Raw genomic sequence first — 68,384 nt, 5'->3', positions numbered from 1 at the left:
TTACACCATCAGTCACACACACACTCCACTTTTTGTTATAAACACACTTATTCAGCATCTTTTCATCCAAAAGGACCTTTTTTTACATCTTTTATTTAATTTGAAAAAGTCAAAATCATTTTACTTTTATGGCTGTGTAATAATACATCTCAGTGGAAGAAGATCAAACGCTTTACGGCAGAAGGGCTCATATCTAAAACCCTCCCAGATTATGTGGCTGGTTTGTTGTACACTTTATTTTTACAAGTTTTAAAACAGATTTTTGAAATGAATGTGTACAAATAAAAGTATATATGAGATTGCTATATATTTATGATGCAGCGTTGACAGTGATTCTTTTTGGTAATGTAAAGAATTATGTTGGATTCAACATGAATGGAAGGTTTAAAGTGTAATAAAAAAAATCTTTGTTCATGGGGAGTGGACGCTTTATTAGGACAATGTTGGACCAGCAGGTGGAGACAGACGCTGAGTTTGGTTCGGGTTAAGTCCCACACACTCAAAATCAGACAAATCAATCATTTATAATATATATTAGTTTTTCACTGTGGGATTTTTGCAGGTTAAAGGAATACTTTGCAACTTTTTCATAGTTTTCAATAAATTTCTTGAGCCAGGGTGTGCTAAAATGACCCTTTACAGGGTTAATGAAGTGTCACTCAGCTTCTATCACCCCATGTGGCCAGAATATTCCACTTGCAACTTCAGAGTGCCAACATACCTGGCGCTGCAGTCTGCCTCCAGCACGTTTCCTGCATATTTTAGATCAAGAACACAGCTAATTTGTTTAAGTGACGATTTTATGACGTGGATTGTGACTTTCCATTCTTTCCAGTCCAGTGCCACGACGTTCCTTCCGTGCACCCGTGTTTTACTGGCAAAATTTAGAATTTTTTTTTTCATATTTTGGAGAAATTGAACACCATTTTGAAAGGTTTCCAACTTCTCTGTCTGATAAAATTTTCTTGATCGGGCTCACCTCTTCCACTGTGGTGAGTAATTTCATTGATCGCCAAATTCCTGAAGTCAAAAGTGACTACTCCCTTCTCTGCAAAGCTTTGAAGGAGGAATTCACAGGAACGGCAGACACGGCAGGTTTAAGACTTGCAATGTCAGTCAAACATCTTTCATTTGAAGATCCAGATGTCTTCTACAGACACCTTTTCCATGCCTTCTTTGGTTACTGAAATGAACTAGATATGGAAGACAATGGCGACTTTAAAGAACTTTTTCTTGAGAATCTCGATCCTTTCATCAGCGGGCCTATGAATGCCGTTGATGTGAACAAAACAACCATGATTCAACTCAGAAGAATGGCAGGTAATATTTTCAGAAGAAATAAACTGTACATCACTGACCACTCAAGAGTCCTCTACAGGTCTGGCTTCCCACGCCGAGTCCTCTCTTTTGGTCCAAGTGGATCCATCTGAGACCGAGGCTCAAGACGCTCTGTCACGAGCATCTCCGAAGTCACAGTCCATGAAGCAGTATCTGGGGTTGGAGTATCCGAAACCTTCTCGGTTCAAATACTCCCTTTCTGCTAAAGATTCGGTGAGTACTAAAAGGAGCTCAACTCCCACCTCCGGCAGAGCTTTGACCGCTTCCCGAGAGCAGTGGGGGACATTGACTCCGAGTGGGCCTTGTTCCACTCTGCGATTGTTGAGGCGGCTGTTGCTAGCTGTGGTCGCAAGGTGGCCGGTGCCAGTCATGGTGGCAACCCCCGTACCCGGTGGTGGACACCAGAGGTTCGGGGAGCCGTCAGGCTGAAGAAGGAGGCTACAGGGCGTGGCTGGTCTGTGGGTCTCCGGAGGCAGCAGACAGGTACCGGATAGCCAAGCGGGGTGCAGCAGTTGCAGTTACCTAGGCAAAATCCCAGGCGTGGGATGAGTTTGGTGAGGCCATGGAGAAAGACTATCAATCGGCTCCAAAGAGGTTCTGGCAAACTGTCCGGCGCCCCAGGAGAGGGAGGCAGCAACTCGCTCACACTGTTTACAGTGGGGATGGGGAGCTGCTGACGTCAACTGAGGCTATAGTCGGACGGTGGAAGGAATACTTTGAGGAGCTCCTCAATCCCACCTACGTGCATTCCGAGGAGGAACCAGAGCCGGGAGACCTGGGGATGGACTGTCCAATCTCGGGGGCAGAAGTTGCTGAGGTAGTCAAACAACTACACAGCGGTGGAGCCCCGGGGGCGGATGAGATTTGTCCTGGGTATCTCAAGGCAATGGATGTTGTAGGGCTGTCATGGTTGACACGTCTCTACAACATTGCGTGGTCATCGGGGGCTGTTCCTGTGGAATGGCAGACCAGGGTGGTGGTCCCCATCTTTAAGAAGGGTGACCTGAGGGTGTCTTCCAACTATAGGGGGATCACACTCCTCAGCCTCTCTGGAAAGGTCTACTCCAAGGTACTGGAGAGGAGGGTCCGATCGATAGTTGAATCTCAGATAGAGGAGGAGCAATGTGGTTTTCGTCCTGGCCGTGGAACTGTGGACCAGCTCTATACCCTTGCAAGGGTGATGGAGGGGGCATGGGAGTTTGCCCAACCAATCCACATGTGTTTTGTGGATTTGAAGAAGGCTTATGACCGTGTCCCCAGGGGCACCCTGTGGGGGACGCTCCAGGAGTATGGGGTGGGTGGCTTTCTGTTAAGGGCCATTCAGTCCCTTTACCAGAGGAGCGTGAGTTTGGCCCGCATAGCCGGTAGTAAGTCGGACCTGTTCCCAGTGAGGGTTGGACTCCGCCAGGGCTGCCCTTTGTCACCGGTTCTGTTCATTAGCTTTATGGAAAGAATTTCTAGGCGCAGCCGTGGTGTGGAGTGTGTCGAGTTTGGTGGCAGGAGAATCTTGTCTCTGCTTTTTGCAGATGATGTGGTCCTCCTAGCTTCATCCAGCTCTGATCTTCAGCTCTTGCTGGGTAGGTTCGCGGCCGAGTGTGAAGCGGCTGGGATGAGGATCAGCACCTCCAAATCTGAGACCATGGTTCTCGACCGGAAAAGGGTGGCTTGCCACCTCCGGGTCGGGGGAGAGGTCCTACCTCAAGTGGAGGAGTTTAAGTATCTCGGGGTCTTGTTCACGAGTGAGGGTAGGAGGGATCGGGAGATCGACAGGCGGATTGGTTTGGCATCTGCAGTGATGCGGACGCTGAGCCGATCTGTCGTGGTGAAGAGGGAGCTGAGTCAGAAAGCCAGGCTCTCGATTTACCGGTCGATCTACGTCCCAATCCTCACCTATGGTCATGAGCTTTGGGTAATGACCGAAAGAACGAGATCGCGGATACAAGCGGCCGAAATGAGTTTCCTCCGTAGGGTGGCCGGGCTCAGCCTTAGAGATAGGGTGAGGAGCTCGGACATTCGGGAGGGACTCGGAGTAGAACCGCTGCTCCTCCGGATCTAAAGGAGTCAGTTGAGGTGGTTTGGGCATCTGGTCAGGATGCCTCCTGGACGCCTCCCTGGGGAGGTGTTTTGGGCATGTCCTGCTAGCAGGAGGCCCCCGGGTCGACCCAGGACACGTTGGAGAGGTTACATCTCCAATTTAGTCCGGGAACACCTTGGGGTCCTGCCGGAGGAGCTGGTGGAGGTGGCTGGGGAGAGGACAGTCTGGAGCTCCCTAGTTGGGATGCTGCCCCCGCGACCCGGACCCGGATAAGCGGAGGAGGACGACGACGACAACTAAAAGGAGCCCACATTCTGCACATTGGTGCTCATGGATGGAGTCTCAAAAAGGGGGGTCGTCCCACTCAGGTGACCACGGCCCTCAACCTTACCATTATGCGCCGCGCCGTGACCATGCTGACCACAGCCCTGCTGCTCCACGGTCAAGAGCTGTGTCCTGTAGCAGGCCTCCTGAGACCATGCACAAAGCGTTAAACTATGCACTTTGTGTCTTGGATGAAGACCCATCAAAGACTAAAATAGTTCTCCTCTCTTCTGCAGAATAGAGTGCACATCCTCCAGCACCTTTTGAACCTGCACATGACTCAGATGCAACGACGAGTCCTCCAAAACTGAAACATGCCTCAACGGTGCATCCTGTGACCCCAGTGAGGTCTGGTGTGGTTGCTTCCGTTAGCGCTTGCCCTCTAGCAACCAGTGCATCTGTTAGCAGGTCAGGTAATCACCAGATAAACCTCCACTGAAGTTTCTCTGTGATATCACCCGTAAAGGCCCCAAGGAGAAACCACACATCCCAGTGACTGTGAGGCTATCTTGGACTCTGGTTCGGACCTCACCATCATGTCCCGTTCTCTTTGGGAGAGCGTCTGCTTGGCTTTGGCTGGACAGGGTCATGTCTTAACGCTCACACCCTGCGCCGTGGACATGAATCCTTTAACTTCAGATCCAATGACCTTGTCGTCTGTAGCTTTCCTTGAAGTTTCAGTGGGTGGCATGTCTGCGAAACACCCAGTGTTTGTGTCTGACATCGAGGATTTTCCTTTCCTGCTGGGCGAAGAACTGCTCAAGCACTTTAAACCTATCATTCCACTCAACTCAACCGCTGCCCATGGAGCTCCACCAGAACCTCATTTCTACCTTAGCTGTTGTAAACAACAACAGCACTGCCCAGATAACCAGTCAGTCTAGAGGTTCTCTAGCCAGTGACCGCCCTAGTGTCTGCGTCGTCTCTGCCCCTGACTTCCTTCACACTGTGGTGGGAACACCTCCTACCAAAGCAGGGGTTGATGACATCACTGATCCTACAACATTATGATAAATGAATGATAATGACCCGCACTTGTATAGCGCCTCTCAGAGTAAGGACTCCAAAGCGCTTTACACTACAGTGTATCATTCATCCATTCACACACACATTCACACACTGATGGGGATGAGCTACGATGTAGCCACAGCTGCCCTGGGGCGCACTGACAGAGGCGAGGCTGCCGAGCACAGGCGCCACCGGTCCCTCCGACCACCACCAGCAGGCGGTGGGTTAATGCCCAAGGACACAACAGCAGAATTCTCTGTCCGGAGCCGGGATCGAACCTGCAACCTTCCGATTACTGGACAACCTGCTCAACCTGTTGAGCTACTGCTGCCCCACATTACAGTCGGCACCCGAGACCTCACACCCTGCAGTAGGTGTCTCACCTACCAAAGAGGGGGTCGAAGGTCGACCTGAACCACTAATCGCTGACTGATCTTTCTGGCTGCACCTACACGTCGACCGAGGGTCCTTTAGAGTGCACCCCTGCGCCGAGCCCTCAAAAGGCCGCTCCTGCCTTTCTACAGTTGTCATCCTCCAAAATTTCAGGTTTCTGGTATATTTAAATATCTTATGCTGGTCGCGTGCATCTTCGGGATGTCCAAAGCGGCTACGCCTCCTCTTCAGCCTTCTCCTCTGCGACTGTGTGAACCTAGTTGCTCTTCGGGTATCATGCCCAGGGAGAGCCAAGGTCTGTTAATGACTAACTACCGTCTATTCACACAAAAGATTTTCTTACAGCTTGACCCTGAAATAGCATGCGCTAGGAAACCGCTAAGTCCCTTTAACGTACTTTCTGACACAGGTAATAATCAGCATGTACCACTCGCTCACTGGTGCAAATCTTCTTTTTAGACTCAAATATTGAAAAATAAAGTGAAAACTGATTGGTTTCACCAAATGAGAAGAATTTCATGAAGCAGCTGTCCAATTTGTGCATTATAGCTGCAAAAATGCTTGTTTGCAACAAAAAAATCTGAATAAATATATATATATATAAATGCTATCACATTAAAATAATATAAGATATAGAAAAAGAGAACATTGCAAGAGAACACGTTTTCCAGATGCTTCTGAATTTTGTGCATGAGTTGTAACAAACAGCTTGTCTCTGATTAGCTCTAAAAACATGATGGAAACTCTTTGTGGAGCAATGATCATCCTAAATCTTGGGATTCCTTCTCTGAGCCGCTCTCTCAGGTCTCTGTGTTCCAGACAGGCTCCACAGGTCTGTCATTTTTGGATTAAAGAGCAGGGACTCACACAGCCAGGGTGCATCGATCAGTGATGACATCATTCATTAAAAAAACTCACTAATATATATTCTTCCTTTTCCCTTATCGAGTTGTTGCTCAGGGATGCCAGAGGATGAAGAAACCTGCGTTTGGGTTTAATTTAAAGGTGTTGAACACTCATTTAGTCATTACAGCAGTGTCTAGTAGGAATGAATGACTTGTGAGTCGTGCTCGGGAACGTAAAAAAGCCCAGAAGCTTCTGCGTCAGCACAAAGAATTCAGCCAGAGGAAAAAGTAGCTTCAGACGGCAAGTTTTGAAGTCTCATTTCCTGATATGTGCACATCTCTCATCTGAATGGCTCACAGCAACGCAACTCTACCACTGACAGTTTGCTCTGCAATACGGATGTTTTATCTCCACAAATAACACAAGCCTGGAGGAGTTCTGCTTTGCGGTGGAGTTGCTAGTGCTAACAGTTAGCTTCTACTGGATGAGATGTTCCCTGCTGCTTTCTGGACGCTAAACCAACAACAGCCTTCCCCGTCGTGAGTCCAGACGGGTGAGTCCATGAATGCTAAGAGACAGAGTGACATAGATCTGCCAGGCTTTTCTAATCCTAGAGTTTCACACTTTTCTAGCAGAAACTAATGCAGGAGACAGGCGCAGGAGACTATTCATGTTCAGCCTGCATGAAAAACTCGGAGTGACTGATGATAATCAGAATTAATGATTAAAATGCTTTATCAGTGTTCAACCGCTTTAACGAAATAAGTTTGTGTGATGATCTGTTATTTATCTACAGCAGCTGGCATCGTTTCTTCTAATGTGAACTCTGAAAGTCTCATAATTCAGCTCCACTTCTTCCCAAGTTCCCAAGAGGGATCCTCTTTATGTCGACTATGGCCGATCTGCCTCTTAGCAAAGATTACAAGATGCTAGGTCAGATTTCTGAAAGCCACATTGGCGTTATGGTTAAGAGACACACACCCTACCAGCCTAGACTTGTTCTTGACCGACTGATTGGGCAGATTTAAATGAGGATGACAGTTAATCTGATTACCCACAACAAAGAAGTATGACATACGAGCTCTGTCGCCATTGGAATCATTTATTTGTTCATTTTGTGCTTTTCAGATAGAATAAATTTTCCTCATTTAGGTCTTTTTTATCTACTAATTTATGCTGGCGAGATTTGAGTACTTTAGTTCTGAAGCAAAGCAGCGTTCGTGTTCAGTAAACTGCCAGCGTGGTGCATTCAATGTCCTCAGAGGGACTGCTTCATCCTTGAGTTTCTGATAAATCTGGTCAAGTTTTCATTGGACATAAATTGTCCTTCTTGAGCTCACGTCTCATGATAAAAGTCAGTTCACCTACACGGGGATGTTAAAAGGAGGAAGAGGAAGAGTAAAACACTTCACGGAGGACTGGCAAGACGAGGTCAAAACTCTAAATCTGTCACTGAAAGACGAATGAGAAGATCAGCTCTTTCCCTTCATGGCAGAGGTTAATTTGATGTCAGTCAGTTATTTATGTTCAGATCCATGTTGTAAAAGTTGAAATATTTTCTAGGTGTAAACGTCTGTGTTAGACCAATTTTCACATTGTAATAAAGTATGAAAAGAGTTACTCTGCTTTTAATAACTAAGATTCTGTCCAGAGGTTATAAACTAAACCTAGAAAAAAGGTAAAAAAAAAAAGTGTGTGTAAACAGAAAAAAGTGCACATATATATATTTTTTTTTTTCTCCAAAAAGAGCCCAAATAATTCCTTTTGATCAGAGATTTGGAATAAAGGACTCATCCTCCCAAAACCGGCAATAAATAAACAAATAAATGTGGGGAAAAAAACATTGAGATTAAATTTTAAATAAAAAAAAATTTAAATAAAAATTTTAATAAATAAATGTTGAAATTAAATTTAAAATAAATGAGGAAATAAAAATGTTAATAAATGAAGAAGTCAAAGAATAAAACAAATGTTGAAATAAGGTAAAAAACTAAACAAATTTAACATTTAAAATAACAAATAAATGTGGAAAAAATAAATGTTGAATTAAAATTTAAAGTAAATGTTGAATTAAAAATTTCAATAAATAAATGAGGAAAATATGTACATAAAGGAAGACAAAGAATAAAACTAATGTTGAAATAAAGCAAAAAAGTTGTAATAAAATTTTAAATGAAGAAATAAATGTGGAAAAAAATATTGAAATCAAATTTAAAATGAAGAAATGTTGAAATCAAAATTAAAATAAATAAACGAGGAAATAAAAATTTAAATATATGAAGAAGTGAAAGAATAAAACAAATGTTGAAATAAAGTAAAATTAAACAAATGTGTTGAAATATAAAGTTATATTTCATTCTATCTTTACAAATATATTCATTTTCATTTTTGTTTACTTAGATTTGTTTCCTTATATATTTGTTTTTTACTAAAATTAATTTGTTTTACATTTTAATTTCCTCACATTTATATTTCCTAATTTGTTTGTTTATACTTCCACATTTCTTTACCTTTTTTTATTTTATTTTCACATGTATTTATTGATTTATGTCTTTATTTCCTCATTTATTTATGTACTTATTGCCTGTTTTGGGGCCATAAATTACAGCCTTTCATCTAAAAAGTCTTCTCTACGTTAGAAAAAGGATGCCGTTTCTCTGAAGCTGAATGAAACTCATCGTATTCATTACCACCACCGTCATCTTGCTGTCCTAGAGGCTGAAACGAAATCATTAACGACTATATTAGCCATAAAGGTGATAAAAATCGCTTTGCTGAGTTTCAATGAGCAGCCAACGGCCTTGAACGATGTCATCTGGCTGGCTGATCACTTTTAACTCACTTTTCTAACACGTGCGTGATCCGTCCTGTTCAGAGAACGTAAAACTGCTTTGCTACAGATCAGCTCTTTCTCTATCCACACTGTAGCTCACTTAATGGAATTAAATCCATCTGTCAGAATTTTTGCCAGAGTCAGCAGGATTACGCTCTACCCGTTAGGCAAATGGCCCTTGACTGGAAACCATTCGTCTCCAGTGCAGCGAGAGTTTGAGTCCCTCAAAAATGCAAGCATGTTGCAGATGATTGATATTTCAATTTATGAGATGTATAGATTTTGTCTTGGAGCTACACGGAGACGTAGACCTTTGATCATAGAACCTGGTCTTTCTGCTGTCATCCTCCACAGGATGAAGATTTTATCTCATTTGCTGCACCAAATCTATTACATCCTGCTCAAGCAGCTTGAATTTATAGGTCAATATTTAATAAAATCGTTCAGAAGCTTTATTACCAGGTGTAAAATGAAAGACCAGAATTGAATAAATGAATGATAACACAATCGGTCCATCAAAACCTCTGGAATCTGTTAAAATGTAATTGTGACATTTAAAGGAGGTTTTAATCATTTGAAAAGGCCACACAAGCAGTTGTGACCGTGATTTTGCCCTTTTAAGCCAAGCAGAACGACTGGAAACATTTTATAGAATAAATCTGACCTCTAAAGGAGAGGAGGATCCAGAATGAGGAAGGATTGTTTTATTTTTGCAAGGATTGCATCTTCTCCCTTAGAGAGATTACTCATTGCAAATCAATAAAGTAGTTTTGGATAATCACCTCCACTCTTTGAAGAAATAATTTTTATCCCTCATGGGGGCCGACATTCCTAAACACGATGACGCTTCCTGTCACAAAATTTTTAAAAAGTCTTACTCTAAAAATTAGTCGATTGTTTTTGCAGACAAATACAAAAGCTGTTAGATCTCTTCTGCAAGGTTTTTGAACAGATTAAAGTTATTGCAAAGCTGCAGGATTTTCATGAAATATACAGTCACAAGGGCAAAAAGTGACAAGTGCACCAAAAACGTGGTTGAGTAGGTTTGCCGTGAGACATGAAAACTGTCCATTTCTAAAATAGAATAGCTCTTGTTTTCCTTTTAAGAAATTTTGTATTTAACATTTCTATTCTAATATCTGCAATAAGATTGTGTTGAATTGCCTTTGTGGTTTAATCTTGAGCATAATCTCACTTAAATGTTCAAACTGGTAACACTGGATTGCGAGTAACTCACGTTCCATCACATGAAATTTTAGCTCAGCACCTACATATGACTGAAGCCTTTGTTGTGCTTACTTAGGTTATTTGGCTGTAGCGCCCATATTACCAGCTGCAGACACACACTTGGGTGATTAGAGTTTTATTAAAAGTGTCCAGTGGTTTAGGCTGCTTTGCACTGTGTGGATGTATACTCAAATTTTATACCTTAAACAGAAAGCTGCAGTCACCCACTATTTTATTAAACCCTTATTTGGACTCAGCAAAAAGCATAGGCCACCAACCAAGCAAAACATTTGAAATGAACTCCGAGTGAAGGACGTTGTGGCTGCAGCCCAGCCCAAATATACACAAGTGCTCCCATCTTCATAAACAAGCACTTTTGGCCCATCCTCAGTAAGGCATAAGGACTTAACCAGCTTCCATCATGCGAAACGGGTGCTTAAGTGCATTTAAGCCATTAAAAAAAAAAAAAACTTTAAATGCTACAAGTTTACTCTAATGTTGCAAGTAAATTCAGCTTGGCAAGTAGTTGTCATGATACATGTTATCAGAGGGTCAAGAATGAAGCTTTAAAAGACCCTAACTGGTTAACACTTAAGCCTCTAAAATCTATCCTGCCAATATTTTTTTTGCATTCAAGTGTGCAAGAATGCATGCAAAACGCACCAAATTCCCTAAAGATTTAACAGCAAGGCAAAACGGTGTGAAAAAAGGAGCAGTCAGTCGTGTGCTCAGTCCATTTTCAACCTTAAAGCCAATTTAAAATAGACCTGATGATCGGATCCGATCAAGGAGCAGCAGTTAAGAAATACCATGAGAGTCTAAAACAGTTTAGGTTTTTTTTAAGGAAATTTTAATTAGAAGGAAATTTTTATTAGAATTGTAGAAGGTTGGTTTAAAGCTGCAGAAAATGAGCAGTTAATCCATGTTGCACATTAGACATATAAGGTAGAAATCATTAACAGAACCATTTCAAAAACAGGTTTATTAAAAGTTTTTTTTACGACAGGTTTAAACTCATTGGTCCAACAGTCACATGTTCAATTCCGTACACGTCTGAAACATCGCGCCTCTGACCTGCGGAGAAGAATTCAGATTCTGTTGAAAGCAGCAAGTATTTAGGAAGGGAAGGTCAGCCTCACCTTTAGTCACCCCTTCAGGAATAGAACACTGGCCACTACAAACACCACCTAGTGGCTTCTTGACGTCACAGATCACAACATCACAATGGATAAAGAGCTGCAAAAGGGTTCAAATTAGAATTTCGCCTTTAAGATATAATATGGTATACAATATAATAGTTACCCGGTTATGCAGGTCATCTTTGCCATCAGCAAAAGCAAACATCTGGACCTCAAAACGCTTGAAGTGAGAGGGATATTTAATCCTGGCATCAGCCCAGACAGGATGAAAGATCACCTGGTATGGGTCCACTGGGTTCGGACAACTGAAAAACAGTCAAAATAATGCAACTCCAGCTAGTTCTACATTTTTGGTAAAGTTTAGTTAATCTTTTAGGTACCCATCAATGATTAGATTCCATCTGGGTTGGGTTGTCCTGTCATCTTGTGTTGCCCAGCAGTTTTCCAGTTCCAGGGACACTTGTGGGTTTGTGGTTCCGGTCAGCTCCACCTCAAAATACAGCGGCTGTTGCAGGTATTTTGCTATGGGATAAACCTCTAAGGGCTGAAACTCCCTGTAGGAGTCATCTGAAGGACAACAGCATCAACGTGTATCTTCAGTAGACAGTTGGCTTTAAGGAGTTTAATTAAGCAGCATTTAAATGTGGATGACTTTCTGCTCAGGGATGTTGGTAAATGTCCCACACTGATGACGAGCATCAAGTTTGTAAATTGTCCTACCCAACGAGAGCTTCATCACAACTTCCAGATGGCCTTTTGAGTTCTCGGCATATGGTTCACTTCTACGAGGTCTGGTGTTGAAGGAGACCGCCTGGCTCGTGTTGATTTCATACAGACAAGTTACCTTCAGACTGGGGAGGGGGAGGTTATGCGTTACCATTCAGAGGGTCAAATCCCAGTTACTTTCAAAAGCAATTCTTACTGGTAGTCTGGTTCCTCCGAGTCGGAGTCCTTTTTCATCAGGAGTGCATTTGGCAGGGAAATCTCATTCTCGTACAACATGGCGTTGGGTAAAAACTAAAAAATACGACGAGTTAGAAAACCATAACTAGTTAAACATGTCAAGCCAAGTTCTGCTACCTTTCTGGTTGTTCCACATGAATTCACAGTAAAGACAAAGTAAGCATGGCGGTCATCGCTGGAAGAGGGGTGACATCTGGAGTCCGCAAGGGTGAGCTGACTGGGGTTCAGCGATGGTACCGACTCCAGTTTGACTGCCAAAGCTGTCATGGTTCCATTCGGGAAGCATTCTGGAGGACAAAGATATGTGGTTGGTGATCGGTCAAGGATTAAGAAATTTAACAAGACATACCAGTTAATGCTGTTGGGAAGTGGCATGCCACAGAGAAGTCCTGGATTAGTGCATTCGTCTCTGGATTTCTTAACACCACTCCGATTCTGGCTTTTACAGATGAAGACTCAATAGCCTGAAAGACATGAGTAATAAGTTAAATTTGATAAGTAGTTACAACTTAAAATACAACTTTGTGCAGGCAATACCTCAACCACAACATCAGGGGCTGAAAACGGTACAACGAAACTAAAGTGCGTCCCATTCTCCATGTAGCCATATTGTTGAGCCAATGTGGGGGTCAGGAAGCTCTTTCCAACCAGCGTCTGAAAACTGTAGTTCTTGGTTCCGAACTTCACCAGGACGTAGAAGTTGTGGTTGTCACAGCCACCAGAAACGGATGGAGGAACTGTCGGAAGAAAGCTTTTAAAAACAGGACTTCTAAAATAAAATAAATCCACACGACAATACAGACCCAGCTCTTGAACAAAAGCTTGCAGAGAAGCTGCATGAGAGAAGGGAACGAGCTCGTTCAGCACCAGCAGACCAAAGGTCAGGTGAAGGGAATAGACTGCAACGCCATCTTCTGCCTTAAAATGAAGACAAGGTAAATAAAAGCCAAGGGAGAGACGCAGCTGGAGTGCAAATCAAATATTTACCCGTTGATGAACTGCAGGGTATGTGAAGGGTACTTGCAGGGTGAAGACCTTCATGGTGCTGTTAGGGGACATGTACTCAAAGACGTTAAAGCCTCTGGCACTGCAGTCGGCCATGGACAAGACCTCATTGGGGAAGCTTATGTTTATTAAAGCCACATCTGAGGCAAAGTGTCCCAGCGTCATCTTAAACATTCGCTCTTCTGGAATCGTGTCTGAAAAGCAAAGAACGCACGATCGTGTCAACAAGCCAACACCGTTACAGTTTACCGTCATGACTCACTGTCCATGAGCTGCGGAGGTCGTGGCAGGAAGTGTGTGACGATGTTGAGGAAGACTTTGTATCTCGTGTCTTCAAGATCTTCTGTCCAGAGCAACTCTAGCATTGGCTCGATCATGTACGAGACGTAGTACAGGTTATCCTGAACGCGACTCTGCAGAAGAAGACATCTCAGATGGAACACGTTTTGGGTATACAACATCAGATGGTCGATGCAGTCATAAAGAAATAGAAGTTAAGACCTTGTAGTAGCCACCAACAGCTCCAATAGGAATCTCAGTTATGATGTAGAACTCATTGAGGGACACGGAGTATTGCCGGGCCTGCATCTCTCCAGCGTCGAGCCTTTGGCCTTTTATTCCAAAGTTTAACTCCAGCAGATTAAACGAGCCGGAGGAAATTAATGGGTCGATGTGCCGAGGCAGGTACCAGGTGATTGTGGCATCGGTGAAAAATACACTTCCTGCACAAAAGGAGCGAAGAGAAGGAAGCTGAGTCAGACTTCCATTAGTGGATTAGATGTCGGGTATTTAAGAGGGATGTACACATTTACGTGGCTTTGTGGGAACCAAAAGTGAACCATTTAACTAGAACCGCTCCAGATAATCACCTTCCTGCACTGGACAAGCAGCAGAAGTGTCGATCTGAGTTGCCAGCCACCTCTTTTCAAAGATTGTGGAGGATTTGAGAACACTCATGGGAATTCCTGCAACCTGTGAGGAAGGTTGACGTAGAAAAGAGCATCGTTAGGTACACATTTCGACCCAAGTCCAGTTAGGAACTTGGCACGTTTTTCCTGAGGTGACTTACATTCTGGGTGAAGGTTTCTGGTGCCACCAGTGGACTCCGTAGAACCAGCCGTGTGGGAGTATTTGCAATTCCATACCCCCTTTTCTGCACATCAGCCACACTCATGGGAATCTCCCCACCAGGGGTTGAAAACACAACTGTTGTGACTCTGAATCCTGCATCCAGAGGGCGTTTCTACAGCAACAGCAAAACCCACCCGGCAAACCGTTAGAAACCAGATAAGCAATATTTTAAAGTTGAATAAACTCAGGTTCAACCTCAGCAGCTCGTCTGAAACTGGTTGTCTTTGAGCCAGTCTTTGGGATGGTGTGTTCAGGCAGAGCATAGTCATCCAGAGCTGCACGTCTCACAGAGACCTGCAAAAAGACAGGCCATCAGTGACTGCCCCAGTCCACTCACACAGCTCAGATCACGATCTCCTACCTCCATGAAGTTGTAGTCACAGAAAATCTCCCGAGAGGCCCAGGAATCATAGCTGCACGTTTCAGCCACCTGGTACACCTCGCCCCCTTGCACTCGGAGCTGCAGGGCTGTTGTAAACATTTTGTCCTCCTACAAACAGAAATCTGTTGAAGCCACATCTAAAAAGTGTGCAGACTCAACCTAGTCACACACACACACAACACACTTCTAAAGTTACCATATTTTGGGTAAAACAGTTTTGCAGGGAGACGTAGATCAGAGCATTCCCCAGCTGGTCAGTCTTCATGCTAAAGCCGCACTGAGATGCCAAACTCGGTGTGAGCACAACGGCAGAGTTATCTGAGGAAGAGGAGAAGTGTTACCCTCCCACTCTCTCCAAGAACATAAATTCAATTAATTCTGAAGGAGAAACTCACTGATGATGCCAGCAACTTCTAGATAGTTTCCTTCAAGAGGACCAACATCAACTCGCATAACATTCCCCAAACATTTAGTTCTGATACCTAAAACAAGTTTAAATTAATACACCCATCGAGTACATAAGTAAATAAAGATGAAGAATATCAGCTTACTTATTGTAGGGTACTTCTTTTGAGCATCTATGCTTAGAGCTATAAAGAGAAACAGACACCTAGAGAGGAGAAGAAAATGATCAATAAGCCAAATATGGAATAGACGAGGAAGGAATTTATAGCACAAATAAAACTACACACCCAAATCCTAACAATCGACCCATGGTGCAACGTGCTGGAGACTGGTAACCTCAGAAATCCTACGTTTGCAGCTTCATATAAAGCCACAGGCGTGTCAGTCTGACTGGTTCCTGCCTAACAAGCTGCACACAGGTGGATCCTATCACAGCCTGATGGGGATAATTGTGTGGAACTGTTGTGTTCAGCACCAATGGGTCAGTCTACATCTCCAGCTTATGGATAGCTTTCAACTAGCTCGTTTAATTGTACTTTATTTGTTTTCAATTAAAAAACGAGTCAAATCAAATCCTGCATAATCCCACGGTAAGAAAAAAAAACAGGCTTTAACAGTTTGTTGACAACATTTAGACAAAAATCCATCAGATCGAAACAAAAATCTGAATTAAACTCATTTTTGGCTACTGTTATCGGCTGCAAGGTGCCTGCTTAGGTGAACTTTTTAACAAAAGTTTTTGGCATTGAAGAAAAGACACACAAGGACGTAAAAAAGTAATAAAAACGTTTTTTTTTTCTACTTCTGTTCGTTATCATGAGGTCCAGCAAAGATAAATGGGTGGCCAGTGTCCCCACCAGCCCCTCACTGGTGCTGCCTCTGCTGGAACGTTTTGCTATTGAGCTCTGAAAACAAATAAAAAAGTAAATAAATAAACAAAAATGAATAAACAAGCAAATAAATAAATGAACATAGAAAATAATCAGGAAACGCAAAACACTGTAAAATTCATGTCGCAAATAAATAAACAAACCAACTAATAAAAACAAACAAACCAACTAATAAACAAACAAACAAACATAAAAATCATTAGGAAACTGCTGCAAAACATTTTAAAACTCACGTCACAAATAAACAAATAAGTAGATAAGCAAGCAAGCATGCATGCATGCAAACAAACAAACATAAAAATTAATTAGGAAACTGCTGCAAAACATTTCAAGTAAAAAATAAACAAATTAATGAATAAATAACAAATTAAATAAATAAATAAGCAAACCAACTAATAAAAAACAAACAAACCAACTAATAAATAAACAAACAAACATAAAAATCATTAGGAAACTGCTGCAAAACATTTTAAAACTCACATCACAAATAAGTAGATAAGGCATGCAAACAAACAAACAAACATAAAAATTAATTAGGAAACTGCTGCAAAACATTTCAAGTAAAAAATAAACAAATTAACGAATAAATAATAAATAAAATAAATAAATTAACAAACAAACAAATAAATAAACAAACAAATGAGCAAATAAATAAATATATACATTCACTGGACAGTTTTGTAAACATTTTGCTAATATACTTGATAGAAAACCCGTTCTTTGGCAGCTGACCCAAGCTCCTCCTTTGTTTTTCATACCGATAAAATAATAGTTTTGTGGAGAGTAACTGCAGGGGAATTAAAGTGTTTTTCTATCTTTGAAACAGTGTTGTTGTGTACGAAGATGGTGATATGGGGTCTCGGCTATGTTTTCTTTATTTCAGAGGAATGCTGTGCTTCTCGTTTGCTGCCAAACAGAGTCTCCGAGCCTGGAGTTGGCCGTGAGCCCACCAGCACATCTTTCTCAGGGAGGATTCAAATCTACCGGTTTGCTTTCACTGTAAGCTGAGATCAGCTGCAGATAAATCACTCACACATAAACCCAGACATGTTCTAAACATTACCCCTCAAATGAAAGCAGGTACAACTTTTATAGGAGTAAGATGTTCCTGAAGGAGCAGCCGCTCCATATTTGGGAACATTGTAGGCTTTTTGCTAATAAAACCACTGAAATCATTCCTCGTGGGATGTCTCCACATCTTTGCAGCTTTCCTCCCCTCCTCTCGCTCCTCCCCGTTCCCTGTGAAAGGGAGCACACTGCCTCCGTCCCACCTCCGGCATCTCTTGTCCCGTCTGTGAAGCCGCAGCACCACCTCCTCCCTGCTCTCCTCATGTTGCTCTGCTCCTCCTCCTCACTGTGATCCACCCAGCTTCACATCGGCTGCGGCGTTTCAGAAGAACATGCACAAAAAACAGCTGCATAAAAGTTAATTTCATGGAAAGACAGGCTACAAAATCAGGTATGTTTAATACTTACACTCAGATAAATGAAAACAGGTGGATAAACCTGAGAAAAACCTGTGTTTAATCTTTTAAAAGTTACCCGAAAGCCCTGCATGGTAACAATATCGACCAGAAAAGATGCTTTTATCAGTAATTCAGATTATTTGTCTGTTTGATGTGTTTGAAATTCATCTGAACTTATTTCCTTTTATTTCAAGTTAATTTTATTTTTGAATTTGTAACACACACACACACACACACACACACACACACACACACACACACACACACACACACACACACACACACACACACACACACACACACACACACACACACACACAGAGCCCATTTCCTGTGTGCTGTATTGATTTTCTCTCTGCGGAGGGTTCATTCTGTATGCTCCACAAACAATCCAATTAAATTGGTCTTCATCGATAGTGATGAAAGGTAAATAAACCATCTGGAAGCCAGGCTGGAGCTGCTGTCCTATCTCACACCCTGCTAATACCGTAAATTAATCTGTGATGTTTCTGCTGCCGTCATCAGGACCATGGGGTATGGCCAAATCCTCCACCAGCGTGGGAAAGAGGAGGACCAGGTCAACCTCAACGTGGGAGGCGTGCAGCACAAAGTGGACCCGGACACGCTGCTCCGCTTCCCCCAGACCCGACTGGGACGCCTGCTGCACTGCCAGAGCGAGGCAGCCATCCTGGAGCTGTGCGACGACTACAGCCCGGCCGAGAGAGAGTTCTACTTCGACAGGAATCCCCGGGTTTTCCTCTGCGTGCTCAACTTCTACCGCACGGGACGCATCCACATGATGGAGGAGCTATGCATCTTCTCCTTCAGCCAGGAGATTGAGTACTGGGGCATCCACGAGCTGCACCTCAGCCCCTGCTGCCACAACTTCTACCACGAGAGGAAGGAGTACATCGAGGACCGGGACTGGGACCTACGGAGCGACGACCAGCAGGAGCCGAGCTTCAACTCCTCCTTCGAGGAGCTCTCTGCTCTCGATAAAGACCTTGCTAAGTTCAAAGGTGCATGGTGTGCAGAGCTAAGGAGCTACATTTGGCTGAGGCTGGAGGACCCAGGCCACTCCACAGCCTCCAAGGTTATTGCGGTGGCCTCCCTTAGCGTGGTGTTGACCTCCATTGTTGCCATGTGCATCCACAGCATGCCCGAGTTTCAGCGTGTGGACGACAACGAGAAGCCCATCGAGGACCCCGTCCTCACCATCCTGGAGGAGATATGCATCGCCTGCTTCTCTGCAGAGTTTGTCATCAGGCTTATTGTCGCACCATCCAGGAGGAAGTTCCTTGGGAACCCCTTGAACATCATAGACGTTGCTTCCATTTTGCCGTTTTACGCCACGCTAGCCCTGGAGACCACCGACGAAGACAGCATGGAGGAAAACGAGGACTTGGAGAACGTGGGGAGGGTGGTGCAGGTGCTGCGTCTCATGAGGGTTCTCAGAATCCTCAAGCTGGCGCGACACTCCATCGGACTGCGAGCTCTGGGCGCCACGGTCCGCCACAGCTACCAAGAGGTGGGTCTCCTTATACTCTTCCTCTCGGTTGGGATCTCCATCTTTTCCGCACTCATCTACTTTGCAGAGAAGGAAGAGAAGGACACAGATCTGGGAACCATCCCATCAGGTTGGTGGTGGGCGATGATAACGATGACCACGGTTGGCTACGGCGATACGTGTCCAGTGACGCTGGCGGGGAAGTTAGCGGCCACCTTATGCATCATCTGTGGCCTGCTGGTGGTGGCTCTGCCCATCACCATAATCTTCAACAAGTTCTCAAAATACTACCAAAGAAACAAAGCCATGGAGGGACGGGGTATCACCAAACCCGAACGTCAAGACCCAGAACTTCCATATTATAACATCAAGGAGCTGTTCACGGGCAGCGTGTATCCCTTTATAGGGAGCATCGCCTTCCGGAACAGCGTGAGCAGCAGAGGAGACGACACGGATGCCTCCAGCCTCCAGGACATTGAGGTGTGCGATAATGATGACACTTGTGAAAAGGGGGAAGCAAAATGAGATTCCTGCCATTTCACCATATCACTCTCTTTATGACAGCAAGTCACTTGGTGCCTCCGAGGGCAGAGCGTTCCACCTCTCCCCTTCCCACACCGTCCTCCTCCTGCAGTCTGACAGAGAAAAACGTTGGCCGTGATTCTTTTCCCTGTGTGTGTTTTTTAATCTGCTTGTGCAACGTCACTAAAGCCAAGAACTCCAAAGGGAATTATCTGAAGCCCACTCAGAGGTTTGAAAGCCCATTTTCTGCTTGAGAAAACTGCAATGATGCATGTAGGAGGCCAAAATGTTAATGTTTTTCAAAGTAATGTCCTTTATTGATTCGTCTGCTCGCTGGGAGTTCAGACGGAGAGTTTTCCCCGTGCAAGAGGCTAGGATGTCTAAAAATTACCTTGTAGTGTCGAACCACAGCTCTGCAGCCAGCATGACTAAGTGTGAATGCACTTTTGAGCTGAAGTAACGAAAACAATTGCAAAAAACGATTGTTTTTGCAGAAACAAGGCTGCACTAGAGCACGTTCAGGCTTGGGTTGAAGAGCTGCCTTGGCATGCAAATGGGTAAATCTTGTGAACATGAAATAAACCTCAGAAGAAAAAGCTTTTCTTTGTGACGTAACTTTCCATTTCTTAAGATTTGAGCCCTGTGCCATCAAACACTTTTTAAACAACAAGGGGTTAAATCCAAATTCACCGAAAAGGCATGAAACCCTCCATCACCTGTTCACCCTTTTTCTGTTCTTTAAAGCATTGATCTCCTGTCCCCTGCTGTAACTTCCGCTCAGATGAGCGGCTGTGCTGCAAAAGCAAGAAAAAAAAATCTTTTCTCTGCAGGGGACTCCCGAAGAGACGGAGCTCCGTCTTAAACAGGAAGATGTTACCTGAACCACTCAAACACATTTAAAGTTCAGAGTGTTTTTTTTTTCTTGGAGCCTTAAAGTTAGAAAGGAGGCAGAAAATGATCATAAATCACCGTTAAACACACAGCAGACTTTCCCCATGTATGAACCCCATGTGGTCCCACCTAAACAGATAAACACAATTACTTTTCTTCATTACTTTTAGCAAATGAGTTTCGATCCTCAGTGCTCCTGTGTCAGGTGTGCATCACTTAGTGAATTAGCATTTTGCTTGATCCACATTTTGTGCTTAGTGCTCTCATCGCTTTGCCAAACAACACACAGAATTTGTCCTGACACCTATTGATTGTCAGTAAATGTACATGCAAGCGTACAGAACCAGCAGGTTTACCGATGTGAAAATGTCTTCCGTGTTAAAAAAAGTGAGGTTGTGGGAAGTGTTTGTGAGTGGTCAGCGTTCTGCCTGCGGCAGATGGTGGTCGATGGTGGATTAGTGCAGTGGTGCCCCTAGAAAATGTTCATGGGGGCCAGTGAAAATTTTAGGGCAAATTTGTGACCATAGAGTTGCTAACTGTGTGACCACAAACCAGAAATTGAAATCAGGACCAGGGGTCTCAATTATCAAACATTGCGTAGAATCCTTACTAAAAATGTACTTACGCCAAGCAGGTTTGTGATCTATCAAACATGGAGTACGCACAGCTGCACGCAAGTTCCGCTTCATAAATCAGAAACTATCTAGAAAGGTTCTCAGCTGCTTTTTAGTCACACCCCGCCCTCACCACGCCCACTTACTGCCATAAATAGTCAATGCAAAGTGCCTTGTGGATCTCATGCATATATATAAGCCGGCTGTTGCAGCGCTCCGCCAATGACGATGGCGACCGTAGATCAAGGCAGATCAAGGAAGCGCAACTTTACAGAAGCAGAAGTTGAGGTACCTGTGGGTGAGGTGGAGAAATGAAAGGAAGTGCTTTTGCAAAACAAATAAGAGAAAATCCACGGAGTGGCACAGCGTTGCTGAAGCCGTCAATGTTGTGAATTCTTCAGAGAGATCTGTGGCGGATATAAAAAAACATGGTCCAATTGGGATTCAATCCCCAGACTCCCGGGTGAAAGTCACATGCGCTAACCAGTCAGCCAAACGGAGATCTCCCCTGTACAAGTAGCCAGGGCGCATGATCAATCGTGTCACAGTGACAGGACACACACACTGTCACAGATGCATGACGTTCTGTCTCAGTCTGTTCCCCTGCTGATATTCTGCACTTCAGGCTGTGTGTGTGTGTGTGCGCGCGCATGTGTGTGTGAGTGTGCACCTGGGACGTAATTTTGGGGGGGGGGACGGGTGGGACATGTCCCCCCCACTTTTTCAAAAGGCAGTTTTGGTCCCCTGCACTTTTTTCCGTCCAAAAACAATGTTACGCTCCATTAAATGGATTTGGTTGAGCACTAGGACCGAAACGGAAACCGGTTTACTATTAGACCCGCCCAAAAGCTAATCTATTGGCTCTGCTGATACTTGCTAACGTATTATTGGCTGTTGCTGCTGTCACTCAAGTTGTAAACAGTCAGAACGTGCTCACGTTGTTTTGCTAGTTTGGAGCCGCTAGGGAACACCGGTACTGAGTCACATCGTCAACTAGACGCTGTGTAATATCAGAGCTCAGCTCAGCTTCCATTACATAACATTTGAATAAGTGTTCATTTGTGAGTCTTTGGTAGTTAGGCACAGCCAGGAGGCAGCATGTCAAGAAAACGAAAAGTGGATATAAGAGACTTCTTTCAAAGTCAAAACGTAAGTTGGAACATGTGACACCCCTGCATTAAGCTCAGACTCACCTCCTCCTTCACAAACATACTCAAAACTAACTTTTACAAACTCATCTCCTCAACATAACTGACTCCTCAGACACAATTTATTCGTATTATTATTATTATTTTTTTTTTTTTATTACTATTATCATCATAATTATTATTACTAGTAGTAGTAGTAGTAGAAGTGTAACTTCAAAACTTTTATCATTTAACTTTATTGTAAACTTATCTATTGCAATGTATATGTTCACATTAAAAAGCTCTGAAAAATGAACAGTATCATCATCTTCAACAAATTTTTTTAAGCTTAATGTCAAAGATGTACACTTTTCATTAGATTTATCTTATTTTTTCCATTTATTTTTTGTGTGTTGAAATGCAACAACTGTTTAAACACTTTTAAGGGAAAAACATATTTAATATGTTTTTATACACTCAAATGTTAGGGTGATGATCATGTGTAAAACATTAGTTCAGCATGTCCTCTAACACAACAAATGAACAAACGGCCAGATCTCAGGAGGGACCGTTTATGTATAAATAATTTTTATACTTTTGACTAGGCCTGGGAAAGTAACACATTTTGCTGGACGATATTTTGTCCAACAAATTGTTGATGATAAACGATATCATTGCCAACATTATCTAGACCAAAATAACCACTAATATAATGTTAATATATCATAATAATGCAAGTACACCCTTTAAAATGCAACAAATAAACCTTCATTTAACATTGAAATGTCCAGAACCAGAACTTCTAAATGAATAAAAATAACAAACAAAAATTAAATAAAAAAGGAATCTCACTCCCTGTTAGAAAATGTTGCACCAAAAACAATAAAAAAAGACCCAAAACAATAAATACAATGGCCTATCCATTGTCAACAGCCAAAACTGCACTTCAATAATGATAATAAATAAAAATAATAATAGAGTTGTACATTTTTTAACTTTGATATATATATATATATATATATATATATATATATATATATATATATATATATATATTGAGGATGGAAAAATTATTGAGATGGGCACGTGACGTGTCAAGGGGTCTTTACATAACACCCCCCACCCCAAATCCGCACAAGCCTGCTGTGTCCCCCCCACTTCTGAAATCAAAATTTCGTCCCTGGTGTGCACGCATGTGTGTGTACGCGCATGTGTGTGTGCATGTGGGGGGTCTTGTTCTGTGTGAAAACGAAGCGGTACAAGTGATAATGCTGCAGGATTTCATAATGTTATCCGTCTCAGCAGCAGCACTGCAGGTGCTCTCCATGTCCAACATGTGCGTAAGCCAGGTCCTTAGTCAACTTAAAGTTGTGCACATTTTTCCGCCAAGTTTTCTTTCATAAATCCCAAAGTTTGCATGGAAAGTTGCTTACGCAGTTTTCGACCCCGTTTTGTGCGTAAGCAAGCTTGATAAATGAGGCCCTCGTACCAGAGTACCATCTAAGCCCCGCCCCTTCTATGTAAACTAATAGGACATTTTTCCCACTTGACTCCTGTTGATTTACACATTTCTTCACAAATCAGTGCAATTTCAAATGAAAATTTGGACATTTTCTTGCTCTTTTAACCACCTTGTGATCGACGACTTTAAAATTCTCGTAAACAGTTTCTGAAATTGTGTTTTTAGCAAATAGGAAGTTTTCAGCTAATATCTATTTGAGAATCACCTTATTGGAGCGACACGACTTTTAATTTTCTGCCAAAACCTTTTAAAAGTTTCATGTGTTAAGCTAAATAAATGAAAAATATATATATTTGTGACTCAAAATGAGTGTGGAAACATCCATTAAAACTTTCAGACACTTAAATTAAAAATAAATCCTGGCTCCTTGCAAGTGAAACATAAAGAAACAAGGGATGATTAAAAACAATAAAGGTTTAGCACACCCTACATCAAACTAACCTCCGAGAATTCCCATTTGCCCCGTGCACATCCATCATAACTCACAGTGACCTTTTATTTTGTGTGAAGTTCAGAGCCAAACGTCTTTGCAGACCCTGCAGCTTTGTGCGACGTACAAATCCATAAATTTCACCTGAAAACAAATGCCAGAGAAGCTCGTTTTCCTTCAACTTTTCCCAGATTTTCCTACTTTAGAACACTAATATAATCATAGCAGACTCTGGAATCTATCTCTTAACTCAAATGATGATTACATACAAAAATCTAAAGCAGAAAAAAATTAAAACCTTTGATTTGTTTTGTCCTTCCCACTTATGAGGGTGATCCCAGTTTTTCTGACATAAATCCGATTGTCCTGTGACACCTTATATCCCGGCGCTTTAACGCTCCACCACATCCAGTCAAGTCGAACTAAGGTTTCAACCCCCTCCCTGCAAAACTATTGTGGTAAGCAGCTTCCTTTCAGCCTTAATGTAATGAAAGTGGTTTAATTTCATGGGTGGAAGAAAAAATTCAAGCTTAAGTGCCTAAAGGGGAAGTTCAGTCGTGCAGCGGTGGCATTTCTGCTAACACACTCAATGTGACCTTTCCAGGTAATTGCTGTTTTTAAAATGTACTTCAACCCCCCCAATCAATGATATGCTGTCCTGAATACAACCAGCACAGTGGAGTGGGGTGGTGGTGGGGGGATCAGCTGTACCTGCAGGGGGTTCTGGAACATGAACCTAGATGCTAAACAGATTCATGAACCCAGGTATCACCAACTCCGGTCCTCGAGGGCTACCATCCGGCTTGTTTTCGGTGTTTCTTGCTCCACCATACCTGTATGGAGTAATTTAATCCTCTCCTTACCATTTTTTAACTCTCCACAGGCCTGTTAATTATTCATTCATTTCAATCAGGTGAGTAGGAGCAAAGAAACAGCTGACATGTGCAGGATGGTAGCCCCTCGAGGACCGGGGTTGCTGACCCTGCATGAACCTGACTGCAGGTGAAACAAGTCAAATCAGTTTTATAATCGATTTAATTGTTTGTTGTTTCGGCTCTGATGACAACTGTTATGGGAAATTGTGGATAAATTTGCAGAAATTACCACAATAAAAGCAAAACGCTTTTTAGCTGGCTGGAGAATCGTGTGACCTCTAAAAGCGCCTCGCTCAAAAAAAAGAAAAAAAAAGAAAAAAAGAAATGTCCAAAGCCACAGATCGGGAGCAATAATGAGGAAAGCCTGAAAGGTTCTTATCCGCAGCTTCAGCAGATTTCCCTCCACACTGCTGGACTTCCATCTCTCAGATTGATCATATTTATATTTTACTAACCCCATGACTGCATGTTTTAGTCTCTATTTTTATTGAAGTCTGGTCTATAACTACTTAAAGTGTGTATTTTTCTTGGCAATAGGGGGCAGTAGATACCTAAATCGTTGCAAGCAGGCAGTATTTTTGTGTTGGAGTAAGACCTTACCAACGGATGCACATTAGGGTCAAAAAGCCCTGGAGAGTGCAAACTTTAGCAAAATAACGATCTCATCAGACTCTCTTTCATCACTGGCAACAAGTGAAGAGGTAAATGTGTAAAACAACAACATTCAAGAATAACAAAAGTTATGTAATTGTTTGTTTCAAAACAGTAAATTCATGGGCTCCTGTAGAAGGAAACATGGCTTTGCCCAGATACTTAGACCCGCTCCCGTGTATTTTAGACCTGATTTTTATGGTTATTTGTTACAAAGCCGCCAGTATTTTCTAACAACTGCGCTTCCCTTAGTTCATTTTCAACAAAATTTTGATGGATGTTTCCAGAAAATAATGGTAAAAAATACACATTGTCTCAGTAGAAAGTAACGAAGAGTAGTTTTCATGGGGTGGAGGTTAAAGGGTCTTTAAAGTAACACTAGATTGTTTTTTAAACTTTGAGATACTTTTTAACACGGGCAAATTTGTCCCTCAATCTCATCCACCTCTTCATGTGCTTGCCAACTCTAAACCCAAGTTTCCTTCATTTCCGTCCACAAATAAAACACTCGCTGAGTGTCATTTGACTCATCCCATGAATAAAACGTTCATATTTTTATAGTTTTTCTGCCAGGTATTCTTCAATCTGCTCCATTTCTGTTGCTAGATTTCTTCAGCGTCTTTTGTTTTTGAGGGCGCAATGGCAGTGCTGTTGATGAAAGCGGCATCCTGACCAATCATAAGCTTGTGTTCTTCGTCTTGCTTGACGGATGTTTAGAAAAGTGGGCTCAACTCCGTTCGTCCTTGCGAGGGCTCTCAGCAGGTTTGCAAGGACGGATAACTGACGCAGAAGCATAAACTAGAGTAATGTCTTTGGAGGTAAAGCAAAGAGCTAAAACCAAAGTAAACATCGGCGCTGCTTACGCTAGTTTGAGGGAGCTAAAGGAGGCTACAAAATCACGGACTGATGGTGACCTGGCTTTGTTGCTACTGAACTTGTAAGTAATAATATTTTTTGTCCAACAGCGTGGATCTTCATACTTCATGGTTAATTTTAATATCAGTTGGCTCTTGTTAGCGTTAGCTCATTGTTGTTGCTAGCTACAGCAGGCTGCAGCAGGGTTGTTTACAACAGTTGTAATTCCACTTTCAACCAGTAGGGAGAAGGAGCAGGAAACAGCTCTGTGTTACTTTAATAATGTGTCAACATGAAAGCAACGATTAAATAAAAATATCAAGAATAAAATTAAGATTTTGATAATTACTTTTTCTTGTAAGGCAAGGAAACGCCATCAGAGGAGCCGTCTGCCCCAGCAGCATCAGGTCTTCCACACTGTCAGGGTGCTCAGAGGAGGGGGAGCATAGATCCCCACCTCCACTGAAACACTACTTATAGAGCGCCCAGGAAGCTACAGTCGACCACCTCCCCCCCTGGGGCAGAGGGCCCCTACAGAGAAAACCCTGGATTAAAATGAGTAAAAATATGAATAATATAAATGACAAATGTAAGAAAATAAGTAATCAATAAAATCATATAGACAGTAAAATAATTCATTAAATAATGAAACTGTGCTAAAATAATCATATAAAACACGCAAAGCAAACAATAAACATGATCATGTAAAACGAGAAATAAAACAGAAGTAAATAATTAGATGAAAGCTAACCTAAATAGGTGGGTCTTGAGCCTGGACTTAAAAACATGAACATTCTCTGCGGCCCTGAGGTCCTCTGGCAGCTCGTTCCAGAGGCGAGGGCCGTAATACTGGAAGGACGCCTCGCAGCGAGCAGCAACATAATCTAAAACTCACTGAATTAAATAAATGTTCATAGAACAAGTAATGCCCATTTTAGTCCATTTTTGTGAGATTATGATGAACATCTTGTAATAAATCAACTGCGAACAGTAAACCGCATCATGAGTCACCTCCATGTTTGGCTTGATATTTAATTTTTTTTATAGTATCTTTATTTTTAGAAACCAGGATGTAACAAAAATCACATCAAAAGATGAACAAAGTGCACATATTGTAAATATAATATAAACATATATGAGGAAACACCAAACAAATAAGAAACAAAATTAATCATGTAGATTAAATCATTAAAACATGATGATTTCCTGCTGCATTAATCAGCTAAAGCCAACATCCCCTTCACCTCACCTTGGCCGCTGCTGTGTGGCTTATCCCATTTAGAGCTCTGGGAGAACTGAAGCGCTCCATCAAGCCCTTTTGGTCAAGGTCCATTTTTATGTCCACGCCAGGAAAGCCCAAAGTGATTATGAAGACAGATAGTCCGATAATCCAGTTCCCAACACGCAGCCTGGCGTCCGTCTCAGAGGGACCTGAACTCCTCGGCTCCAGATCAGGACCAACTGTGACCTCCACTCTAACCCTCTCAGGTCACTCGAGGACACCTCTACGTCTTCTGATTTGTTCATTTTTATTCTAGAGTCATATTTAACGGCATTTTTTGTGAAAAGGCTATGCAAAATAAAACTTAGAACAACCTCAGTTTGGAGAAACGGGGATTTGCTCTGAATGGATTCCACCGCAGTTCATGTCAACGTTATCATAAACTTTGAAATCACCCTAAATTTCACATGCAATGGTTATTTATATGTGCGGAATAATTTGTTATTAGTAATGGTGAGCCACAGAGCTAATGCAGACGTTCTGAGGGAATTTTTAGAATAATTCTGGAATAACCATGAAATGTGAAAGTTATGTCAATTTAAAGATTCTAAAACGGCATTGGCATACGCTATAGATTGTTTCATTGGTCCTGGTAAAGTACCCTCAGACGTTCTGCTGAACTGTGGGTATTTGTTGCTAATCTTGTAGTTTAGAGATCAGCCTTGTACCCTTAAGATTACCAGTACAAAATGTGACCTTTAAAGAGTAAAAACCAGGTCATACTGGAGTGACTTACCTATATATGTGGTATAAATTGCTTATCTTGTCTCACATTTATGTAAATACTCTGGTTTCCTAAGATCTGACATGTTTATCAGTTTTATTCCTGACCCAGAACACCATCAGGTTTTTTTTAATTAATTTAGCAATAGGGATGTAATCGGGTTTTGAATCCTTATCCTTTTGTAGACAATTGTTGCAAACTCACATTAAACCGCCTCTGGCCTTAGAGTATCAGGATTAGTACTTTCATCAAAAACCTGCATCACCTAGGCCAGTAAATGTCTACTGCCCTCTGGTGGAGGATCTTATTCCTATTCTCTCCAGAATTCTTAAAAATGTGAAACACTTGTTTAATCGATACGTTTGCAGGGATCTCTAGTAGGAATGAATGCCTTGAAATTTGTACTTGGGGGCAAAAAACACTGGTGCACCATTTCCAGGAGCTAGAAGTGAGCCACATCACAGCCGAGCTTCAGAAGGCAGGTTCTGGAGTCTTATTTCCTGATATTTGGACATTGGGACGTAGATCTATCAGGCTTTTCAAATCCTAGAGTTTCACTGTCTGAGTTTTATGTTGCTCCTTTTTGAATGATCTCTTTTCTCAGTCCTCCTCACCCTGAAAGGCACAGCCTGACCAAACATCCTTAAAATGTTTATGTGAAACTATAGGAGCTGTAACCTAACTTCATTATTCTCACGAACAAACGTCTATTTATAAGAAACGTTTTCCTCTAAAGCAGGTACAAGAAAATCCATCGTGATGTACGTGTTTGAGACCTTCCTGTTGCTTATCACAGTCTCTCTGATTTTTATGGATTGAATTTGCATTTCAGAGACACATCTGAGAGTGACGCACAGCTGAGCTGGAGAGGAAGTAAAGATGAGAGGGGCGGGATGAGAATTAAACAAAAAAACGTCGACAATTCAGACTCTTAGCCGGGATGATGAACAAACAGTATCCATGGAGAGTTGAGATGAAGAGAGCAAGGGTTTAATGGAGGCTGTGAAGGGCAAAGAGGGCTCTGAGTCGTGCTAATGAATGAGAGGAGAGGAGGAGCACCGGGTAAAAGATACTGAGAAGAAATGGGTGAAGAATAAAAGCACCGGGGTTTCTGCGGAACACCAGCATGCACTTCAAAGTGCACTATAAGATACATTTATGGACTGAAAGCAGCTTTATTGAGCTTGAAAAACTCAAATTTCAGGATTTGGATCTGGAGAAAACCCCAGCTGTCACCCCAGACAGGTTTGTCACAAAGCTGTTAGTGTAATAGAGAAAACTTGATTTAATCACAACCTGCTAGATTTTGGATCTGTGTTCCACCAAAAATGCATCTAAACAGATACCAAGTGGACCAATCACAGATATGGTCTGCTTCTCCCAAATCAGGTTACTTTTGTACACAGCCGGCTGCAGGGGAGACGCAGACTCTTTGCCCATTTGCTGCTGAAGCATTAAAATCCATTTAAAATGCATCAGTGCAAAAATGACGCCAGTTGTAATCTTGAACATAGAAATGTTTCACTTGAAAGAAAATGCTTTAGTTATGCTTGCAGGAAGGATTTAATGAGGTGCAGCTGATTAGAAAATACTGATTTCATGCAAGAGCAAAGCTGACCAGGATATGGACGAAATAGTTGTGATAATTCTTGTTCTACTGTTAATCATTTGGTTTTTGTTAAAGGATTAGATCACGAAACAGTTTGTTTTTGCTAAAAATAACCAGAATTTCTCCAAACTTCTTCCAAATTCCACCACTAAAACAAAATTCTAATAGTTAAATTAATGCATTTCTTATTTTCATAATATGCATGCTTTATCTTTTGCATGAGATTAACTTAATGAGCACGAAGAAGTCAAAGCTTTCCTTGATTAGTATTTTTATTGCATTCAGTCTATAATTAAAAATCACGTCCATAAAAATCACCAGAGATGAGTCTAATTAGTATGAAAGCACGGTTTATTTTTCACACTCCTGCAGTCATCTACTTGGAGACAGTGATGCATTATGATGCATACCTAAGCACTCTTTGGTGCTCTAAAATAGAAATGCAAATAGAAAATCAATGAGATGGATATTTTCTGGCTGTATTTGGATTCCACAGTTATACTGCACCTTTAATGTATAGGTATCTGCCATTGTAACACAGATACAGTATTAGTACTTTACTCCATCTACCCCATGGCAATTAATGCAATAAATGTAAAATATGCAAGTTTAAAGTGACAATGTGTACTTTTACTTTTATTCTCTGGAAACATCCATCAAAATAAATAGAATGATGTCAAGTTGTTGAAAAATATTGGTGGCTTCATAACGTATAACCATACAAATTGGGTGTAAAGTACATAGGACGCAGGTCTAGCGTCTTTGGGGGACGCCGTGTTTCCTTCTGGCCGGCTCGGGGTCCTGCGCCTGTCGGTGATGTCACACTAGATGATTGGCTGGATGTACGGCTCACAGAAGTTACGTTACCCTGTTTGAAAACATTTGGGTAGTAAGAAACAAGAATTTAGTGACAAAATTGCTAAACTCTTTTCAAAACCCATGTAAAAGAACAAAATTGAAAAAAAAGATGCAATCAAATTTGGCTCAGTGCTATTGCCGTAGTGTGAGGACGTCACCGGCAGGCGCAAGACCCCGAGCAGATCCGGAAACTACAATCAGCTTTGCATTCTCTCAATGGAATTAACTGGAGATCCATCAAAGTCTGAGGAGTCACGTTGAGGATGCATGCTTTCTGCTCCACAGGTAACAACATTTGCCGTAACGTCTGTTTAAACTAGTGACAGTCACAGCAATTTGGTGTAAAACTACCCTGAAATGTATGCACTGCCCTCTGGTGGCAGGAAACGACACACTGCCACTTTAATATTTGATGGAGATTCGAGTTACTAAAAATGCCACTGGAATATATGGAAAACCTGCAGATCCTCTTTTATCATTTTACTCTTTTAATCCCAAAATGCATTCAGTTAGGGGTGCAAAATCTAGCATTCTGATTGGCTAAAGCTGTGATCAGCTGCTTTTCCCTTTGCACTTTGGTTTAGAAAAGACCAAAGCAGAGACTTCTGATTGTGAGTTTTGAGTTCATTTGTCCTTGCTGCAGAATTCCCCGTTAACAACTTTCTGGCGGAGAAGTCTGGTGCAGTAAAAAGAGATGGATTACAACATCCAGCTAATAAAGTTAAATTAGGATTAAATGAAGGATGCGACCGCTGCCCTCCAGCACCACAAAGATGGAAAACACAGATCAAATGATTCAAACTGTCTCAGCGTCTGATGAAATTAAAAGAGATTTATGATGCCCTGGAATAAATATTGATTTATTAATAAAGGAAAACAACAAAGCAAACAACCGAGTGACTGAGCCTGACAGCTCGAATGATGACAAACCACCAGACATCCATCTGTTGCATCGAGAACAAGAGAAAAGCTTCATTATTTCCAAAAAGTTTCTTCTTTAACAAGTTTAACAGCAGTTGAGATGCCGCCCATCACCTCCCCCTGCCTTTTGTCTCTCTGTCTAATTTGCTGTTTTACACTGATTGCTATGACAAAGCAAGCTCTCAGCGCTGCCACCGTCAGTTACTGTTTTATGTCGATTGACATTAAAATGGAAATCGACTTTGCTTTGCCAGTCCAGAAGCACTTAACTAAGCTCTAATGATATTATTCTGTGAGTAAGTGGCCAGGGCTGTGCTCAGCTGGACTGGGCTCCAGTGATGGCTTTGATTGGCCCAAGTGGTTAACTGATTGGAGTATTTTATGTTTCACGAAACCGTTAATCCCACCGTTGATCTTAACTACAGAATATGTGATCCATATTTTATTAGTGCTTTTTAAAAATCTACTTTTCTCTACATTAATCTGCGGATTGAATTTTTTTTCTTGTATCTTATTCTGGTTTGTTGATCCATAAAATTGTTTTGCACAATGCCGCCAAGGAAATTAATCAGGAAGACTTCCTTTGTCTCCTTAAATTGTATGATTAATACCTTCAGTTTGTCTTAGCTTTGAATTAAATGTCTGGATTTTAGCTAAGTCTGACTGAAATGCAAAAAGTACACACAACTCCAGATATGGAGCTCCTGCCACTGCACGGAGGAACCCAGATCAGATGTCCGATCCCGTCCTCAGCTGACTCCTTTTGATGAGGGGGAGCAACAACCCAACTCTCATCTCCCGTATGATGAAGCTCCTCACATTATATCTAAAGCCTGGTCCACGTGGCAGGATTTGAAATGGTGAGATGACTTTTCAAGAAACGAGACCCCAAAACTGGCTATAAGAAGTCCATAAAAAGTCACAAACACATGTTTATTTACTACAGGTGTGCAGCCACATGAAAGAAACATACACTACACATCATTGTGATTCAATTCAGTTTATTTATGTAGCACCAAATCACGACAAGTGTCGTCTCAAGGCCCTTCACAAAGTAAACATTACTAAATTATTCCTCGCTCATACGCAAACTTTTCCAAAACCTAGAGACCAAACATGGCTTTGCAGTTAACAAACGTGGTGGTGGAGGAGCGTGCAATGTGCTACATGTTACAGTTTAGCAATGTGCTACGTGTTGGATCGTCTTGATCCAACACGTTCAGTGTCCCCAATCTATGATCGGCGCAGTCCTGATGTCCTTCTGAGCAGACCAGAGCGCTCTTAACACACCATACACAGCAGGATTATCTGATAAGATTATCTTTAGAGCCATTATTACAATAGCATTAGAAAGCTTTTTTTGAACTGTAGGCTAGACCTTTAGCATTGATCTCGGTGATTGTTGAGTTAGAAACTTGAGCAGTTTCATATTTGACACCACTTTGCAGCCCTCTGCTGACCAGAAACCACACCTGGTAGTTTTGTGGCATGAGTAAGTGTCCTAGAGGGCACACTTTACCTGCTTTAAGGCTGTTAGCCGTAATGCTAGCACTTAGTATTTTCAGTTTGTCGATTATCCTCAAAAAGCACAAGAAGACATCATGGCAGAGGCTGAAAGAAAAAATAAGAGTTTTGTCTTTGGAGATGAAGCAAAGAGCTGAAACCAGAGTGAACATCGACATGGCCTACAGTAGCTTGAGAGAGCTAAAGGAGGCTAAAAAATCATGGACTGATGGTGACCTGGCTTTGTTGCTACTGGACTTGTAAGTAATAATATTTTTGTTCAACAGTGTGGATCTTTTTACTCTGTGGTATATTTTACTATTAGCTGGCTCGTTCAACCAGTAGGGCAGAAGAGAAAGAAACTGTCTAGTGTTACTTTAAGAATGTCAAAATGGGAGAATGGGGTCAAAAATGGACATAATTGCCTTGCTTTGTGAACAGAGCCTTTAGAAGAAGCTTGTTTTGACCACTTGCACCTGTGACCTGGCCCCAGTGGCTGGAGAAAGGGAAGTCTGGGCCTCGGCTTAGGCTACTGCCCTGCGACCAGACCCCAGATAAGTGGATGAAAATGGATGGATGGCATCTGGGATCTCCTACTTTTGGTCATGTTCCACATCTCATAAGTGAGAATGTAGACGGGCCAGAAAGTTTAGCCTTTTTCATCCCCAAAAATCAGAGAAACTCCTCATTTACTGAAGGATGCACCATTTACAGATTTATGTCCCACTTTATCCCAACACAAGACACCAAGAACTCCGCCACTTGTGACAAAAACTCATTCCCAATAATAATGATAACAGCAACAATAACAGACACAGGCAATTACACTGTCACCTGCCTTTTGCCTTTTGGCAGCAGGCAATGTAGAGTGTTGTCTTGCAGCCCCAGGCTGAAAAAACAGCGATCTGTAGGGTCATTAAGAGGTGATAATGTCTTGTTTTATTCATTTCCAGGCTTCAGAGTTGATCCAGCAGATCAATTTTACATTAAAGCAACTGCTGAAAGAAATATGTGCTGACTTCTGTGTGCTTGCATATTGATGGGTCACAGCAACGAAATGAGCTTGGGCTTAAGTTTAGAAAATAACTTCCTTTGGAGACTAAATTAAGCTAATTTACGGTTTGTAAAGGATGAAACCTGCCAGGGGCGTGTCCAGGGAGTGGCCTGGGGTAGCAAATGCCATCCTTGGAATGTGATTGGCCACCCCAGGTGCCACCACACTGAATTCCCTTTAAATAGGGGTTTCATTGTCCACAAAAGGCTTGGGGTAAAAAAATAAAGCATAACCATTGGTGCCACCCATGCACAAAGTATAGCCTCACCTGGGCCACCCCATTTTAAAAGATCTGGACATGCCACTGAAACCTGCATTTATTGGATGGGATCCGATTGCGCTATGGAATAAGATGCCTTCACTTACAAGAAAGGTCAAGTTAAAATTATAAATGGATCATTAAAACAGATAGGTGAAGGTAAAAGGCTGGAAAAATAGTTTATTTCAATCTCATCCTAGAATAACAGCCAATGAAAAAGCCTCAAATATTGAATTTGGAATCAACTGGCCATATTTATTTTCAGGTTAGAGTTTGTTTGTTTAAAGCTTTTAAGTGAAAGACCAAATCTATCACAGCTAATTAAGATCTGATGATCAATCAGTTTAAATCATTGCCATATTTTATTTATTTTTAATAAAAAATATTTGAATGTACATTTACGAGCGCTATCTGGCTGCACGCAAATTTAAATCCAGACGAAATGTACGTTTTCCACAGCTTTGTTTGACATGTCACTTTAAAATGAGAATTGCACGCAAGTGTGTAAAAATGCTTCTTCGGTAATGTGTGAGAATGCTCTCTGGGGAGCAGCAAACATCAGAGAGGCTGACAGAAAAATAGGTTAATCAATATATGCTGTCAATAACCTTGTTTTCAAATGTCAGGAAACTAAATGTAGATGCGAGTCCGTGCAACGGGCTTGTTCTTAAGAAAAAACACATTTGTACTCGACGTGTTCAAACTGAACTGATGTGACAATTGCAACAATGACCAGAAAAGCTAATGTAACGTTTGGTTTTAGAGACTTCATGATGTTTTTGTTTGAAGTTGTAGGGTTTAAAAACGACATATTTGAAAACAAGACAACGATATTCAGCTGCTTCATACTTATTATTGCATTGGGATATTTTAATGGTTTTGACCCAATCACAGTTTAAATTTTATGATTTTTTAAAAACATTTGATTTTATCCCCAAATAATTTCATTTACAGTGTGCGGTCATCTTGTAACTTTGTAAATTTAGAAAAAATGTTTCAAACTTTTTCAACGTTTTGTCAAAGGCTCACTAATTAATTTACTTTTGTGTCCTTGGTCACCTTACTTGTTACCATGGGGACCCTGATGAGCCAGTGGAAACAGCTTTAACATTTTGATCTTGTTTTCATTACGCTTCTTCTTCAGATCATAATACAAAATGTAAGAATTTTGTTTTAACTTAAATTATTACACTGATGATCAGAATTTCTTCAGAAATGTTCATTTTTATTTCGTTTCTTGCATACATAACACAAGCTAATATGCTGACTGCAATTAACAAGACCAAACCTAAAATGTGTCAGACTCTGAATATTTTATCCAGCATTTAATTTAGTCTAAAACAATGAGTTGACTGTATTAACTCCCCTGTAGTCCCCATTTATTTGACTATGATGTGCACTTCTGTCATTAAACCACCTCAACTGTCCCTCAACTATCTAGAATTTCCTCTTTTTCTTAAAACAGTAATGAGGTTCATGTATAATTTAATTAATCTACATGACTTTGTGCCAAGGCCTCACTTATAAAGTTATTTATAATGTAAAAATGTCAGGGATGAAATGAAGAAATCCCCTCTGAGTAACTGCAGTGGCTCTGGGAACTCGGTGTACAGCACGCTCACTAATGGAGGTCTGGCTGCTCGCCCGGATCGATCATAAGGCTATAATGCCGAAGAAGTTCTGATTTCAACAAATCACGAGCTGTCCTTTAGCTTATGCTCTGGCTGGGATGGACAGTCCTTTGCATCTGGATGCAGAGCAGACTCTCCATCATGGTGGTGATAGAGGAGCAGGTGTGACAAACAGAACCCCCAAACTGTCAGGGAACAGTAAACCAAATGAAAGAGATAAATCTGAGCATCCTTCAGGCTGAGAGAAGGCTGCATGTTGATGACTTTGATGGATGACTGATTCGATATGCATCACATCTTATGATGGATCATAGCGAGATTCAATGGGACAGTGACCAAGCCAAAAGGCTTTCTGAGAGACGTGATGGGAGGGAACATGCTGATGCAGCTTTAGCATTTTAACCAGTTTATTTGGAGCAGGGGTCTTTAGCTAGATTTAAGGGTCAGTTTTTTTCTCCCTGGCAGACACTTATGGCCAGAAGCGCTAAAATTTTTATGTCTCAGTGTTAGACTTAGCATTTTTTGTATTTATTCTACCAACTCAAGCCACTAGGGGGACTGGCAGTCTTCGATTTAAGCATTTGACTAAAAGCCTTTTCCTGCAACCTTACTTGCTTTAACAATGCACTTTAGTGTAAAGCACTGGAGAGATTTTTAGGGTGGCAGAATTTGAGCGGAGTTTTAATTTCTGGATTAACTCATACTAGGGATTTGTCACCCTTTTAGATCAGTTTGCACTTCTCAGTCTAGGATTTTAGCTTAATAGCATTTTTTTCCATGTTCCCATTTGTTATTAGAAACCTTTTGTTTTAGATCTAGCCATTCAACACATTTGCTGTATGGTTTGAAATATGTGAATGCATTTAGGATTTTATGTTCCAGGAACTGAAGTTGTTGAAACCCTGAAGTTGTTGAAACCCTGAAGTTGTTGAAACCCTGAAGTTGTTGAAACCCTGAAGTTGTTGAAACCCTGAAGTTGTTGAAACCCTGAAGTTGTTGAAACCCTGAAGTTGTTGAAACCCTGAAGTTGTTGAAACCCTGAAGTTGTTGAAACCCTGAAGTTGTTGAAACCCTGAAGTTGTTGAAACCCTGAAGTTGTTGAAACCCTGAAGTTGTTGAAACCCTGAAGTTGTTGAAACCCTGAAGTTGTTGAAACCCTGAAGTTGTTGAAACCCTGAAGTTGTTGAAACCCTGAAGTTGTTGAAACCCTGAAGTTGTTGAAACCCTGAAGTTGTTGAAACCCTGAAGTTGTTGAAACCCTGAAGTTGTTGAAACCCTGAAGTTGTTGAAACCCTGAAGTTGTTGAAACCCTGAAGTTGTTGAAACCCTGAAGTTGTTGAAACCCTGAAGTTGTTGAAACCCTGAAGTTGTTGAAACCCTGAAGTTGTTGAAACCCTGAAGTTGTTGAAACCCTGAAGTTGTTGAAACCCTGAAGTTGTTGAAACCCTGAAGTTGTTGAAACCCTGAAGTTGTTGAAACCCTGAAGTTGTTGAAACCCTGAAGTTGTTGAAACCCTGAAGTTGTTGAAACCCTGAAGTTGTTGAAACCCTGAAGTTGTTGAAACCCTGAAGTTGTTGAAACCCTGAAGTTGTTGAAACCCTGAAGTTGTTGAAACCCTGAAGTTGTTGAAACCCTGAAGTTGTTGAAACCCTGAAGTTGTTGAAACCCTGAAGTTGTTGAAACCCTGAAGTTGTTGAAGTTTGAATAAGTCCAGTGCAACAGAAGTTATTTTTAAGAAACATTTATTGAAATCATTGAGTCAATACAATTGGCCCAGTGGAGATCAGCTCTTGAGTTGTGGTGCTTCTTTGGGCTGCAAGAGAAGAGAAAGAGGTTATATGCTGCTCTTTCAACAGGAATATTTGAGGATTATTAGTTTACCTCTTTTCATTCCTTTATCAGTAGGTTTGACTGCAGTAGGATTAGCACACTGGCCTTGGCAGATTCCTTCAGTAGGGTTAGTATTGTCACAGATGACGACGTTACAGTGGACGTAGATCTGTGGATGGAGAGAGGTTTTACAGACTGTAGTAGTGGGTGTTCAGCCAGCATACAGAGCCAGGCATTACCTCATGTTGCAGAACCTTCTTGTCTTCAATGAATGTAAACATCTTCATGGAGAAGCGTTTGAAGTGAGAGGGGACTGCGATTCCTGTATCCATGGCAACAGGGTGGAAGATGGTAGTGTAGCCATCATCGGCGTTCTCACATCTGTTGGGTAAATTGTTCCAGAGTTAATCTTATATATATAGATGTGCAGAAGCTACTTTAACAGCAGCTGCCTTACCCGTTCACAATGATGTCCCAGCTGGGCAGAGAGGTCCTGTCTTCCTCAAGGTTAGCCCAACAGGTCTCCAAGATCAGCTCCAGGTGAGAGTCAGCTGACTGCATGAGCTCCACTTCAAAGTAGAGTGGCTGCCTCAGGTATTGGTGCACTGGGTAGTCTTCAGCTTCATAGAAGTGGTTGTAGGAAGAGTCTGGAGAAAGACTCATGTTTAAGCAGAAGCTCATTCATAAAGATAAATATTTAAGTCATTTGAGTATTACCTGATGCAAGCCTCATTTGAACGATCATGTGCCCTGAGCCGATCTCAGCTTTTGGCTCATATTTTCTTGGTTTGGCGTCAAAGGAAAGGGTTTTGGTGTCGTTGACCAGGTAGTAGCAGGAGATGGTTTGTCTGAGGACCACAGCTTTTAGTCAGATCAGTTCAGATCAGTTCAATAGAAAAATAAAGCTTTATTATGTACCTGTAGTCAGGTTCAACTGGTGAAGCATGGGCCACTCTTTTCTCACCACCATGATACAGGCCGATCTCATTCTCGTACAGCATGTAGTTGCCAAAGAACTGGAAGACAAGGAAGTTAATGCAAAAGTTTCAGGTTGTGACTTAAATGAGTGACTGAACTTACTGTTCTTGTTGTTCCACATGAGTCAGCAGCAAAGGTAAAGTCAGCAAAACGCTTGTTGCTGGAGACTGGTTTGCAAGACTGATCTCTCAGAGTGAGCCAGTTGGGGTTGAGGTTTGGTACGGATTCAACCTTCACAGCCAAGGCGGAGATGGTTCCATTGGAGTGGCATCCTGGACAGGTGGAGTGTTTAATACCAAGTCAACTCAAGTGCAGAGTTTATTACAATTGTGCATCTTACTAGTAGTTGTCAAGGGGAAGTAGCAAGTCAGGTAGAAGTCATTTAGCATCCAGTGGTTCTTTGCGTCCCAGAGCAGCAGGTTGAGTCGGGCTCTGATAGATGCGGTGTCAAACACCTGGAGGAGGTTTTAAGTTATTTAGTATCAAATTTCTTTTGAGTTTCAATGAACTTACCTCAAAAGCTGTGTCTTCAGCAGCATAAGGGACTTGAAGGGTGAAGTGAGTTCCATTGTCGTGGTAATGGTAAGCATCAGCCAGATCTGACGTCAGTTCCCTTTGTCCAACCAGGGTGTTGAAGCTGTTGCCTTGGCTGCCGTATGTTACTGTGACGTAGAACTGATCCTGATCGCAGGTTCCATCTAGTGTTGGTAGCACTGAAGGGAAGAATGAAGGGTTAAGAGGCATTAAATAAAAGTGCCAATCCCAGAGATTCTTCAAGTCTTACCAACATCCTTCAGAGAGGCCTCTAGCTGCACTGGATGGGCAAAGGGGATCTCCTCAGGCAAGACGACAAATCCAAACACCACAGCGAGCGAGTAAGTTGTGATCAAGGGCTCAGGATTCTGCAAACAATTGCATTAATAGAGAGCATTCAAATGCATTTATGCATGTCACACCCCACACATACGTTCTTCAGGACAGCCTCAGCATCAAAGGAGACTTGGAGAGAGAAGACACTTGTTCCATTGGGAAGGACATGCTGCTGAACCATCAAGCCTCTGGCAATGCTTTCTTCAACTGTGAAGACTCCATTAGGGAAAGTGATGTTCCTCAGCTCCACATCTTGAAGAAATGTTCCTACGTAAACAGTGAAGGATCTCTCCTCTGGGACAGTACCTGTGGACACATTAAGAGTCATCTTTAGCTTGAACACCAAGTCTTCTAGAAGGTACAGGATAGGACTTACGGTCATCGGTGTAAGGAGGGCGAGCCATTGGTGGGGTTGTGATGGGGAACAAGATCTTGTATCTGGTGTCATCTTGAGTGGCATCAGCTCTCCAGAGCATCTCAAGCATGGGCTCGATGGTGTAGGTGATGTGGTATTGGTAGTTTGGAGCATGACTCTGCAATTCACATGTTATTTAACACAATTGAAAGCCCTTGTTACAATTTTAAGGCTATGCACCAACCTTGTAGTAGCCATCAGGTGAGCCAATTGGGATCTCAACAACAATATGGAAGTCAGTGGTTGACAGAGTGTATTTCCTTGCAGCCATCTGAGCCTTATCCAGCCTTTGTCCATTGATGCCCATGTACATTTCTACCATTTTAGATTTGCCCTCCAGCAGAGGGGTCACACGACGAGGCACGTGCCAAGCAATGTGCTCGTCAGTGAACAGGACACCGCCTGTAAAAAGTGGGTTTTAATTTAATGATTCAGTCCTTTGTCATTCAGATCTGGCCCAACTTACCTGTTGGGCAAGCTGCCACCAAGTTTACGATGTTTATTCCATTCTGTTCCTTCTGGTAAACGCTCACTTTGAGGACCTCCATGGGGACTCCAGCAACCTGATAGCATTTAAGTGTCATTTGTGATGTAAGAAAAAAGTATTTTTTAAGGTGCTACTTACATCCTCATGGTAGGTTTCTGATGTATGGTAAGGGCTTCGTACAACAAGACGTGTTGGGGTAGTCATAGCACTGTAGCCTGCTTGTTCGACCTCCTTCAGAACCATGGACACGGCTTCAGGGGTGTAGAAGGTCATTTTCCAGATTCCATGTTCTTCTCCAGAAGCCTAAGGGAATTAAATCTTTTGTGTTAAATCCCTCCTCTATGTATATAATATTTAAGTGTGGATTTAATACATACACCAGGAATAGTGTTAATCTTGGAGTCATCTGTTTCCTGGCCCTTGGCTTCAGCTTGTTTGGTAGTCAGATAAGTAGACACCTAGAAAGGGAACATTTATTAGACTCCTAAATCTTGCCTTAACCCAAAGTAAGTTCTAGACTTTAGACTCACTTCCATGTAGTTCCTGTCACAGAGGATCTCTTTAGGGGCCCAGCGGGTGTAGCTGCATGTCTGGGACACATCATGACTGATCACATCAGCTGGACTACGGAAGATCTTCAGTTTCAAGCCGACGTTGAAGGTCACATCATCCTGAAGAGACACATTCTTAGTTGACTAGGTCCCCAGGAAGCTACTCAGAATAAATCACTTTAGAGGGAGCTTAAGCTTGCCTTGCTGTCCACATAGCATCCCAACAGAGAAGTGTAAATTCTGGTGTTGCCCCATGGGTCAGACTCCATGCTGTATCCACACCGAGCTGCCAGACTGGGTGTAACCATAACCTGTTTAGTGCCATCTGGAGGACAAATGCAGGTTAGCACTACTGGTAATGTTAAGCAGAGTGTAAAACATGGTGGGACCTGCTGCTTACTAATTGCATCAACTTCGAGCTGGTTTCCAACGGCAAGAGCCTCATCCAAGGAAATCCTCATCAAGTTAGCCAGACAATCAACCTTCAAATTACTGCCTGTTGGACACAGAGCTGGTTAGACCTGGTTTTAACTAGACAAGAAGAAATTAATGTAAATTTTTCTTACTTGGCTGAGAACTGAGCTTTGCATTTGGCCAAGTTTGAACCAAGACAAAGGCTGCTGCCATCAGGTTCCATAACACACTAGAACAAAGGGCAATGAAGTTAAAAATTACATTTAAAACATATGAAAATAAAACCAAGAGCAGGAACTTACATCATTTCAGGCTTCCTCATGTTGCAATCCAAAGGGAACCACGCAAGTGGAAGAAAGCACCCAATCACCACCAGAGCTCAGCTTCGTACTGCACTGCCTTCACAGCCAAAGGAGCTCTGAAGGGAAAGGAGCTGATGTCTTTCTGGAGACACACCACCTGTTTTATACGTCTGCTAATCACACTCACGCAGGGCTGCTAATCACAGGTGATTCCGAACACCTGTAGTCATACGTCTGCTAATCACACTGACGCAGGGCTGCTAATCACCTGTGATTCCGAACACCTGTAGTTATTTAGGTGAGTTTAGACTCTTGTTAACAAGGTTTCTGTTCTTTTTATCGCTATATTTACTTTTTGTTGATGTTTTTAGCTTCTGTCTAGTCCATTTGATTTTTATCTTTGTGCATCTGAGAGATTTCTCACCGTTACTTCAAACTGGCTTCTAGTTAGTTTGTTTTATTGCCAAAAACACCCTGCCTAAGACATAAAAAACGATGCAGCTGATTAGGCCGCTCGTTCATTCAGATTATATTTATAATCAATTGATGGGATGATCTAGAAATATCTCATTAAACATCAGAAAAAGTATTTTATTTTTTAACTTAAATTTTGTTCATTGTGAATAAAAATTGTTGTGGTTTGCTTTAGCCCAATGGGGGAGAAAAAGAGTAATTTGTGGTCAATTTTTAGTTTTATTCTGAGCAAACATTTCAGAGTTAAATGCACAAAGTGGTTGTAAATTTCCCTGATTTCATGCATTGCAGTGAGTCGTAATATTTTCAGAAAGCATTCAAAAAAGTGAGATAGAAGTTAAAATATACTACGACTACCAAACTGGTGTCTGAATTTATATGGGGCAAATCAATAATAACAGCTACTATAAACACTAATTGGGATAAAAATTAATAGATTCAATATTTTTTTGAAAATGAACACACAAAACCCACAAATCAAAGAATTACAGGTAGAATAATCAGTGCAAAAAGTGCTTAACATTCCAGATTATTAATACTTGTACAATTCATTCATCTTTATTCATCTGTTTCTACAGAGTGTTTACATTTGAAATGTTCTCAGTCTCGATTCATAAGAATATTTGCATCATCCAAAGGTTTCTCCTTGATTTTGAGCCTGGACAGAGCACCAGATGGCCCTGGTTATGTGCTGAAGATGCTGATGTTTGACTCCATCAGTATCCTCGATCCATCTTGTGCTGCTGGTCCAGAATTGTCTGTTGCAGGCTCACTTTAGCATCCTCAAAATCTGGCCTGAGCTTCAGCGCTTGCTGAAAGTCACTCTTGGCATCATCAAAAAAGCCTGTAAGGTAACATAAACACGTGTGAGTACAAAGTCAATTTAACAATGTGATTTATGGTGTGAGAACAAGTGGCTTCCTCGGAGCACCAAAGCTGGTAAGAGTTTAATTGCAAACGCAGAGCTCCATCTAGTGTCTTACACACCACATAAACTAAACTTCTAAAAGACAAAGACAAAATAGAGAAGACACAAGCAAGAGCTGCCATTGTTTACTTTTATTCAACTTTTGCACATGACATTAATTAGTCGTTTTATAATAAATTCCCTTTAAAACGTCACTTTTATTTTGAAAGTGATAGGCGGAAGTAGTTAATTCTGCCCGCGTAGAGCAGTATCTATCGTATTTTCTTTGTCAAAAGTGCTGTTTCTTACCTAACCTATAGCGGATGAGTCCTCTGTTGTAGAAAGGGACTGCAAACTGGCTGTCAGCCTTTATCGCGGACGTGTAATCCTCCATTGCTTCGTAAAAATCCACCCGGAAGTACTTTATCTGTCCGCGGTTGTTGTAAGCAGCTGCCAACTTGCTAGCTTCACACTCCCTACAAAATAATAATTAAAAAAACAACCCAAAAATAGTTCATTTGTTTACGTAACAGTAAATACGTACTGTGTAAAATATAATACTCAACTTAATAGGTAACAAAATGCAGCTAAACGCTACAAACACCAACAGCTAGCTAATTTAACCCCAATCGAAAGAGAAATTGCACCTGGGCTGCAAACAGGAAGAGATAAACTTTGTGTACAGCTCCTCTGCTCGATCATAACTGCGTTTGATGAATTCAGAGTTAGCATCTTCGAGTATTTTATCATTTTCTTCCTCCATGAGGGTTTGTTGTGGTTTCCAACAGCGGATGTGACGTCATTAACCAGATACCCAATAAAATGTTAGTGCGTCAAAGCTGGGTGGGACTTAATGGAAACAGATTTTATTCATTCTTTTCATTTACTATATTTTGTCACCCACTTCAACAAATCGTTGAAACATATATTTATTTCAGTAACACAAATTTAAAAATAATATAACAAAGTTTACAATCTTTGTTCACTAAAGAGTGTAAAAACAAAGTGAAATACACAAATACAGGCAGCCATAAAAGAAATCAAACTAAAAAGCAATTAAAAACAGACATTTATGTAACAGAAACATATTAATATGTAACGTGCAAGCAGATTAAAATGTTATTTTTCTTTGCATGCTTCTTCCAATAAATCAAAGTTTATTGACATAATAAATCATCTTGTTCTTATCATTAGAAATATGTTTACCATTTAATTTCAGGGACAAAAAAATATTGTTTTCCCAGTAAAATAGTTTTTTATAGCTATTAAAAAACATAGGTTAAATGCAATCAAAGTAATTTTTGGGACAAAAACATTCTGTATAAAAGATCGTTTTAATTCTTTTGGAAATTAAAATAGTTACAACAGCAGGAAGCAGATTTCACTTTTTTTTTCAAATAAAGAACTGCAGAAAGAATATATTAACCTAACAAAACTCTATTTTCTTGTTTTTATAAATAAAAAAATCTGTCAACAGCTTACCATTAAAAAATCTATGTTTTTAGTATCAAATACCTGCCATACTAGTTCAGTCTGGACACGCAGATGTCAACTGTCCTTGTGAAAAATGATGTTTTGGAACAAGAGGGACTCAGTGGCGTGTGCTTCCCTTTACCGCCTCATTTGTCTCCAGACTGTGTGGATGAGTAGACTCAGATCAAACAGAGCACATTTGAGAGGAAATAGGTGAGAAACTAGCTGTTGTTGGCAAAATGGAAATTTAACATGCTTCCTGTAATGATCTCTATAATAAACATACTCAAAAGGTTTCACTTCTTTTTCTTTCTTTTTCTTTCTCAATCTGAAGTAAAAGTTTGTTATGTTCAGCAGCTTCAGAGCCTAAATGTTGCTGTTTGCTGAGAGAATTAACACAAAGTGTCCAAGTCCACCGTGGACTGGCAGAGCAGGGACAGACATGCATCCATCTTTCCCCATCGTATGGGAGAGATATTCCTCACTGGCATTTCAGATCTGCCAAATATCTCCATAGTTCAAATAATGTTCAAATATGACGAGCTGGCTGTCGGGTATGGCATCTAAAATGCAGCATAAAAAAGAGAAAATTGATCATTAATTTAAGAAAAACGAAAATCTGATTATCACTTGTGCTTTTGTTGCAGTCAGTTCTTTGCTAATATTCTTCCAGCATTGTTTAGAATCAAGGAAAACATTTTTAGACTTTTGTGTGTGTGGGTTAAGCTAATTATTAGTAATATATAACAATAAATGCAGGCATCTGAACAAGGAAGCTTTGTGTGATGCCCTCTGTGTGTCTTTTCCACCTCTCAGAGGTGTGAGCCCCATTCATCGTTTCTGACAGCGCTTGTGTGTGTGTGTGTGTGTGTGTGTGTGTGTGTGTGGTAACCATGAACTGAAACAGCAAACAAACATAAAACATCTGTCTGTTTAAAAGGAGGAGGGGATCCGAACCAGACCAGAGGTAAACGTTGGGCTGTTGACTCCCGACCTCGCTCAGACGCCTCAGACAGATGCTCTGTTGACTCTGCTGTTCCAGACGAATAATCCTACACATTCCACACGTTACACAATTACTCAACTTTGTTTGTGGGAAAACATTATGACCACAATAACAAGACGTAAATGCAAATGACATTAATTCAGCCGTACATCAAATTACCAGACAAAAACTGTGACTTTTCTATTAAAGAATGAAACAGAAACCTCCTTCTTGACCTCCGATGGAACTGTAACACATTGTTAACAGAATGCCAGACCCCTTCTATGATTTAGTTTTCCATATTGACTTAGACATAAACATATAAATTGACAGTTATATGAAGGAAAGATGGAAACGCTTTTTTTTATATCTGCAGGTTTTTTCCCAAATAGCTGCAAAGACTTGATGCTGTCTTTTATTTTAGTGCTGCTCCACACATTTATGTTAAGTTTTTAAACAATAAATGCATTAAACGTGAATTTTTATTAAGCACTGTGTAAAAGAAAATCTGTTTTTGCATCTTTTTTCTTTTCTGACCTCATTATCTGATCGAGTTTGTCCAATTTCATCACCGAGTTTGTCTTTTAGGGTAGAGGTTCAGAATTTCATCCCATCCTCACATTTTTTAATCGTAATTTTAAATGGTTCCCATTTTTATGTTACTTTTAAATCATTTTAATGTATTTATTGTTCTTGTTAAGCACTTTGTGACTTTTATCTTAAGAGGTGCTTTATAAAAGTTTGGTGTTTCTTCTTCTTCCAAGTTTAAAAAAGGATTGTTTTTAATCTTTATCATCTCTTTCAGATGTACCACCCTGCAGTATTCATGCAGCATTAGATTTAGTTTGGATGCATGGAGGCTTTTTGTGCTTTGGGAAGCACATCTTAATGCAAACTGGTCACACAACTTTTAATCCACACATTATTATGAAATTATAAGTAACAAACATGAAGTTTTTCACTGTTTCATGTAAGAATCTATGAATTTTCAGAATTATGAATAAAATCTGAAACATTTAATGTAGGCATATGAAAGGATTAATTTTTATTGAATGTTTTAAAACTAACCCAAATAAATCAACATATAACTCCTCCATGCATTTCAGAGTTGATGCCTGGGTGATCATGTTTTAGTTTTAGATTTTCACCCAAACTGCACTGGAAGTTAACACAATGATTTGTTGGAAGGCTTTTTCCAATTGTGATGAACTCACAATTAGTCATTTTCACCAAGGTTTTAAAAACACACATATGAAGGATTTGGAAGTTTGTTTTCACCTTTTAAAGTCTCACGCCTCCTTTTAGTTCTGCAGCGCGCGCGCGCACACACACACACACAGCAAAGAGAATTAAGCTGGAGCCTGTTGCAGGTTAAAATGTGAACTGCACTCTCTTCTGGAAGCCAATGAAAAGTAGGGTAGACTTTAATTTCCTTTAGAACTGATTTAGTTATGCTTCAAACGTTTATTTTGGGTTATTTGATTAAATTAAAATTCAATAGGAGTTACCAAAAAGTTTAATCTGACTTCTAGGAACACACTTTCCCCATTTTTTACTTTTTTTTTAATTAGCAGCAACTAAACCCTCTAATTTAGTGTTTCCTCAAACCAACTGAGCCCAAGATACATTAAAATGTTTATATTTCCCTCTAAACTTAAAATGCTGCTTACAATTTAATACTCTTGCTTTTCAATAGTTTAGAAAAAAATGACCAACTTCTGTCGCAAAATTTTAATCTTATATTTTGCCACATTTACACATTTTTAACATTTCAAACACAAAAGTTTAGGATATTAACATTTTTAACCTTTGACCTAGAATGCAAGTATTTATAATCATAAAAAAATAATATACCACAAGTAAAAACATTAAATGAATACCATAGAACTAGATCTACTATATAAATATTTTTTTAAAAACAAAAACATGCAAAAATAACCAAATCTTTGGTTAAATCGCACAATTTTTCATAGGTTTAGTGTTAAATCAGTAATGATACGTCCAAAAGCCAAAATTAAGCATTTAACGTAAAACTTTTATTAAAGTTTGATTGCGTATTGCAGCTCGGCTCCGCCTGGAAGAAATCTGAACAGTAGTCGTGGGTGAGAGGCAGATGTGGAAGGCTGCTGTTTCTGCGGAAAGTAAACAGGAGTTAGAATTGCACACAGTTGGTGGGAAGCTTCGATTTCCACATGAAGGGAAAAATGTCACCTCTAAAGCTTTAGGCACGGCCCAACACGCTCTCCAGTCGCTCCACTCTCACTGACACGTCGGCTAGTTTGATCAGTCAAAGAAACGGCCTCGAAGAAGGTGAAAAGGTCATAAAACCACAGCTGCTGGGAAACTAGCAGCAGAGTTCATACCAGAGCGTCTCTCATCTGAAACAACTGGAAGGATATGTTTGGCCGAGAGCTGCTGGATGGCTGCCTGGGTCTTTTTCTGGAACACCAGCCGGGCCTCGCATTTACAGGGATCCTCCATAACCTCCACCTTCACCTCTTAAGCCAAGAGAAAGCACATTTCACATCAGCGTAACAGCCCATGCTGAACGCCACCCACGCCGCTTTTCCCCAGACTAAACCCAAAGCTCAAACAAATGGGAGCACATTTTCACAGCAGGTTAAGGAGTACAAACCGTGCAAATGAAATTGGCGTTTAGCCATAATTCTATAAAATTACCCAGTTATTGTCCAACAAATGCTGCTGTGAGTTATTCAGGAGTCCGCCAGTTTGATCCTTTCTCAGAATCCCTACTTTTGTTTCACAACATTTTTTTTTTATAAATTTGAGCAGCATCAGTGTCACAGCAAAAAGCTGCAGGAATGTTTCTTACGTTTCGGGGAACACGTTTTCTTGTCCGCATTCAAGATATAACCGTTCCGGCACTTGCAGTAAAAGGAGGCGTTGCTGTTGACACAAATGTGCTCGCAGTCATGTCCCATGGCGCAGGGGTCCACACCTGGAATAAGCCGGGATTAAAGGGATATAGTTTGGATTGTTGAAAACGGAGGTTCTGTGGCGTTATTGGCTGGTTTGTGAGCAATCTCAGTGTAGAGAATCGGAGAGAAGCTAACCGCTAGTCGGTCATGCGTCGTAGGTACAGTCTTCGCTCAACAGCAGCACATTTTCAACTTATCCGTTTTATTTCGCAAAGATTTCAACATGTCTGCAACATCGACAATGATTGGCCCTTCTGTCGTATACGGCTGCTACTATTTTTGCACGAGTCGAGAGACAAGTTAAGCTTGGCAGACTTTTGACCCAACCCTTGGCTCTAAAAATTAGTTTATCAGATATTCCTGCCATGTGTGGTGTGTTAGGAGCACCTTGGTCTGTTCGGAAGGACGTCAGGAACACTCTGATCATAAATCAGGAATATTGAGCACATTGGATTGTTTCGGTCCGATTTCAAGGACAAATGAGCGTGCTGCCTGTTCAATGTGACGTGTAGCCAATCAGTGAGCGAGGTAAACGGAAGCATGGTCCTCCTCCGCCTCGTTTGTTTGTTTACTCCGAAGTCACTTTGATTGTGGGAGATGTTGCCGCACACTACACTATAGAACCAAAACTGTCGTATCTGTGATCGCCACGTGTGGGGTGTCTCATGGTGATCATCTGACTGTTAGCTTGAGTCCTTCTGATTCTGCAGCCTGAGATTGTTCTCTGTCTATTTGTTACAAACAGCTCATAACGAATCCACGGAACTCAATTTCATCGTATCCGAACTGCCCCATCTGTCAAGATGGCAGCTGGGAACAGTTTCAGATGCTAGCATACAAGATAGTTGGTTTGAGGTAAGATAGGTCTGCATTTGTAACCAAATGCTCTATTTGAGTAATGAAACTGTTGCATTCAAGTATTTCTTGTTGGTACTTGACCACACTCGTGGTGGGAAACTGTCTAGTCAAACATCTTCACCACATCTCAGCCAAGGCCGTTTGCTGTGTGTTGGACAACAAAGGTAAAATCACAGAACCCTGAAGCACAAAACAGACATGTGTCCTAAAAAGGAGACACAAGACAAACGGTGAGAGTGAGGGACAACATCGACATCACGTCTCAGCAGAACCTCAATTCTCCAAATATGGCTGAATGTCTTCTGTAAAACCAACACTTTGCACCTTGTTATTGAATCCAAACGTGTCAGAATGTCAAATTCACATTTAAAATCTAGAATTTAATCAGCTGGTGTATGAATTTACATTGTCTAATTGCATTCATGTAAATATAAATGTCTAGAAATGAGGTTTTACTGCACATTCAAATAATTTAACCACAAAAGTGCATTCAAAGAATGACAAACCAACTAAACAAATTCCTATTTTTTTTTAAAAAGAAGTTGGAAGTTTAGGACTCCCTGGTCCAAAAACTTCACGTCTCTGTCTACGAGTACACTTTAGTTAGGACATCTGCAGTCCATGTGGGGTTGAGAACATCTGCAAATGTGATTTTTCTCTTATTTTCAGTGGCTTATAAACAGCCCCACCTATAGACTGAAGGTGCCCTCACCAAGGAGGTAGAACAGAGGTTAACGTTGGGGAAAGGTCTAGCAGGCCCTTCTTTGTCCTACCGCACAGAGTTTCTCTGAACTTGGAGGTGAGCTTCTCAATAACGCCGTAAGTCTCCACGTAGAAAACGTGGTCTTCCAGAGGGATGCTGGCCATGAGTCGCAGGGACTGCATGTCTGCACGGTCCACTCCCACAGCGTAGATCTCAATCCCAGAGGCCCGGGCTTCAGCAGACACTTCTTCTACCTGGTCTTGAGGTCTTCCATCTGTCACAATGATGGCTACCTTGGAGATCTTCCTGGAGCGAGGCCGAGCTCCAGACTGCTCGGTGAAGGCTTCATTCATTGCCGTTTTGATGGCTATGCCGGTCATGGTGCCAGCTGCCAAGGGCTCGATCCGTAAGATGGCTTTCTTCAAATCCAGCTTGTTGAAATGGTCTTTGAGCAGGAACTCTATCTTGACCGTGCTGGCGTAGTTGACCACGGCCACCCGGGTGGCCTCCGAGCCCACATCCAGGGTGTCGACCATGTCGGCGAGGAATATTTTGACCTTCTCAAACTCAGCAGGACGCACGCTGCGAGAGCTGTCGATGATGAAGACCAGGTCCAGGTGACGGGTCCTGCACTGAGAGTCTGTCTCTGGTGATCAACCAAACCATGGCAGCAATAAGTCCATTTCAACGATCGTCAGACAGAAGCATTACAGTTTGTACTTTCACAAAAGAACAGAAACGGTTAATCCACCAAAACAGAACATTTTGATACACAAACACATAGGAACAAAACTGAATGGTTTTGTTTGCACCAAAATGATACCATATGCGGCGCTGCATACGGTATCATTTGTCAACACCATCTCATATTCCTTGACGGAAAAGTGCTTGATGGCCAGGACATAAAAGTGACATCATATCTAAAAAGTGTTAGGATCCCATGCACATTTATCAAAACAGACCCTCTTAACTCTTAAGTTTGTGCAGAACTTAAGACCAGTTATAGCTCTGTTTCTCTTTCAGCTGAATCTTCAAGAGATCCATCCTTTACTATCCATCATTGCCCAATCATGCTAACTTGCATTCTTAAGAGAGTCACCAATTTTCTTGTGTATTTCCTACATTTTGCATATTTTTTCATTTATGACCAAAACAAAATAAAACCATCTAACCTGGAACTCTTTTGAGTGGCATGAGTTGGGTTGGAAAGCAGACCTGACTGGTAATATTCTACCTGTCTCCATAGCACTGATGGTGGTGATGAAGCCGCTTTGGGTACTGACCGGTGGTAGCGTCCTGGGAGCAGGTGTCGTCAGCAGCACCATCGCTGTTGCTGGTAGAGTTGGCTTTGGCAGGGTTGGAAAGACGGTAGGGGGGACTAGAACTGGAGCTGGTGTTGGGTTTGAATTCGTCGAGCACTGACCCTTCAGTTTGTAATGAAATGGACCTTTGACCCTATGATGAGGATGGAGCGGTGCAACTGGTGGAAATACACCTTTGTATATGTGATGCGAATGTGGTGCCACTGGTCCACTGAACCGGTGGTGATAAGGTGGCATGGGGACCGCGGGTCTGTGGTAAGTCACTGGTGGAGATAGAGGTCGATACACTACCGGCGGGGGGATCCTTGGTGGCTGGTAGTGGTACTGATACCCTCCTCTATACGTGTAATCACTTCTGTGATCTACAGGCCCACCAGAAAGGAAAAGTGATAGAGAACATTAGTAGACTCATAGAACGTAAACAAACACGTGTAAGTAAAACATCCAAGTTCATTTCCTCAGGATCGGACAAAGGATTAGTAGAAACTACGTGGGTTGTTTCAGACAGACTGAGGTGAATTACCTCGTTTAGATTTGAGATGTCATGCATGTTTGAGAGTGTTAGAATAAACAATTTCACAGTAATGCTTTTCAGATCTTATGTTAGCCCTAAATAAATTAAATCACAATTTTTATGCAAGACAAAAAAGGTTTTATCAGCTATTGCACTTTTAACGTGCGTACATTTAAGCTACCAAACAGCTCAAACATCCAAATGTTAATCATTTGTTCAAATGATAACATTACTTTAGTGTTAAAACCTAATTTTCCCCGTCATTAATATTTCCACAGTCCATCATCTTCATCTAAACAGGGTTTTGATACGACTTACTTGCTGGATTCAGGCTCCTGAAAGGCGGTCGACCATTGAGTCTGGTCTGAGCGTGACTCTGTGCAGCGGTCAGGTGAGGATCTACGGCTCCGAGGTGATACGTGGCCTGGGCGACATCAGAGAACAGCAGCAAAGAACAGAGCAGGAGGCTCTGGAGGAACGGCTTCATCTCTGCAGGATCTGTGAGTAAATTCTCCCTGTGGTCAGACCGGTCTAGCTCCTCTCAGGGTCAGGAGGGTTCTGCTCAGCTCTGCAGGGGATTGCCCGCCTCCAAATATGAGGGGATCGGAGACGGAAGCGTCAGGCCGTCTTGTCCAATCCAAAGGTGGGACGTGACCTCCAGGTTAGGGTGTTAAAAGAGGGGGGGGGGGGGGGGGGGGTTGGAATAGTTTTTCTAATCTGTTTCGTCCAGGCTGTTTATTTTATTTACTTTTTTATACTTATTAATCGTTACCCGCATATATTTATCCCTGTTCCTTTAATAACCATAAAAATGCCGTTCTCAATAAATATGCTGTAAAAATGTTAAAGATTAAAAGATTTCCCTAAACATTATCAAGATTGGAATTTCAAAATAAAATATTTTGTTATTCTTGAGCTTGAAATGCAACTAAAGTACCACACCAGACCCGATAACACAATCAATCCTGGAAGAAAAGTAATCATTCTATAAAATCTGATTATATTTAATATTTAAGGGACAAAAACATCAGAAAATGCAGAATTAATATGTCTGACACCAAATTGTTCAGAGACATTTATTGAAGTTATTTGTATCTCCACTTGGATTAAATCATATTACCAGTTAAGTAATGGAGTATGTGTTGATAAGCATGCAACAACTAATGTTCACAAGCGAAGCCGTTTGCTCCAGAGGCGAGAATCTCTCAGCCCCAGCTGGAAAAACCATTTAGCAGCTTTACTCGAACATCATGGCAGCGAAGCGGTGACGGCGTCTGCTGGGGAGGGGGACCGTACTACAGCAAAGCTAAATAAATAAAACTAAATTAGGTGCTAAAGACTACATTCAAGACGAGAAGGAACAGCCTTGGTCTTAAACACAGGATAACGAACACAATTCAACAATAGTCTAAGAAGTGGATTGTTGTTATTTTTCTTCTTTAAAAAACAATTTTTCAACACTTCATTTGATCCACTGATAGGAACAGAGCTGGGTCGATGAAAACGTCTTTAGCTACTTCATTTTCCCACATATTCTTTCACTAAGATTTAAAAAAAAAGGTTGTAGGAGGGAGAAAAGGGTGGAGGATTCCTTGCATTGCTTTATTTATTTCAAACCACACATTCACTCATTTTCACACAAGTCTGACGTTTCTCACCCGTTTCCTTTCACATCTCCAGGATGTTCTACAAACACTCTAAATGATAGACAGCACGAGGATGAAATAAAACATCATTCAGGGCACAATGGTGTTCAGAATGGGCTGGAGAGGGTATGTAGGAATGCATATGATGGTGTGTGTGTGTGTGTGCATGTGTGTGTGTTGGCAACACGGCTGGTGCTTAGGCTGGCATGTAAGGGGGAGGCGGGTCCTTCTCTGGCATCTTCATTGCCATCTCATAAGTGGGTAGGATGTACTGGAAAAGAAACGCAGACATAAGCTCTCCATATTGGGCAGTAACGTGTCTAAATACAGACATGAACTCACCGAAAGCTAATGTTTCAAATGTAATTCTAATTTACTAGATTAGAAATTAGGGATTTTATTAATTTTCTAGGAGATGGGAAATAAAGTCAACTGGGAGCAATGGTGCACTTTGTAGATATTTAAATAGTCAAGATATATATATATATATATATATATATATATATATATATTTTTTTTTTTTTTTTGTATTTTGAGAATCAACAGAGTTAAAGGCATACTAGGTCGTTTTGGCTTGCTTTTAGTACTCCTAGCTGTGCATTCGTCCTTTTAACACATTTAATCTAACTGCTGAAATGTCTCTAAAGGAGCGGTTCACCACTAAATCAAACAAATCTGCTGTGTTCACGATCTAAAACATGCAGGAAATGTGATGAACGCAGACTGCAGCGCCAGGTATGTCAGCTCCAATTTACCAAGTCCAACAGAGACTGGTGTCGGTACCAGATCGGCTCGGGTACCAGATCTAATCGGGGTCCTGTGCCTGGCAATGACGACACACAACGGCAAATCCACTCTGCTTTTACACGTCCGTTTTGGAATCAGTTTAGCCTCACGACCTAATTTTTTCTTTATAACTGTAATTTGGTAAGAAAACACACATTGTCGTCGTTTTTTAAAGAATGTGAAACTACATAAAACCAACATCAGACTGTCAAAAAAAAAACAGGTCTTACACGTGACATTTTTAAATGTATTTACATAATTAGCAGCCATGTCTGTTTGTATACATTTAGGATTTCCTTGTATTATTTGTTAGTTCATATGTAAATAATTCCATTCATTCATTAAAAATGTTGCTAGCCATTTGTTAAATAGAGTTTTGTTATTTATTTTTTGCCCCATTTCACCAAACTCAGTTTCCTCTGGCAATATAAACATATTTACTCCGAAAAGTGTTTGTTTTCGGACTGCAGGACTTCAACCACAAATTTGTTCGGACCAATCAAAATCTTTAATGTCAGCGTGCTAAAGTAACTTTTATGAATGTGGTATTGTAACTTTAGTAAGTCCTGACTTCAGTCAAGCATGTAGTATGACGTCATCGGCAGGCGCAGGACCCAGAGCCGACCTGGTACTGACACCGGACTAGCACTCTGAAGTTGCAAGTGCAGTATTCTGGCCATAGTGGGCAGTGGGGGTCTGAGTGACTCTACATTAACCCTGTAAAGGATCATTTTAGCACATACTGGCTCAAGAAAAATATTTTAAAATATGATAAAAGTTCCATGGTATCCCTTTAATTGTTGCTGTTCAGCACAAACTGAACAGAAAGAATCGCTCTCCTAACTAGAAACGTTTTAACTTTATCTGCCTTATTTAGCCTTTTTAAGTCCATTTCAACAACAAATAAAAACATTATATTTCTTGACTTAATTCTCCTATGATGTCAATTCTTTAAAGAAAGTTAAAAAGAAAGAATTTGTCAAATATCTGGTTATATTTTTGTTTTCCCCCCTAAACAATAAAACGTAAGACTCTACACTAAAACCTATAAACTTGCTACAAACAATTATTTTAGCAATAATCTGAAATAATTAAAAACCAAAGTAACTAAATCTCTTAACAGATTATGCTAGAATTTAGAATCACACGTTAGTGAACACTTCCGTCTGGGTGTATTCAGTACGCCATCTGCTGGTTTGAGCTGAGTGTTGCATGCTGCACATCAGGTACTGGTGCCTCTTAACGCTCGCCTACCTGGGGAGGAGTCTCAAAGGTGGGATAAACGGCAATTTCCGGCATGTTCCTGTTGTTGATGTACTTGTAGCAGTTCCACACGCAGTTGATCAAATAAGCCTGGAGGGCAGAAATGAGAACACACTTTAACATTTACAGCTGAAGGAATCCAAATCCAGCCAGGTTTGAGCTGTAAATGAACGTTTGTTGGACTGTTGAGGAGTGATGGCCTCACCTTGAGGATGATGAGGAAGGCGAAGAAGACGAGCACAAAGAGCAGCAGACAGCTGGAGTTCAGAGACAGAAGGTAATCCTTGTAGGGGAAGTCCGGCTGAGCGAGCCACAAGAGCAGAACGTTAAAAGAGAATGATGATCACGTGTGTTCAGCTCACATCCCCACCAGAGGCCACACTGCTGGGACTTTTGTAGCAACAGAAGGAGCTCTGGCTCTTCTACCATTCCATCAACAGGGAATCACGTTCAATTCCAACAGTGTCCCATTTTTAGGAGAACATCTGAATGAAGACCCGATTACATAAACAATTAAAAACTCACACGCTGCAGCAAAGGAACTCATATTTGTCCAAACCTGAGCTCGGCTAATATTAGTTTCTCTTAATGCCGATACCGATGCAGATATGTAGGAGACACGGTCAGCCGATGGTCGACATCTACTGCAGATTTTTATGGGTCGATATCCAGACACGTTCCAGCTTATTCTCCTTCTCACTAATAACAGCTGATGCACAAACTTTCTGAAGCTGAATCAGTTTTTTTTTACTCTGAATGAAACTTCCTGTTAAATCTTAACTTTGTGAACTGCTCAGTGTTAAAGTCAGACAAGAGCATTTATTATGCAGATGTTATTGGTGAATGTAAAAATACCTTTAAATTTAATTCTGCAACAGCACCGGGCTGCCCGAGGATGTGCCTGACTTTAAATCGGCTTTACTAAGGACAAATATCAGACTAATATATCGGTCTACACATAGTTCAAACAATGTGTCTTCATTACAAAACATCCTCCAAAATAAAATAGCACATTTGAGTGACCTATAAAAATCCACAAACCACTAAAAATTTTAAATGCATCAGTTTAGAAAATAAAACTAAACATCAAAGTGTTGAAAATTACTGTGATGTTGCAGTAAGAAAGAGAGAATAATGAATGAAATACGTAGTGCTGCTGTGACAGAAAAGGAAAACAGACCCAGCAAGAACCCCGAGTGGTAAAAAGTCCTTCTAACTGACCAGCTGATCCAGGTAGTCTCTGATCCTGGGCAGGTAGGTGAGAGAGCTGATGGCCACCAGGCAGCTCAGAGCAAAGTCAAACAGCTGGTAGCAGAAAAACGGGATGAGCCATCCGTCACGATGCTAAAAAGAGGCAACGTGAGAAAAACTTGATTTATTATGAAAGTGAAACCCATAATGACCATTTTAACCTTCTCTGTTAGCACCCATTACATAAGAGCAGTCATGCGTGAGATCCCAGCTACCAAATATAAACAAATGCCACATCTGGGAAATGTTCTCAGCAATCTGAGAAACAGGAAGGGTTTTCTTCCAAATTTAGACGCTAACGCCATTTTTATTCCCAACAGGAATTAAGCACAGATTAGGCTTTAATATTAGAAACATGCAAACAGAGAAGGTTTAAATTTAACAACATCGGTTCCTCTTTTGTTTTTTCTTCCACTAAAAGCGCACACACAAGCCAAATACACTCCTAAATGATCTCTAAGGTTACTGAAACTATTAGAACTAGCTGCCACACAACCGTGGAAAAAGGAAGGGTGTCTGCAACCTTGGTCTGGAAGGACGTCCTTGCACAGCTCAAGTACAACTCTGCAGCGTTCCCAGGTAACGGTCATGTTATCACTGCACGGTCATGCTAACTAGTAGCTTAAAACATCAAACAGCTATCAAACCCGTCCGTCTTGACGCCATGAGGCAGGCCTGTGAGGCAAGCGTCATCGTGCACGATGAGAACACAACACGCTGCAACTAAAGAACACTCCTTTTAACAAGCAGATGACGTTCACGAGTTAAAAAAAACATCTTTATCACGCTCTTCTTACTAAATTACATGATTGCTGAGCTGTTTAGTTTGTAATTTAGCATTTTACAAATGAAACATTTAAAGTAGCTTAAAATAAAGGGAAAACGTACAAATGAGTTTAAACTTACAGTGATTGCTCCGTACACCATCATGGCGCTGATGGTAAGCATCAGCAGCGAGATAGCAAATCCAACACAAGCATTTTCTGTAGAAGAGATTAAAAACTAATGAGCAAATATTAGTTTAGAACAGCTTCGGCTTCATCTGTAAATGTTTAGCGAGCTACTTTAATGTTTTGTCTTTGTGCTGCAGGAGGCAGCTGTGATTTGCCAACACTGATAAGTGGACAGTCTCCCGGGCCGGCAGACTCACTTTGTATTAAAAGACAGCTCTAGGGAGCGTTAATCCTTTCAGCTGGGCTGGTAACGATATGAAGCTCAGTGTAGGACAATTAAATGATCTTCCTTTCATAGCCTTTTTACCCTTATCAATCATCCTCTCGCTTTAACTGCTGCGTTGGGAATGCCTGGGAGAGCTGCAGCGATGCAGCCGACACACCACAGGTCAGACTGGATAATACACACACCGGAATGAAACGTCTAGTGAAAATAAGCCTCTCTATTTGAGCTGATGACAATATTTTAATTATCTAAACATCTAAACTGTCTAAGGGAGTCTTTGTAAATGTTTTGTGCTCTTTCAGAGCACACCATTACAGTAAACACAGTTTTACCATCAAGGACTAATGACAAATAATGTCTCAATATTATTTGTGCAAGCTGTGCAACCCTGAAATAGGAAAACCAGCTCTCAGAAGTTATTTCTCCTTTTCTCTGGCTAATTCATTGCTTAAAAAAAGGCCAACCAATGATAAAAGCCACCCACTAAGCCTCATCATATTATCTTTACAAGACAAATTGTACCAAAGGGCAACAATTGATGGAAATAGATTAACAAATCCTCAAAATAGCCAATGAATAACTTATGTGGAAACATGTGCAGATTCCAAAAATAGAAAATGTTTTTTCACTAGTCTTTGTGTTGGTGAGCTAACTATCTGTACATTATGTTGAGGATTTCAAAGAATTTATGTTACACAATCTTGATACGTAGACATAATAATACAAGGACATTTCAATACATTCCGCTGTTTATTGGAGTTTTTAGACGACTTTTCCACTCACCGGACATCCTGTCGGAGGCAAAGTAATGGTCAATGACCTCGTACTGCAAGTCAATGGTAGGAACATTCTCTGGGTGCGTCACGGCCACAGTCAGAAGGATGCCCATCAACAGGTTGACTACCTGGAGTTCAGGAAAGAGTAGGGAAATGTTTAGTGAACACAAAATACAATAACAAAAATGCAATTATTGTGTTTGTAAACTATATTATAGCGCTTTCTAAAAAAAATGCAAGTGTCACAAGTAAGACAGTGGAGGGGGATACAGCCACTAGCAACAAAACAAGAAACACATATATTACATTCTTTCTTTTGGTAGATACAGTACATAATTGTGGATTTGATCTATTTGGAAGGTAATTAAACAAAAAAGTAAAAATTTTCATAATAAAACTAAGTCGGTGTCTTCCATAAAAATATTCAGCAAATTTGACCTATTTAGTAAAACATATATTCAGTCAATACTCGTGTTTTTAAATTGTGTCCATCTATAAAATAAAATTTTTTATTATGGAACTAATCATTATCTTAACGAGTTAGAATAAGGGTGTTTTTAAGGGGACACTGCGGAATCCCTTTACCCGTTACATTCATGTTGGCCGAGCCTCGGCTAAGTCAAATGTCTTCATATCTCACTTGTGTACAAAAAAATCCCAATTCTGACTACGTTTGGTCTTTTTTGTGACTTTAAGAACAAAAAAATATCCGTTTCAACTGGAAAAGACAACTAATGAGTTAGCAAGTTGTCGTTAACATTAGCATCCTGCTAGCATTACCTCAACTAGCTACGGCTATTTTAAGAGTCAAAATGACACACTGGGTAAAGTCACGCAAGTAAAGACCAATATAAGATAATTTTTAATTATATCCTGAAGAGATTAGTTACGTAACTCAACACTTATGCGGATTTTTGACAAGCGAACAGCGCAGGCTAGCGTACGCGATCACACAGTTATCGAGAACCATCTTACGCACCATGTACCATGTTCCCAAGATAATGGTCCCAGTTCGAACATGGCAACATCCACAGCACCGGGTGGTGTACAGTCTATCCCGACTTGGTTTAAAATGATGCATGTCCTCTACGAGAGTAGGGAGAAACATCTGGTCGAATTACCGAAAAGCCTGCTCAGCATCAACAGTCAGCGAACGAACACAGAGGAACGCCCACTCCGACGACCTGCGCACACCGCGGATGAAAACAAACGCTCAACAAACCGGAAAAGGCGGAGTCTGATTTCTTGACTGACGGGAGTTTAAGCCAATGACCACGTACCGCATAAAACTACTCAGCATCTTTTTAAGTGACAATTAGCATTTACTTAGATGTTCTGACAGTTTTAACATCTGTTTGCGTTTTTTAAATTTTAAATAACCGACAATGCTTCACAAAAACATAAATGTCAAAGAAATGAAGGAATTTCATGATCAAACATCAATCCAATCCAATAAAAAAGAACAAATAATTCAGACTTGTTTCATAAAAACAATGTTTTTGCTTAATCTGTTATGCTAACCTAGTTTAAGATGTAATTTTAGCTGAAAAAAACAACTACTTCAGAATAAGTGCACCACCATCCAACCCCAAGCTTGTACTTGCTAAATTATTTACAATTAAATTAAATTCTATAATCAGAAAAGGAAAAAATGCAAAAAAAATCAAAATAGAACTTGCTTCTCCTTTTCTGTCCCTGTTTATGCAGCAAATTTTTTGCATTAGTTGCATCTTTTGATTAGTTTTACCATAAACCATGGAGACAGATGAGTTTATACTTTTAATCATGTCATACATGGTGAAGTCCTAAATTAGAAGCAGATTGAGCTTCTCAGACTCAGTTTAAAATGTTTATTTTGGCATTTGTTCTAACTGATAATTTAGAGTTTGCTTTGTCAATAAGCTGAAATTATGTGAAATATAGAATGAAAACGTATTCCACTTTCACATTCCACAGTTCACAACACCACATTTCTATGTATCGTGTCACTTTTTGTTTCATAAAGTCTTAAATGAAAATCACTGATGAAATAGTTTCAGAGGTATTTTTTATTATTACAGAATAACAAAAAATATATGCACACATATATTGCACGACAGAAGCATAATTTAACTGTTTCTTCATGTTTTTATACATTACCCCACTGTTTTCCTTCCTTAGATCTATGAGGTGCCATTTGTAAAGTCAAACAGTCGTAACTTAGCAGTATTTTGGGTTATTTAGCATGCTCATAAAAAATGGGAGTTCATTTTTCAAAGTAAAAATTTCCCCATGTTATTCATACATTTATAAATATTAAAGATCCCAAGAAAATATTTAGTTAGCGAGCTAAATATTTAATTTAGCGTTAATTAATCAATTTACAAACTAAATATTTAGGTCTGACCTAAATATTTAGTTTACTTAATTATTTATTTATTTTATTCACTAAATATTTTATTTGGAGCTTAATATTTGGTGTACAAACAAAATATTTAGCTTCAAGTTCAATATTTATTTTTCTAAATAAATATTTAGATCCAAGCTTAACCTCAAATTTAGATTTTACAAATGTTTAGCTCAAAAATAAGTATTTAGATGCAATCTATTTTTTAAAGAAAATAAATATTTAATTTATTTAATGTATTTAAATATTTTGTTTGTAAACTAAATATTTTGTTCCAAATTAAATATGTAGTAAATTATTTATTTTACAAACTAAATATCTGGGTTTGACCTAAATATTTTGTTTGTAAAACAAATATTTAACTCTAAGTTAAATATTTTTGCTTGCTTACTAACTATTTAAATGGTAACTTTAACAATTATAAATGTATGAATAACATGGTGAAATTTGACTTTGAAAATTTTACTCCCAATTTTTTCTCTTATGATAGGTTAAATAACCCAAAATACTGTTGTTAAATTATGACTCTTTGACTTTACAAATGGCACCCCATATTGATCCACTAAATGCATCATTGGTATTCGCAAGAATGCATACTGTGTTAAAATTCACGTTCCATATACTGATGCAACAAAGACAAATTTAAATATATTACACAAATCTTTATATATATGAATATATATACCTGGCATATCGTAAACTTAACAAGCTTTCAAGGAATATCGGCTTAACCCCGGAGCTCAGGGATGGAATGCATCGCGCTGTGAACTCACAAACTCATATAATTGCCGAGATGAGTTGTAAGCTTATAGGCTGAGATTCAGGCTCTGGCACAGAAGGTTGATTCGATCAAGGAGAGAGTTGACGGATCAGCACGGATCGGTATAGTTTGATAACGCCATTAATGGACCTGGATGGGTTGAAGATCAACAGAACTTTGAGGCAGAGAGGAAATGATCTCTGTCTGTACCCAAAATAATTCTTATTATCTGAATCCGGTGCCCTTGAAGCCTGTGAGGCTGAGGTGAACCCCCCCCCCCCCCCCCCCCCCCCCCATAAGAAATGTGGAATGCTGCCGTCACTATGGAAACCCTTTCTCCCTATCCCAGCCTGGGCGGGACTGTGACCGGTGAAGGCCGTGGAACCGTTTCTAGGAGTCAATGTACTCTTTAACCCATTATCTCCCTCCCCTGTCCAAACGGAGGTGATGAGCGCTGCCACATGCAGCTGCATGCAGTGAAGTGAGGAGAGTCCCAACCCTACCCTCCCACCTAGTGGACACTTATATTGTTTATCGTCGGAAATCTGTGTGCATATCAGTCTGAGGTGTTTTTTTTTGTATAGCAAAGCTATCCTCTCTGTGGAGGGTAACTCTGAAGTGCCTTTTTTCCCTCCCCTGACTCTATCCTCATATAAACCCTCTTGATCTATTACGGTAGCGTGACTCACGTTGCGAATGACCACAGTCACCAATTCTTGTCATGTGTCTATGTATGTATGTCTGATCTTGGAATTGTCTGTACTGAAACTACTGAATTTCCCTCTGGGATTAATAAAGTATTTTTGAATTTAAATTGAGTTGAAAGCAAAAATAGCTAAAACCTTCTGTTTGATTTGATAAATACTGCACATATTTCTGCTTCTTCTTTTAATAACACACACACAGTAAAGTCCCTTGTAACTAGGTTTCAAAATAAAAGTCCATGTTATTCCAGACCAATAGTTCTTTAACATTTTACATACATAACCTTGGAACATTCTACATTTTCCTGTAAATTAGTGAGAAGATAAGGAAATCAACAGCACATGTTCATTCTTAACTGACATAAACAAGAAAACTGGCTGAACCAGTATCTCACACGGCTGGGAGTATGATGACAAATTGCATAGAAGTTTCCAACATGCCTTGTTCTCCTCCTGTGAGCTGCAGGGCCTTGTCGGTAGTCACGGTGTGATCGCACGCATCAGAAAACCAACTGGGATAACTTTGAGCTTGGTTTCCATGAGTCAAAATTGTTAGAAAATGTTGGATAACTTTAGGAGGAGTAGATCTGTGGGATACTTTTGCTTTGTGACTCATACGACAAGGCCCAAAAAGTTTTAGTTACCATAGGCATGAAAAAGCAATCTTAAATATATGTAAAATATAGGCAAGATCATTGGTTACTTTTCTAGTTTAGACTAAAGTTTGATCAGTATTAAGTGCAAGAACCAACCCCCAGGCGCTCTACAATCAGAAAGTGTCTCAGTGCTTTAAAACCAACCTGGACGTGACAGCTAAACTAAAACGTCAAAAGTTCTCATCCTTTTTGCGGCCGAGAATGTTTCCTTCCCCTTGTTTCTTCCTTCGAATGTAGATCAGTATGGCTGATAAAATAAACCCAAGAAATGCTCCTGTTACTCCTCCCGCAATACAGCCTGTTGAGAATAAAACAAACGATTCAGCTAAATATTGTAAAGGACAATAAATGCACCTGGAATCCAAAATACCTGCAGCAATTTCTTTGTTTTCCCAAAAGCTCTTGCTGCTACTGAAGGTGAAAGTCTCAGTCAACCTGTCCGTGGGAACCTAAAGTCAAAATAACAAAACTTTATTTCACGCTCACATTTTAGACAGAAACGTTTGAAAACCAGACTCACTCCGACAGTCTTGCTTTCTTTTTCTGGCTTTGCCACGATGACTGTTTTGATTTTCCACGGCCGATGCAGGAAGTTTAAAAACAAGTGTAAGATTAATTTCGAGAATGTTTTTAGAAAATGGAAATGATCTAAGGATGTGACAATCACAGGGGCGTGTCCAGGGAGTGGTCTGGGGTAGTACATGCCACCCTTGGAATCTGATTGGCCACCCCAAGTGCCACCACACTAATTTACCTTTAAATTGGCTTTTCATTGTCCACAAAAGGCTTGGGGGTAAAACAAAAATAAAGCATAACCATTGGTGCCACCCATGCACAATGGGCCACCCCATTTTAAAAGATCTGGACACGCCACTGGACAATCAGAATTACCTGGGTCTGGATCGTCTCCAGAACCAGAATCCTCCATGTCGTCCCCACATGCCTCCAAGTCCCCTGGAGGGTCAAAAGACTTCTTTTATAGAGAAAAGAAAATAAATTTAAAATGCATAAATGGCATCGCTAATTTCTGTCAGACATTATAGAACACACAAAAGGTTTAATTAAACATTTCGCTAGATAAGATTGCTGCATGAACACAACCTCTCAAGCACCATTTCCCTGACAAACATGTAATGAGGCAGGTATTCATCAACAATAAAGAGTCATAAACAGATGACGTCATGCTATTACCCTGGTTAAATGGACATTTCCACCATTTTGGAATGTGATTTGTGCAGTCAGAGAGGAGCTCAAATCAAAAAGTCTGTTGCTGTCGTCTTAAAACAGCTCCAGTCTGCAAAAGTGGTTCAAGCAAATGTTATTTTATAACCCAATCCACCCTCGTCTGTTTCACATTTTTGGTTATTTGCTGGAAATATTAAAGGTGTGGAACACTCGTTTAATCAATACATCTCCAGTGTACCGTTTCACGAAGTAGAAGTGAGCCACAGCTGAGCTTCAGAAGGCAGATTTTGGAGTCTTATTTCCTGATGTTTGGACATCTAACCTCGGACTCTACCTGCAATGCGACTCTACCACCGACTTCCAACATGGATGTTTCATCTTCACAAATATCACAAGTCTGGAGGAGTTCTGCTGTGTGGTGGAGTTGCTAATGCTGACAGTTAGCTTCTACCACGAGACGTTCTCTGCTATTTCCTGAACACTAAACCAACAACAGCCTTCCCAGTCATGAGCCAAGATGGGTGAGTCCATGAATGTTTTGTGACAGGGTGACGTAGATCTGTCAGGATTTTCTAATCCTAGAGTTTCACCATCTATTTTCTATCAGAAGCTAATGCAGGAGATAGGTGTAGGAGACTGTTTTCATGTTCAACCTGCATGAAAAACTCAGCATGACAGATTCTAATCCCAAATACGATTTTAAAAATAATGTGTTCCACACCTTTAAAAGAATTCCTGTCAGACCTGATCTCTGGATGCACCAAAAGTGCAAAATATTTCCGCTACTGATTTTATTAATGCTCATAAATAACTAAAGAATTCCACTTGTGATTTCCCAAGTAATTATGGATGGCAGAAACGTTTATAATCACAAGAAAACAACAACATTGAAATGATGAAAATCTTAGCTGGTTTAAGACCCTGTTTCTGGTTGCTCTCTTGCCGTTAGCTCATCAGTTGAGTAAAAGGTAAACCATTTCTCTGAACAAAGGCTGTTCAGGATGATACTTTACAAATATGAAAATAACTAAAAACATTTAGAAACCCATTTTTTATCTCTTTTGTGTTGTTGTACATTGCTAAGGCCAAATAAATGGATAGAAAACGCTAAATATAAATAAAAAAGTATCAATATGATACGAAACATGTCTGTGTGAACCTGGGAGAACATGCTACCGGGATTAAAAAATCATGTTTAATATAAAAATCAGACTCTTACAAATTTATAAACAACAGCACTGAAACATCGGGTAAATAAGCAGCTTTTCCTTATGTATAAACTTTGAAAAACACTTATGTTAATTTCACACACTTACAAGATGGAAAAATATTCAATTATGGAATAATTATCAACCCTTTTTAGTCATGGACTGATTAAAAAAAACTTTCTACATGAGTTTATGACTTATAAAGCTCTCACACAACCCAGTGGATGTAATACTGTAATCTAATAAAACAAATACAATTATAGCTTCAATTATAAATACTCTCTGGGATTTATGTGTGAGCTTTAAAAGATGTGGAATAAACCATTAAGTGAAAAAGTATTCTGGGGCATAATTTTAACAAACCTCAGTATTGTCTGGCACAATTCACTGCTTGCTGTTTCGTAACAGGAAGTGAGAAAGATACGTCTGTAAATGTACAGTTTTCTGTGTTTAAAACACTAAAGTTTTAAAAAGTAACTCACCAACGCTCCGGCAGGATGAATGAATCCCAGAAGTAAAATTAGAGAAGCAGTCAGACTCAATAACTGCATGTTTCTGGGATTTTGTCAAGCCCTGTCTTTACTTTTGCTTTCAACTTGAAGCTCTTGTTGGCATGTGAGCTGCTAAACTCCGCCCGTCATAAAAAAAAAACTGGAAAATTGTGTGGTGAGTCAGAACATGACACCTACCTGATAATAAGAACTGGTTTCTAAATGATTAACCTGGGCTTAAAGGTGTAAAAACACCTGGATCAAGGTGGATCTGGACATATTAGTTCTGCCGTAAACATGTTCATGAAGTTCTTTGCACACAGAATCCCTCTCACATGAAGCCATTTTAGCAGTTTTATTCTTGACATTTTCAGTACCTTCCAGAATGAGCCATTTCAGGGGTCTGTCACTTTAAGAAAGCAAACTGAAAATGTGTCACTTAAACATATAAAGACAAGCACACTCACACAATTTCTAACATCTTATATAAATCTTTTAAAAGTCAAAATAAATATAAATTAAACATGGTGCAAATAATTAAAAGGTATAAAATGTTGCCAAACCTGAAAAAAAAATCTTAAAATCAGCTGATTTAGCAATTTTTTATAACCTTTTAAAATCAAAGTATATTGCATTTTATCCTTTCTGTAATTAGTGCTTCTATTTTGTTTCACCAATTTAAATTCATAAAATGCGAAGAAATTCAATATTTCAAGCACATTAAAATCTTGCAATAAAAATACAAAAATTCTCATTTATGTAAGTTTAGTTACATAATTAGTTTTTATTTTTACATAATTAGTTTCTAATGACATAAGCGGTTTTTATGCATGCAACTAAACAGTTCTTTTTCCAGTTCCACACCCTGGAAACGCAAATAAACATTTATTCTAAATGTAGCTAATCTGAAACTGAAACATCTTCATGAAACTTGAAAAGTACAAGGAAACCAAAGCATTTTGTTCCATTTGTGTAATAAATTAATTTAGACAAATGTTAGGTCCCTGTAGAAGAATGTGTGTTCGGGGCGTAACACCCCTTGTGTTTAAAGGGCCCAACCCTTGCACTTGTTATGAAAGTCAAAAGGGTTTATTACACAAGGTTTAAGAGGAACAAGGGACAAAAGGAGCTAGAGGACCTCTGGTATAAGGGCAAACCTACAGAAGGATTAGTTTACACAGGGAAACAACTAAGGGAGCCTGTCTTAATTTAGGAAGGTAAACAAAAGGAATCGGGTTACTCCGGAACAGTAAAGTGAACTACTGTAGGAAACTAAAGTTATAAAAACCTTTTACAAAGTTATTAGAAAACCTACTAAAGCAAACTTATCAAGCGACTTAAGATCTATTATTAACCTATCCTAATCTACAATCAAACCTTTACAACGTCGGAAGGAATGTGAGAACGAGCTCAAAGGGAGAGTAGCGGAGACGAGCAGCGCCTCTGAACTCTGTCTCTAGTTGCGCACACAGCTGCAGCGAACTCCGATCAGACGTGATGGGGATCAGCTGTGGTCCAGCTGGCTGCAGGCTGGAGCTGAAGAGCAGGCCAAGGTCCTGAACAGCTCCACCTCCTGCAGAAATCACGGCACTACCCCGAAGGTCGCAACAACAAACCAAACAAGATAAAGCACAACAAGCAAATGAAATGTTAGAACAGTTTAATCATACATAGTCACAATTCTGCTTCCAAAAAAACTTGAGTTTGTTTTCTTCATCTAACATCTGGAAATGTACATAAGGCCACCTGAAAATGTACATGACTTTGACAGTGTGACAAAACTCATATGTTCATATTTATATAATTGACAATATTTTACAATGCTTTTGCTTACAAGGTAGTAGCTGTTCC

General features: G+C 40.6%; 8 protein-coding genes across 15 annotated transcripts in view; 2 read left to right on the top strand and 6 right to left on the bottom strand.

Annotated features, from left to right (window-relative positions):
- Window positions 1-414, top strand: part of mideasa (mitotic deacetylase associated SANT domain protein a) — a 7,108-nt gene extending 6,694 nt beyond the window's left edge. For all 3 annotated transcript variants that reach the window (XM_015947437.3, XM_015947436.3, XM_015947435.3), the window contains one exon: window positions 1-414. This exon is cut by the window's left edge and continues 441 nt beyond it. The gene's annotated coding sequence lies outside the window, so the exon portion shown is untranslated.
- A 10,554-nt stretch (window positions 415-10,968) lies between these two features.
- LOC107377668 (uncharacterized) lies at window positions 10,969-15,443 on the bottom strand. The gene is made up of 21 exons (XM_015947434.3): window positions 15,317-15,443; window positions 15,176-15,234; window positions 15,020-15,106; window positions 14,821-14,942; window positions 14,604-14,732; window positions 14,438-14,536; window positions 14,181-14,354; window positions 13,981-14,083; window positions 13,613-13,833; window positions 13,374-13,524; window positions 13,094-13,305; window positions 12,910-13,024; window positions 12,644-12,843; window positions 12,456-12,570; window positions 12,224-12,393; window positions 12,066-12,160; window positions 11,864-11,994; window positions 11,524-11,710; window positions 11,307-11,448; window positions 11,144-11,240; window positions 10,969-11,078 (listed from the first exon to the last, which is right to left on the bottom strand). Exons 1-21 carry the CDS (start codon window positions 15,337-15,339, stop codon window positions 11,002-11,004), a joined length of 2,709 nt encoding a protein of 902 aa, XP_015802920.3. The 5' UTR covers window positions 15,340-15,443; the 3' UTR covers window positions 10,969-11,001.
- A 1,185-nt stretch (window positions 15,444-16,628) lies between these two features.
- kcns3b (potassium voltage-gated channel, delayed-rectifier, subfamily S, member 3b) lies at window positions 16,629-20,015 on the top strand. Its single transcript, XM_015947433.3, has 2 exons — window positions 16,629-17,378; window positions 17,911-20,015. Exon 2 carries the CDS (start codon window positions 17,915-17,917, stop codon window positions 19,415-19,417), a length of 1,503 nt encoding a protein of 500 aa, XP_015802919.1. The 5' UTR covers window positions 16,629-17,378; window positions 17,911-17,914; the 3' UTR covers window positions 19,418-20,015.
- A 17,930-nt stretch (window positions 20,016-37,945) lies between these two features.
- On the bottom strand, window positions 37,946-42,224 carry zpax1 (zona pellucida protein AX 1). The gene is made up of 21 exons (XM_015947431.3): window positions 42,068-42,224; window positions 41,918-41,994; window positions 41,752-41,847; window positions 41,552-41,676; window positions 41,331-41,471; window positions 41,178-41,258; window positions 40,939-41,103; window positions 40,780-40,876; window positions 40,498-40,715; window positions 40,275-40,431; window positions 39,996-40,204; window positions 39,813-39,930; window positions 39,542-39,741; window positions 39,369-39,483; window positions 39,131-39,300; window positions 38,969-39,066; window positions 38,768-38,898; window positions 38,508-38,697; window positions 38,290-38,431; window positions 38,102-38,219; window positions 37,946-38,033 (listed from the first exon to the last, which is right to left on the bottom strand). Exons 1-21 carry the CDS (start codon window positions 42,085-42,087, stop codon window positions 37,972-37,974), a joined length of 2,730 nt encoding a protein of 909 aa, XP_015802917.3. The 5' UTR covers window positions 42,088-42,224; the 3' UTR covers window positions 37,946-37,971.
- An 856-nt stretch (window positions 42,225-43,080) lies between these two features.
- On the bottom strand, window positions 43,081-44,481 carry ttc32 (tetratricopeptide repeat domain 32). The gene is made up of 3 exons (XM_015947432.3): window positions 44,096-44,481; window positions 43,758-43,924; window positions 43,081-43,385 (listed from the first exon to the last, which is right to left on the bottom strand). The coding sequence occupies exons 1-3, from the start codon at window positions 44,209-44,211 to the stop codon at window positions 43,258-43,260; spliced, it is 411 nt and encodes a 136-aa protein (XP_015802918.1). The 5' UTR covers window positions 44,212-44,481; the 3' UTR covers window positions 43,081-43,257.
- Window positions 44,482-47,622: 3,141 nt separating this feature from the next.
- On the bottom strand, window positions 47,623-52,922 carry matn3a (matrilin 3a). 6 transcript variants are annotated; one of them, XM_070543560.1, is made up of 7 exons: window positions 52,561-52,922; window positions 51,641-52,090; window positions 50,477-51,052; window positions 48,740-48,865; window positions 48,311-48,404; window positions 48,118-48,188; window positions 47,623-48,038 (listed from the first exon to the last, which is right to left on the bottom strand). In XM_070543560.1, the coding sequence occupies exons 1-6, from the start codon at window positions 52,727-52,729 to the stop codon at window positions 48,128-48,130; spliced, it is 1,476 nt and encodes a 491-aa protein (XP_070399661.1). In that variant the 5' UTR covers window positions 52,730-52,922; the 3' UTR covers window positions 47,623-48,038; window positions 48,118-48,127. The 6 variants fall into 6 exon arrangements, with proteins under 6 accessions (XP_070399661.1, XP_070399662.1, XP_070399663.1 ...); XM_070543561.1 differs by having other exon boundaries at window positions 47,623-48,032; XM_070543562.1 differs by lacking the exon at window positions 48,740-48,865.
- Window positions 52,923-53,304: 382 nt separating this feature from the next.
- Window positions 53,305-60,352, bottom strand: laptm4a (lysosomal protein transmembrane 4 alpha). The gene is made up of 7 exons (XM_015947427.3): window positions 60,123-60,352; window positions 59,151-59,271; window positions 58,095-58,171; window positions 57,159-57,281; window positions 56,143-56,238; window positions 55,929-56,027; window positions 53,305-54,159 (listed from the first exon to the last, which is right to left on the bottom strand). The coding sequence occupies exons 1-7, from the start codon at window positions 60,249-60,251 to the stop codon at window positions 54,085-54,087; spliced, it is 720 nt and encodes a 239-aa protein (XP_015802913.1). The 5' UTR covers window positions 60,252-60,352; the 3' UTR covers window positions 53,305-54,084.
- Window positions 60,353-63,166: 2,814 nt separating this feature from the next.
- Window positions 63,167-66,614, bottom strand: LOC107377662 (uncharacterized). The gene is made up of 5 exons (XM_015947426.3): window positions 66,525-66,614; window positions 64,541-64,603; window positions 64,170-64,210; window positions 64,020-64,098; window positions 63,167-63,947 (listed from the first exon to the last, which is right to left on the bottom strand). Exons 2-5 carry the CDS (start codon window positions 64,575-64,577, stop codon window positions 63,820-63,822), a joined length of 285 nt encoding a protein of 94 aa, XP_015802912.1. The 5' UTR covers window positions 64,578-64,603; window positions 66,525-66,614; the 3' UTR covers window positions 63,167-63,819.
- Window positions 66,615-68,384: the final 1,770 nt, after the last annotated feature.

Source organism: Nothobranchius furzeri, chromosome 2 (genome assembly GCF_043380555.1).
Source record: "Nothobranchius furzeri strain GRZ-AD chromosome 2, NfurGRZ-RIMD1, whole genome shotgun sequence".
In the NCBI taxonomy this organism is placed as follows: Eukaryota; Metazoa; Chordata; class Actinopteri; order Cyprinodontiformes; family Nothobranchiidae; genus Nothobranchius; species Nothobranchius furzeri.
Note: the sequence above shows the minus strand (reverse complement) of the source record. Positions and strands in the feature narration are given on the sequence as shown.

Bases quoted from the DNA above. Each gene is read 5' to 3' on its own strand.
- LOC107377668 (XM_015947434.3), bottom strand. From the start codon at position 15,339: ATGGGTCGATTGTTAGGATTTGG. The intron at 13,025-13,093 runs GTAAATATTTGA...CTTCATTTTAAG, and splicing joins ACCCTGCAGTTCATCAACGG to GCAGAAGATGGCGTTGCAGT. The intron at 11,079-11,143 runs GTGAGGCTGACC...TCTTCTCCGCAG, and splicing joins TCCTGAAGGGGTGACTAAAG to GTCAGAGGCGCGATGTTTCA.
- kcns3b (XM_015947433.3), top strand. From the start codon at position 17,915: ATGGGGTATGGCCAAATCCTCCACCAGCGTGGGAAAGAGGAGGACCAG.
- zpax1 (XM_015947431.3), bottom strand. From the start codon at position 42,087: ATGAGGAAGCCTGAAATGAT. The intron at 41,677-41,751 runs GTAAGCAGCAGG...TTTGTCCTCCAG, and splicing joins GCTCGAAGTTGATGCAATTA to ATGGCACTAAACAGGTTATG. The intron at 39,484-39,541 runs GTAAGTTCATTG...AACCTCCTCCAG, and splicing joins CTGAAGACACAGCTTTTGAG to GTGTTTGACACCGCATCTAT.
- ttc32 (XM_015947432.3), bottom strand. From the start codon at position 44,211: ATGGAGGAAGAAAATGATAAAATACTCGAAGATGCTAACTCTGAATTC. The intron at 43,925-44,095 runs GTGCAATTTCTC...ATTATTTTGTAG, and splicing joins TCTTCCTGTTTGCAGCCCAG to GGAGTGTGAAGCTAGCAAGT. The intron at 43,386-43,757 runs GTAAGAAACAGC...GTTACCTTACAG, and splicing joins ACTCATCCGCTATAGGTTAG to GCTTTTTTGATGATGCCAAG.
- matn3a (XM_070543560.1), bottom strand. From the start codon at position 52,729: ATGAAGCCGTTCCTCCAGAGCCTCCTGCTCTGTTCTTTGCTGCTGTTC. The intron at 48,405-48,739 runs GTAAGAAACATT...TCTTGGCTTAAG, and splicing joins GAAAACGTGTTCCCCGAAAC to AGGTGAAGGTGGAGGTTATG. The intron at 48,189-48,310 runs CAAACATATCCT...TCTTTGACTGAT, and splicing joins GCCATCCAGCAGCTCTCGGC to CAAACTAGCCGACGTGTCAG.
- laptm4a (XM_015947427.3), bottom strand. From the start codon at position 60,251: ATGTTTCTCCCTACTCTCGTAGAGGACATGCATCATTTTAAACCAAGT. The intron at 58,172-59,150 runs GTGAGTGGAAAA...TCTCTTCTACAG, and splicing joins TGCCTCCGACAGGATGTCCG to AAAATGCTTGTGTTGGATTT. The intron at 54,160-55,928 runs GTAGGCGAGCGT...TTTCTTTTCCAG, and splicing joins CCTTTGAGACTCCTCCCCAG to TACATCCTACCCACTTATGA.
- LOC107377662 (XM_015947426.3), bottom strand. From the start codon at position 64,577: ATGGAGGATTCTGGTTCTGGAGACGATCCAGACCCAG. The intron at 64,211-64,540 runs GTAATTCTGATT...AAATCAAAACAG, and splicing joins TGGAGACGATCCAGACCCAG to TCATCGTGGCAAAGCCAGAA. The intron at 63,948-64,019 runs GTATTTTGGATT...TATTCTCAACAG, and splicing joins AAACAAAGAAATTGCTGCAG to GCTGTATTGCGGGAGGAGTA.